General features: G+C 41.8%; 2 protein-coding genes across 2 annotated transcripts in view; one reads left to right on the top strand and one right to left on the bottom strand.

Annotated features, from left to right (window-relative positions):
• Positions 1–9,215, bottom strand: part of wnt3a (wingless-type MMTV integration site family, member 3A) — a 16,171-nt gene extending 6,956 nt beyond the window's left edge. The window contains exons 1-2 of the mRNA XM_030401900.1: positions 8,445–9,215; positions 3,336–3,577 (exon numbers count right to left, since the gene is read on the bottom strand). Coding sequence (XP_030257760.1) covers positions 3,336–3,577; positions 8,445–8,515 — 313 coding nt within the window. The 5' untranslated portion in view covers positions 8,516–9,215. The remainder of the gene's footprint in view (positions 1–3,335; positions 3,578–8,444) is intronic.
• Positions 9,216–21,352: 12,137 nt separating this feature from the next.
• wnt9a (wingless-type MMTV integration site family, member 9A) lies at positions 21,353–46,864 on the top strand. The gene is made up of 4 exons (XM_030401518.1): positions 21,353–21,532; positions 37,583–37,842; positions 38,343–38,605; positions 41,750–46,864. The coding sequence occupies exons 1-4, from the start codon at positions 21,441–21,443 to the stop codon at positions 42,242–42,244; spliced, it is 1,110 nt and encodes a 369-aa protein (XP_030257378.1). The 5' UTR covers positions 21,353–21,440; the 3' UTR covers positions 42,245–46,864.
• Positions 46,865–72,089: the final 25,225 nt, after the last annotated feature.

Here is a 72,089-nt window from a genome sequence, read left to right as displayed (position 1 = left end):
GGGCAGATTCCAGCAGTGCATGTTTTGACACTTTAGTTAATGTAAATTAATGAGTGCTGACGCAGACATAGCCCAGAGGCAGGGCTCGTGATCTGGGGTGTGGAGTGAGAGAGAAACACAGAGGGAGGATCGGGCCATGTGTGAGGGAGCGAGAACATGCTCACAGAAGAGTCATGTGTCCGACCCAAAGGTGGGAGTGACTCTTTTATGTGTCGGCGCATGACGTAACAGCATGCGTGACAGCGTGCATTTAGATGGATGAATGTTTGTGTGTGGTCAGGCCAGTGTATGATCATTTGGCATGAGCGTATTTCTTGCTTGCGAGTGATTAAAGCATTTTTGTACAAGCAGAAAACTGTTTTCCATTCAGTCCTAGCTCAGTTCACAGAACCTGCCCTTTCTCCGTAATAGTCCGTGTCTTTCATTCCTCTAGTACTTGGCCTAATCCACCTCTGTAAAACAAACTTCTAATGTCCTCTCTGAAGGTGAGGAGGACGTGGGCAGTGATGGGCTAACTGATAGGAACTAAGCCTCTGAAGCCCGTAAAGGCGCCTATCCTTCCTTTCAGCTTTCGCGCCCCAAAAAAGGCAGGAGGAAACCAACACACAACAGTCTGAATCGCAGACAAACAGACACCAGTGAGGACAATGGCCCTGTTGCACAGACAAACACCAGCATCAATCAAATCCAATGAAATGGAAGCCCTCTCCTACTAAGCCTTATCAAAGGCCTGTGAGCCCCTGAGTCACTCTCCTTGGCCTCTGACAAAGGCACTTAATCCAGCCACTTTGACCTCTCACATTATTAAGGGCCTCAGTGACCTTAATCCAATCAAAATGATTCACTAAAGCCCAGTAGCAGCCTCCTCTTTACACTCAGTACCCCTGCAATTTAGGCCTGGGAGGGGATGCAACGGGAGAGATGTGGTGGCATTTTGCACCACAATGGGGCTCGGATTGAGAACCCCTATCGTTAGCTACCTACCTGAGCTCAAGCCCCTTCTATCAACTGGCTCAGGAGTTTATTAAAAGCAATTGCCCTGGCTAACCTCCGACCCCCCTGTGTCCGCATCAATCTTCCCTAAACTAGGTGACAGGTTTAGATCCTCGACCCTCCCCTTCCACTCATTCTTAATTTTGTAGCCTGTAACTCATTTTGGAGTTAGCAAGGAATGAGGAACACTAAAAAGCCTGTCATAAAAGGCATCCTCTGTACTCAAAGCAATATTTGGACATTTTGTGAAATGCACTTATTCACATTCTTGCCAAAAGGTGAATGGTTCGATACCACTCTCCCATCTGTACGTTAAACATGAAGCAACTGTTAGCAGCTAGGTAGTTTAACTTAGCATAGAGACTGAAATCAAAGGGAAAGAGCATTTGGCGTCATCTGGAGGGAACAAAATCTGCCAACTAGCACCTCTAAAGCGCATTAATTAACATTCTATATTTTTAATCTGCTCAAAAAACAAACATGGGAGGTTCAAGCTAACCTACACCTGCTAGCTGTAGCCTCATACTTAGCTAACGGACAGACATGAAAATCAATCTTCTCATCGAGAACTCCACAAAATGTCAGACTATTGCCTCGGAGGTGCATTACATTTAAGCGTATGTCCTTTTATACAAAGTCAGCAACCCCTGAACACAGTAAAATATGGATGTGTAACAGATTTTCTGTCGAGGTTGTGGGGGTTTCTTTCTTCTCAAATTGTGCATGGCACAGTGGGGATTTCTACAGTCTGAGCCCATGATTAGACCCGAATTGTCATACATGCAGAGAATCTAATGGGACAAAACATATTTTTGGAAAACTCCATAACTCAAATTACAACCATGCTTAAGGCCCTTCAGAGGATGGCGCAGAAGAACAATCACAGGGAATTCCCTCCTAAAGAAAACTCCAACAAGACAGAACTCACTCGTCTTAATTGTGTACATCATTTCATGCATTCAGGCTGCTCGGAGCTTGTTCAGTCTGAGGTCTATTTAAACAAGGATTTGAACGTGCATAATGGATGATGCACGCAGGGGAGTGCGGCTTTTCTAATGCAAATATAAGACAGAGAGAATACAGAATTGATAATGGAGGAGTTTATCAGCACAGAGGTACAAATAAGTCACTTTCATTTGATGGAGTTGCAGTCTTTTTTGCAGTTGGTTTGAAGAACTAAGACCTTCTAAGAACTTAGAAGAGGGTTTGAAGTGCAGAAACATAGAAATGTCTTTCTGGGGTCATGAGGGTCAGATAGCATTACTGGAGGAACAGCGGTGTCGGAGTAAACAAGTCACTTAAGGCATTATTGTTTCCTTGCAAAGACAATCTTTTCATATAAACCTGGGCTATTATTTGTTGATTTTTGTTGAATATTTGTGCCTCTTTCAGGTTTGTCATATTTTTTAGTAGATTTCTGACAGCCCCTTATATCTATAACTGAACTGAGCAGCCTTTGGAAATGCTCCTGAACCACTGCTTTTGTCTGGTTTTCAAGCTACTGAGATATTTGGTTAAAGGTAATTTCAGTTTATAGCACTGACTTCTGCTCAGGGTTGCCAGGCATATGATATTTATTGCATTTGCACAATAATTTTGCATCCTGTATGATGTCAAAAAAGGCATAATGGACCATAATCTGACCATCTCTTGACAGTAACCTGCAGGTTTTCTGTGGAGGTGATAGAGGAAGTTCCCGGTGAAACGATCACGGGTGATACTTCAGGCCCTCGGCGAAAATAGCATAAATAATACAGATCATAAAAACTGATGCACTGGTTGCATTTCCAAGGCTCTAGAAACATTAGCTAAGTGGGCCAAGCAATAATCAAAATGTTAGTAGTACTCATGAGATAAAGCCTAGTTTTTCAAGAGCGAAAGACGGGGTATGAGATACTAATCGCTCTACGAAAGAGGACTGTGAAGTGCTGGAATATTATTTTATGAATTATTTCATTAATTTTCAGACATGATCAGCATAGCAAAATATAATGCTTGGTACAGACTTTGATGATAATTTATTCAAAAATGTGACCTGTGATATTACACATTCACACCTTTGTTTCTTGTGGTTGTGACTCAAATACATCCCCGTAATAAGATCATGTTCAGACTCTGGCCATCTGGCAAACTGCTTCTCCTCGTCACAAATGACCAAAGAAAACAAGAATGGTACCAAATTAAAATACCAGGAATCATTCAGGGGATTCAGAGCACAAATATTGCCAACCTGTGCTTGAGGTAAACTGACAGGTTCTTTTCATGACATAATAGTGGCAAAGACAAGTCTTACATGCACTTTGAGGATGCTGAAGAGAGCACACTGGGTTTGCTTTTAATACCTTTATCCAACACTGGTCCGAAAATGGCCAGATTGTCGTTGACCGTGGTGCAGTTCCAGCGTCTTCCTCTAAACTGGTGCTGGCACTCCTGGATGCCAATCTTCACCCCCTCGGCCACGCTGGGCATGATCTCCACGTAGTTCCGGCAGAAGCGCAGCTGCTTGGGCACCAGACCCGGGATGCTTCCGCAGAGGATCGGTTGAGTTCCCAGTGAGGAGTACTGGTGGCCCACTGCTAGCGACCTGCAAGGAGAGGGGAAGTCGACATTGTCAGTGCACGCCTGCCTGTGTCTTTATTTACTGATTTAACACCACTCAAGCGGGGGACTAATTTCCCTCTCCAGGTGCAGTGTAATTTTACGTCTGAGCATGTTTTGATTGTCTGTGTTTATTTGCTGTATCAGATGCTACCATTAGGCGTCCATCCTTTATCCCCTCAACTACCCTCTCTGCAGACACCTGGCCTTTGTGTGCATTGAAATTGCAGCCCTGCTGCCGCAGAATCAGCCACTGCTTCTGTCTGAGATGAAAGTCCACGATGCATCTCGAGGTCTTCATAGACCTTAAGCTGACAACTTGGAAAACTACACCTTGTTATTAACTGTCCGCACACTTAACAGGCCTTCAGCTTAGGGTAATAAGAGTGCAAACCCGACATTGAAACTTCAGAGAGTGTATTAAGTGTGACACAGAACCCAACCCCCCCTCTTTTCCTTTGAGGAAGGTATTCTGGGATACAACAAGTGCAAACTTGGTTCACTGATTACATCTCTCCGTCTCACTGCCTTTATTGCTTTCTCTCTGTCTTTCTGTCTTTATTGTCTGTGTCCTCTCAATTAGGACTTTTAGTAACTAGTAATCATAGAAATGGGATATCCTTTGTATCACTGTGTAGCGTGTAATTTAGCCAATTTTGGAAACATTTTGTTTCAATGTACTTGTACATGACCTTTTGTCAGTTTATCTGGAGGTGTTTCCACATCACATAAAGCCTTATTGGCTAAATATGAAGGTGGATAATGGGGCTGATTTGAATGTGAAGCTCTTAATTAAAAAGATTGGATGAGAGTTGATATAATTGAGATAAACAAACACCATTTCTTCTGTAGCCGCACGACCTGCTGACCCGAGTTTTTATTGAAGTGTCACAAAAATCAATATTTTGACTGCTTGATTATTTAATAGCAGAGTTCTTATTATCTTTGGCACATGCTCTGCAGAGTAGCTACAAAGTAGCTTGTTGGCAATAGAGACAAGGCTTCATCTCACATCAGCTGTCAATTAGAGACTGAACACTGGCAGCAGTAATCTGCTGATCCTCCCCCGAGTGATATGGGCTCGCTAACAGTTACCGTAGCCAGAGCAGGTGTGCAGTCTTCTGCCTTCTTCAGTTAGCTCACTATCCGTTGACCTGCTCACTGTTGTTCAAGGACTAATCGCTGATCACAACAAGATTACCAAGACTCCTGACACTGGCCTCAGGCTGCTTTCTTTAAGAGCTCTCCTCAGCCAGATGACCCCTTGTTTGACAACTTCTGACGGTAGCAAGCATGCCGACCTTGATTACCTGAATCCTACCTGCTTTCTTTTCAATATTTTACTTTAATGTTGTCAGTTAAGGTGTGTCTAAGCCATAAGATGACCTGGTGGTTGAACCACTGAGTTTTTCCCCCAAAGCAAATGTTAGAGTTATGTGTCACCCAGTCTTAAACAGAATTTCTTGCCTACTTTCAACTGACTAGACCGCTCTGGTTAATCATAAATGAGGCATCCAGTGAGCGAGCGATGGCAAGTTGAAAATTACTTCAGAGGAAATCATATTTGTCTGCAGTTTGTCTGCAACATCCATCAGTAAACATAGGCGCTCCCATCACAAGCTGACCTCTCTTTGGCCCTTGTCAGTCCACGTACCCTGAAGCACATCGTTCCCAGCCCAAACCCGAGTTCACATCCCATCCCAAAACTGGTGCAGGCTTTTGCACAACAAACAGAGCTTAGAAAACCATGTACAACAATTCACTGCAGGCCTGCTGAGCCTCCTCTGCTTCCTTTTCCTCTACAGATGAAGAATGTGGCATCTCAATCATGGATACCAATTTGTGCATCAGTGAATGAGCTCCAAATGTGTCTCAACGGCAGGAAACGGTGCAGAAGAGAGGAAGAATTGGCTCTAATCAATGCAGGAATATTGGCTGGAAAACGTTCTCATATACATATACAGTAGTTTCCTCTTGGCCAGGGTCTGTAATGAGCCTTCGGGACTACACCAGTGAGGGTATTTTTGCACGCATCCCTGCCAGGTCATCTCCCTGAAAAAAAACATCATGAGTCAATGTGCTTAGTTTGCTTCACTCGCACGCGTCTCTGTGTCTGTCTCAGTGGGGCTGAGTAATCCATGCCACTTCTTCCTGTGTTAGGAAATGGCCCTAGAAAGGAGGCAGGACATGTTCAACCAGGGATGATTTATGATTTTTTTTTTTAAAGGAGCTATTGTCTAAAGAGGCTCAAACAAATATTTGAAGCATCTATTTAGTGCTCTTGCCTTCATTTGTTTTTTGTTTTTTTTCCAATTCCCACTTAGAAATCCATTTATTGTTCGAGCCCCAGCTGCCAAAAGACACAAGTATTCGGTTTAATCGATATAGAAGCAGCTTCGCTCGTGCTGTTTAGGTTTATTTCGTCAAATGAACACTTTGGTTGGAGCTGTAACAAATAAATACTTAAGCAAAACATATATCACATTCAATTTTTGTCTTAGTACAGACTTTCCCCCTCTCGTCTAAGTGTATCCAACGCAGGTTTAATGCATATTTCAGCAAGCCCAAGCAGGGTACCTTAGAATTACCACTTTACTCGTGGGCCCTGGGGCCTTGGAGCCGACTTTGACATCAAGAGAATATGTTTGGGAAAAGGAATGTGCGGCAAGCTTTCACCTCCAGGTATTTATCTTCTAAGGTGGGGTGGACTAGGGAAGGGAAGGGGGTGGCGGGGTGGCGGGTGCAGCCAGGCTATGTCATGGCAGGTCGAGATAGAAGAGACAGACATGAACCTGTCCTGGTGCATATCCCTATCCTGCTACCACTACAGTGCGTGATGCGGCTCTGACGGCCACTTGAAACCAGGTTCAGCAGAATCTGTGGGCGAAAAAAAAGAAGCGATTCAGCCCTTAGATAGCCGACATGCTGCTTGAAAAAAAAAAAGAAACGGAGAGACAATGCAGGCGTAGTGAGTGCAATCCAGAGGGAGCCATGTTATTTGACTTGGGATGAGTTGCCATGAAACAGAAAATAACATCAGTCGCCTTGCAAAGAAAGAGAAAAACCCCAGCGTCGTGAGCGTGACTTCATGTGCAGCCGAAGATCATTTGCACTGATAGGAGTGATACAGCGGATCTGCTCCCGTTATGTTTGCCTGCCTCTCATTTTAACTCCTGTAGTCAATGAAAGACCTGACCAACCCTCCAGCATCAAACCATCGACACACAAGTTAGCTTTTGTTATGGCAGAATGGAAACCTGCTTTCCATTGTGTCATTCATAACTGGCGCCACAAAAAAGCAATGAAAAAAAGAGAGCGAGAGAGAGAGAGAGAGAGAGAGAGAGAGAGAGAGCTCTTGTTCAGTGTGCACGAGTGTGTCAATCAGCAGAGATAAATCATGGCACTGCACACACTGGCATCGAACTGAAACGGTTCAAAAACAAACTCATCGGGTGATGAGACATCCAAAAATATAGTTTACAGAGCTGGTAAAGGATGCACAAACTTTTTAGTCCTCAGATTTGGGTCTTGAGTCTTTTTTTCCCACCTCTGCAGAGGGCCCACTGTTATATCAGGATTTCCTTCCAGCTGTGCGTGTAATTAGTTTCTCATCAGTATTACCACCAGGGGACCCATTAAGGGAAGTAGAGTAGGGTACAGCTAATATCTAAGCAACCCCAAATATCGAGGGACTTACGGTAAAAAAAAAACAGGCATCGTTTGTTCGTTTTGTGCGAAAAAGCACATTGTGACCTGAGAAAGAGCTTCTCCAGATTGAATGTAAAAAGAAAATATGATGCTTCAGGCCTCAGTTTCTTAAATATGAGGAATAATCAGGCTCAATTTGCAGTCGTATGAGTGCACGCTCTGCAGTGAAAAGCATCAGATACCGACAGTGTGGAGAATGTCTTTGTTTCTGATTTTTATTTAACGATGGAAAGTGATGAAATGTAAAAGCCATTCATGTTCACGGTATTCATGGCGGCAGCCAGTGTCATCACACATCAAACTGTGGTGTTGTTTAGTAAGCCTTTGGTAAAAGAAGTGTGGCAAGTTTATTTAGATAAAGATAATAATGAGTCACATTTAATTGTACGTTGAATTGTATTATTCTCATGGCATTACCACAATTAATATAAAAAATAGACAAAAGTAAAATACTTACAACTAATACAACAGTTTGTCCAAAGCATTAAAGCTGAATCTTCATAGTGTTCTGTGTCACTCTGACCCCTGATACACACACACACACACACGCACACACACACGCACACGCACACACACACACACACACACACACACACACACACACACACACAGAAGTGGATGAGCGCGCACACACACACACAAACACACACTTGCAGGCACACAAACTTTGCACCTGCTGCACTCTGAATATTAAAAACGCTCTTGTTTCATGCTGCAAATGTCGAGGTTCATCACATAAACACACACACATACACACAAACCATCCTGATTCAAAAACATGTATTTTTGTTCTCCACGACTTGGTTCCCTGCTTCAGTTTTGAAAATTACAAATCGTCCTTCACTCACGTGTTGTTGTTTTTTTTCTTTTCCTCCCCCTCTCTCTTATCGATATTGGACTCGTTATAAAGCCATCTCAGACTCCCCAGATATTAAAGACTCGTGTTCAAAAAAAAAAAAAAAAAAAAAAAATTCTCAAAATCAAGCTGGGACGACTTTTACCATCAGTGCGCCTTGAAAACGTTCCGCTTAAGTCTTCGCAGTAACCTGCTCACCACTCTCCCTCAACATGTGAAAAACAAACTAACTAAACAAATGTCTGCATTCGTTCTGGGAAATGAAATGAACATTTTAAAACAAACTTACCACCAGATGGGATAACTTGCCATGACATGCGTGAGCCCACAGAGCAGCAGGAAACATCCAAGGTATATCATCCTTAAAAGTTTCGCAAAAAAAAGCCCTCTCCAGTAGAAAAGCCTGCATGCGCGCTCAGACGCGCACTGAGATTTTAACTGAAGAAAGGAGGAAAAAAAAAAAGAAAAAGAAAAAAGAGAGAATCTGCCTTGATGGATTTATATATATATATTTGTTCGATCCTCCACATAAACTGAGGGAGGATCTATCTGTCGCGACTGCTCGCGGCAGAACTCGGGAGCCAAATATTAAAAGTTAAAAGCTGCTTGCTGCCTTTTTTTTCCTTTTTTTTTTAAGGACCCAATCAGCAGGTATCGCCAAAGGGGGAATTTCTGATGATATGTTCCCTCTGTTGCTTAGTCAGGCAGTTTGAACTCAGACAGCCAGAATGAGCTAATTTTAAGATGTGTTTTAGTGCTCATTGAGAATTGGTTCGCATTAGCATGCAGCGAGTGTGATATATAATGTTGTTTAAAGGAGAGAGGGAGGGTCCGAAGGGTTTTAAATAGACATCGGAACCCCTGTGGATCGCGTAGCTATAACAACCTGTCCGGATTTCACTCCCTGGCTTGAAGCTTCTAAAATGCAGAAATAAATATGTGTGAATTGCTTGAGACCATTATTAAGGTCCGCGCTCCTTTTATTTGTGCCTGTTTGCCATGAATGTAAAAGTAGAGGGCTGAGGAGGTTTTTTTTTTTTTCCCCCTGTGGATCCACAACAAACTGAAAAAAGAAGAAAACTATTAGATTTGTTTTCTCCTAACAATCTGACAATATATTGCATTTATTTAATATTTAAATTGTAAAGATGAAAACAAACTTTTTTTTTTAGGCTTTCCGTCACGAAATTTAAAACAGTGACTTGAATGCTCCTGTCATCACGAATTAAGACGAAATGAAGGAAGTTTTTTATCTTTAGATTGCTCTGCCCTCACTGTGTTGTGTTCACGGCCCTGGTAGTCGATCAAACCGGCCGCACCACTGAGTTTGAAACGCCGTTTCCTCTCCTCAATGTCAAGTGGCTGTTGATAGCCGACCCGTCTCTCCTTTTAAAGGCACTGATGCTTTGCTGATGATTAAAAGACGTGTTGTGCAACACCTGTGACTAACAGGGCTGCACACGGAGAACAAGGAGATTATTTCTAAATTTAACACAGCAAGTTAAATCAGTGTTTCACCACTTTTTTTTTTTTACAACATGTTTTGTAGCATGGGCTGCGAAATAATAACATAATGATCCTGGTGATTATTTGATCATATTTAAAACATATCAAACTAATCTTTCAGGCAGCTTTAGTGCACTTTTATGTCTTGACGGGAGTGAAAAATAAAACATGCAGCAAAGAGGGGAGAGTGGTGTGTCAGGGGATGTTTGACCAATAGTCTGTTTAAGAGTGGTTTAATAAAAGGCAGGTGTCACGATTTCAATCGACTTTTGTTTTTTTGCGTCAAATATCTGCAGCTAAAATAAAAACACAAACGAACCAGACGCCGACTTTCAATTGGAATACTTTGTTTAAAGCTGGAATTCAAGTTTTCTGTGACTTTTCAAACTGCAAACTAATCTCACTGGAGGCTAACTGAATACACATACATCTTTTATAACAACTATCTTAGAGAAACTCATCACCTCTGTGGGATTTGTCGTGCAGCAACACAATCATTCCTGATTCTTTCCTGAGACTTCGTTGCTCAGTCAGGCCGTATTCATTGCGCCAATGTTCTTTTAACATTTTTTTTTATATATATATCCATTAAGTGTTCATGCAGCCTTACCAAAGTTCAATAACTCTCCTGGAGGAGGCAATACATGATACATACATCCTGAAGCCTCTGGAGGCGGCAGGAAGACGATATGTTAGCGCCATCTAGTGGTGATTCTTCTGTACTGCATTCCTGATAAACTGTCAATTAAAACACCTCATCATGAGTCAGACTGAAGCATACGGAAGATGATTAGGGCCACATGTGATTTTTTTTTTTTAGTTCTGACTTTAAACTCAGATTTTTAGATTAAAGTCAGAATTCTCAGAAAAAAGTCAGAATTCTGACTTTAATCTCAGAATTCTGACTTTTTTCTCAGAATTCTGACTTAAAAGTCAGAACTAAAAAATAAATTCACATGTGGCCCTAATCCTCTTCCGTAGAAGCACGACACCTGCAGTCTGTCACTGCTGGTGACATCCACTGTGGAATCTGCTCAACTACTTTACTGTCGTGCATTTTTGAGCTAATTGAACTTTATTTATTTATTTTTTTAAACTTTATTTTTCATTTTCTGCCTCTCTTTAGATACACTTCATTTTACTGGGAAATATTTCCACATTACAGCACTATTTATTTATTTATTTATCTATTTTTATATTTAGGGTATTTAGCACTTTTGTCCAAATCGACTTACAGTAATACATTCATTCACTGATGGCGGTGGCTGCTATGCAAGGTACCGACCAGCACATCAGGAGCAGTTTAGGGTTCAGCATCTTGCCTGAGGACACTTCAATATTCAGATTAGGGGAATTGAACCAGCAACCTTCTGTTACCACAACACTGGCTCTACCCCTAAGCCACGGCAGTATATTTGTTGAAACAAGTTCCTTGACAACAAGTCTCACTTGACGTTACATATATGAACAATGTTGGTTTAGAAAAATGTGTGGAACTGAATGTTTACAGTGTATTCACATTGTTGGGTGTAACAGAAGACAATCCTTCTGAGTAAATGGCCCTCTAGAGTTGTGATATTGTCGTGAGTTTGTTTTTCACTGACCTCCTTAGTGATATATTGGCTTGAATCAGCTGGTGTGATTAAAGAGATTGGAACTAATTATTGGTGTTCTAAAAGAATAAATAAATCTTGTACTTAACTTCCAGCCAAATCTTTTCCAGGCTGGACTACAATCATTTACACATCCAAGACTCCACACTCAGTTATCATGTTGGCCTCCAGTTCCCAATTACTTTTTAAATCTAAGGTAGTGTCTGTTGATTCCATTAGAATCCTTCTGTTCAAACAAGACATTATACTATTAGATCTATTTGACAGCTATAGTTACTGGTTGCAGTGACATAGAAAACTTATGATACGTTGCATTGCTGCAGACCGAACTGCCAAACATTATATAAAGTGGTTAAAATAAGGCCGTCCAGCTCACCTACAACATTACAATGGTTCTTCCAGGTCCAGGCATCAATACTGATAATCCAGTTTGAGTTAAGATTTAATAATAATTGATAAGAAAACTAATTGGAGCGTTTTCTGTTGCATTTTTGCTGTGTTCTTTTACATCAGTGAAACTTTGACTTTGGATTATTATTACACTACGAGGATTTTTTCCACCAAAAAGAGAGATTTTATGATAGCGGTCTTAATAGTGGTAGTGACAGGAATGAATGCAATCATGACAAATTGAAATCAGACAGTTCTTATTGTTACACCGATAATAGTTTCACTGCGAGTACAAATAGTAATCCTAACATATTAACACCATCAAGTGAATATTAATCCTGTAATGTTGTTACCTCAACACACACACACACAGTAACTGGACAGATACACAGAGGAGGTGGAGGGTTTGGGCAGCTGCAGAGGGGGAAATCTGGGAGTTACAGCAGCTCTGAACTGGGACTTTTTCTCTCCACAGTAGCTGTCAGCACTGGCACAGCGGCCAAGTCGGCGAAGGGTGTTAAACGCATGAGAAAAATGTGATGCCTGTTCGGCTTAGGGCAACTGAACATAGATCACATAGTTCACTAAGTGCCAAAATGTGTGTAAAACGTGTGTAACTTGTGCGTGCAATAAAAATCAATCAAGGTGTTTTATATAAAGTGGCCACACAGTAAATAAACCTTTTATAACGTAATCAACACCGACTCTGTCTCCATCCATTCTGGTTTTCCCCCCCGAGCAAACAGAAGGAGATCATGGCACCTCCACATGCCCGTGGTGACCTCACTGCGATGGTGATGTCATTTTGCAGAGTGTCCGACAAGTGAGTCTTGTCATAGCACTGCATCGTGGGCCTCAGTCAGACTCCGTCTGTTTGACACAACGCAGCTACACTAACATCATGCAATACACAAATATTGAACTAATCACTCTTTCATTACTTCACTGAGTTTTCCATGAACACTCTCGTGATGTGCCACGAAGCTGCTAATGTTCATTTGTGCCTTCAAGTGTCTAATAAGATGTAGCACACAAATCAAATCAAGCCCGGCTTCTGTACACATAATGGTTTCTGATGTGCACAAATGTGACAGCGCCACTAGATGTCAGCATTGTAATGGCATTACAATGTCTATTGTCACTGCTGAAGTTTCAAGTGAAGGCGCACGAGGTCCCTGCATTTTTATGTATTCTGCAGGTTTATAGCTTAACAGAAAAAACACATATATTTGCATAGGACCTTTCAAACACAGAGGTAATTCAAATTACCCTGATGAAGCGATGCATCGGAGCAACATTTAAAAACAATAAAAATGAAAAGAAATACATTTGAAAAAGAGAAAAAATTGGAAAATAAGATAAACATACAGTACAGTATAAGATATGTAGAATGTAGCAATAAAACAGAAAAATTAAAACGCTGTAAATACACATACTACAGTCCAATTCAATCTATTTCCCTGTTTATTCCCTTGGAAATGTGCTTATATTATTTTCAATTTAGGAGGTTACGTAGATCTCAAGGAGTCAGACTTGTTCTGTGGTGGATTATCTAGAAAAGGACCTGGTGAATGAAATGTTTAACTCACTTTAACAGTTTTTGATGCTCTTTAGTTCAAGCACACGCACAAAAAATAAAATTAATAAAAATACAGCATCATAACAGGCCCCACCATTGTAAAAACATCACGTGTTCAGTATAAGAAAACATAGAGAAGGTGTCCAAAAACAGACTGAGACTCTTCCTCCTGAGTTACAACCCTTCCAAGGGGAAGGGAGGAGAGTTCTGACACACCCCACGAGCTCACACCTGGAAATAACCCATCACTTTCCCTTGTTTGTCCCCCGCTGGGCTCCAGACATGGGAACCAGAGCAAAGGGTCTGCCTCTGTTCTGGCTTTATCTTCAGGATGGGCATTACCACAGGCGTTGACGTCCCCTTCTTGCCTGCTCGCCTCTTGGCAATACAGGGTGTAAAAAGGATTCTGATAAGAGGAATCATGGGAGACAGCTTTGAAATCTTAATGTAAACTGTCGTTGTAGCCTCTGAGGTCAGATGTGTTGCTTCTGAGCTCAGAACACACCTACACACGTCATTTATTGTTCTGAATGTTAGCAGAGCACGAGGGGTTGATATTTGGTTCAGCTACATCTGCTCAGCCGCTCTTTTCACCACCATTAAAACCTATTTTTTCACAGAAATATGGTAAAAAAAAAAGTTATAATCCTGCTGACAAACCAACCGATGGAGCCACCGACAAACCGACCAACCAACCAACCAACCAGACAGCCAACAATAAACTTGAAAACATAACCTCTTTGCTAATGAAAACAACTGGATTTTAGAAATTGAGGAAGCAATATAATTGACAACAAACTTACATGATGCTCAAAATTAATCTGTGACTGAGATTTTGGCAATGAGGCTTAATGTTTAAAGGAGCATAAGTTTGAGGATCTCTGAATCTGAACATGTATCAGAGTTGTACTGACAGAAGTTAAATCTGATAAATATCTGCATCAAAAATGGATTTGATTACCATGTAGATGCAGTAAAGAGTAAAGGACCAACTACTAATCCCTGCAGTACGCATGACTAATGTCCTTTTAGAGAGCTAGAGATAATGCACATCTGAATTGGTAAACAATATATCTACTCAATACTTCAACAGTTAACATCATGTAGTCAACTGTATCAAAAACAGCAGTAAAACAGATGGTCTGGTTTTGTTTTAATCCTTTAATCGAGAGGAGTCATGAAAAGCAAATGGATTCTCCTAAATACCTAAAGTCATTCTGTCTGTCGTAAACAGTCTTGTGGTGGGAACGTTTTGGTCAAAAGATTTTTTTTCCTCAGAGGGACTGAGAGATAGTTTTGTTAGCGCTGAGGTCACACATTAAGCCAGCGGGATGAAGCCAGAAAACAAGAAGAGACAACGCAGCTTTAATTACGGGAACAGCCCTGCGTGTCATATCAGGGTGAAGTGTTTTCTATCCACCACTGAGAGAGAGACAGAGAGACAGAGTGTGAAGCCACGTCTCCACCTTCCTCCGGGCTCTTCTTCTTCCTCTCTGGTCCTTTCCATACAATGACACTTTCCTCCGGGTCATCCCAGGTCACAATCAGCTGAGAGGGAGGCTGCGCCGACTGCAGCTGCTCAGCTGGACTCTGTCTCGTTTCATTAACGCTAAGTAAAGCAGATCATACCATTCCATCAACACCACCTGCTGGTCAAGAGCACGACCCATTCACCGTACTACATCTACCATGTCGGCTGTCTTCTCACAGCAACCTGTACTTTCCTGGCTCCGAGTCCTCACATGCGACTACTTTGACTGTTGAGACTGCGCTGTGTCATTGTAGTGAGATGAAGTACACCTGGATAAATGGCTGTGTGTGTTCAAGGGCAAATAGAAACAGTAGACGCTTCAGACGCGTTAACGCTTCAGTGGGTGAAGCTGTCGGCCTCCGGTGAGTGATAAATAAACCAAGAGATTCCATCGTAAAAGATGGTATAGCTGGGGTCACACCAAACTTCACTCTCTGGAAGATCACGTTTACTACAACCATTTCACCTTGCATCAAAGGTATTCCTCCCACAGTCACACGGCAACCACAGCAGCTTACATGAGCCTGCTTTAACACTTTCAAGAATGAACAAGCCACCACATGCTCACATACAATTTGGCTCAAGTGTGTCATAACACTTCACTAGAAAATGCGCATGGACCATAGGTTACATGCCACAAATGAAGCACCAGGATTAAGTTCCACTCCGATGTTTTCTGATAGTAAGCTGCTCTTTCTTTAAACTGTAGCTACCGTTTTGGTTCCTGCACATGAAGTAAATCCAGCAGACGGTATTAAGCGAGAACTCTGTAACTTTTCTAAGCTCGTGATGACACCTTTTAGTGGTATCTTTTCTTAAAATTTGAAACTTTTTCTTTTGCTCCTTGTTACATTTAATCACATCTGATTCGTTTGCTCTCTGTGACGCAATCAAACCAACGCAAGAGGCTGAAAGTGCTCTGACTCGAGGTTTCAGAAACAACAGCTACCTCTCCACTCCAGCCCCTGAGAATGGGCTTTTAATGAATCCTGAGAAGTGCTGCACATGGTGCACCCGACGCCTGAAACAGCAGAGTGGCGCAGACGCACCGTCAGCCTCCAAACCTAGGCCACAAATTATGTCTGGTACATGGAAAAGATCATGTGGCCCTGCAGCGGAGTAGGGGTGGTGAGAATGAGGAGTTTGGTGGTAACTGGGTTGGGATTGGACGGATACGATTTACATTCCTCTCCAGGGATGTGATATCAAGACAAGGTCAGACCAAGGCTAATACATAAGACTCTGAAGAGAGGGAGGAGGAATCTAATCTTTGCTCTTCACTCAAAATGACTTTTTTATGTTGCATACATTACCATTAACTTTTACGACACGATACAGTCGGTCTCACGTTATATCAATCGCCTACGTATTTCTAGATCTGTTTGTTTGTCTAATTTATGTAGACGGTCATGCAACGGAGGCCTTGCACGCTGTTTATCAAAAATGTATACAGCACATTGAAATGTTTTTGGGAGATTATGCCTCTCAAGGAAATACCTCAAACTCCATCATCCCATAGCACATTCCATCTCATTTGAATAGCCGGTGCACAGACTAACCTCAGTGCCCAGAGGAACCTCATTGTAATTGCAAAGAAATGTAACACTCTAATCTGAACTGAGTATTCTAGTCACACTTGGAGCTGAAACAAAGTTGACTTTTCTACGCTGGTAGTTCAGGGGGAACTCTCCCATGGATATCCAATTCAAAGGATCTATAATATTCACATCTATAATGCATTTTGTGCACTTATATATGCACGTTAGCTTCTGAGACAGAGGAGGGTTTCTCCGACAGCAGGGAGGGAAAAATGTCCTGACAGCCTAAAGAGATTAGTGTCCATTACCAAACAAATTTCTGCTACCACCTACAACACTTATGACATCCTTCAGTTCAACCCTCATAGGAGCCCTGCAAAAAAAAAAAACCCAACACGCTTTTGTCCCCATGGTCATGTTCCCTCGACACCAGAATGAAACAAGCTCTATTTTCTTGGTAGCTGGGCCCGAGGAAAAGGGGCGAGTGTGTTTTAAGAAGGGTGTGGGAATCAATTATCCCACTCAAGAGACATGCAGGACCAGTGGGTATTGCTCGGGATTAGTGTCCATTCTTGTCATGTACTGACAAACCCTCCGGCTGATCTTCTTAAAACCAGGTGTTATAGAGAAGCAGGGCCCTTACTGAGGGCCTATTTTGAAAAACTGCCCTTTAGGAATGACTGACAAGCTGATAATGCTGAAAATGGTGCATTCCTGTGCTTTCTCCTTCACCTGTGTGAATTTCTCAAATGATATTGAGCACAAACTTAAATCATGCGCACAGAAAATTCACAGCCTTGGCTCTGACTGCCTTGACTAATTCTGTTATACAAGTATGTATCTCTTATCTTGCGTGAAAACAGCAAAGCAGTATTCGGTTTGATTTTCCTTTCTTTTTTTTTGAAGGAATGCTTCAACATTTCGGAAAATGCACTGATTTGCTTTCTGCTGGAGAGATAGATAATAAGATAGATTCCACTCATCAACATCTGTCTCTCCGTTTAAATGTAACTAAAGCTACAGCTATACATAACATAACATAAAATAACATAACATTATATGAGATAATATAACATAACACAACACAACATAGTATTATATGACATACAATAACAATAATATAATATGAGATAACATAACATAACATAACACAACACAACATAACATGAAAAAAGATATCAATAACACTGTATGAAACCATATATCATAACACAACACAACACAACACAACATAACATAACATAACATAACATAGCATAACATAACATGAATTAAGGATATCACTACCTCCGTCTAAGAAATAGTCCCTCCCATAAATTTAAATCATGCAGCTTGGAGTTTAAGTTGTTGCACTTTTGTATGGAGCAACAAATGAGATTTAATGTGTTAAATAAGTGAAACTTCAAGGTGCTGGTAATTTGACAGTCAGGCTAGCCGTTTCCATCCGTTTCCAGTATGTATGCTAAGCTAAGCTAACTGCTTAAGATTCAATGGACAGATATGACAGTGCTGTCAGTCTTCTTATCTTAATGTCTGCCAGAGAGAGAGTAAACACATTTCCCAAAATGTCAAAACAGCCTTTCACAGTGCAGCAGATCGACCTCTCATATACACTCCTACTCAAATAACAAACAATGCAAAAGCTGAATAACTGGTGATCAGTTTACAGCAGGGATCACAAGAGATGTAGTATTATATGAAACACACATCCAAATTAATTAAATTTACTCACTTTTGATCTCTTATTTCAGGCTTTATTTTATTTACACACGGTAAGTAGAAACTTGGCTCAGTGGAGCCAACTTGGCCCATCTACGGCTGTTTGTCATCTGCGGTGAAGGGGCTGAATATTGTTTGAGATTGGGAATGAATAGACTTCATCCCAAATCCTGGCAGAGGCGCTCCCCAGGTGTAGCTGAGCAAACCTGGACTCTTCCCAAGTTCAGATGCCTCTCTCTCTTGACATGCCAGATATCAAGGTGTGTGAGGACACAAAAGATGTCAGGTGGTAGCTGAGCCATTGAAAGGTGTTTACACAGGAGTTAAATAGGGTTGTCTCTGACTAAAGACATTCTCCGCTGGCAAACAGCCCGCGGATATTATTAACGAAATCAAGAGGTCAACTTAGTCAACAAATCTATCATACTGCTTATACTCGTTATTGCTGTCATGCTTCAGAATAAACCTGTAAATATTGCTGTCATGTTAGTGAAATGTTGGGAGTCACTGTCATTCAACCATCTTTTAAATTCTGAAGTAATACATCAAAATAGATAAACAAACCATGTCATGGGCTTTTATGTTTTTTACATACAGATGACTTTCTAACACAATGGTGTCAATAGTGTTTGCATGTTAGAGGAGGCTTTCTGGAACAATAACTAAACGTTTCTGTAATCTCCAAATCTTATGCAATCAAATGCGTAGGAAGAGTAAATATTTTTCAAGAGCAGGCCTGCCAAAGGGCTCAGATTACTCGCCAGTATGATTGATAGTTTGCCAATTGATTTACCGTACTCAATATGATATTTTGCAAAGTGATTAAAGGTTTCGTCTTCAGCTCTTGTGAAACCGCCTACGGTCATTCTCGCGGACAAATTTGCTTTTCTCTGTGTGAACTGCCGATGAACTCACCTCAGTGCATGTGCGTGGTTGAGGAGACCTGATGGCTGTGTCTCGCAAGAGGCAAGACCAGACTGATATTTAACTTCAACAGACAATCTTTAACCAAAAAACCTTCCACACAGGAAGTCTTTTTCTGCTGTGTATGATGTCTCTTTGACTGATAAAATCGACACTGATATGATAATATATGAGGCGTATGAGTGATCATACGCCTCGTATATCATCATATCAGTATCTAGAAGTCCAGAACAATGTTGTGAGACACTGAGTAGGACTTTTTTATACAAGTCAGCAAGTGGTAGAGAAGCAGATATTTGAAAAAATAACCTTAAATGATCGAAATGCTGCAAAATGGCCCTTGTGTGTGAATACATATTAACTGTGAAGATGAGAACTTTTTTAATCGGAAAGGCAATTCTTATGCCAGAGAATGCTCAAATATACATAAATAAACAACATAAGAATTAAAAAACTAAAACAATAAAAAATAGACTCATAACAAACGAGAGTAAAGGAGCAAATGCTGACATCACTGCCAAAGAGAAGACAAACAATAGAAATACTTAAACTGAGGAAAATAAGTAATACAAACTGCAAAAAGATATTTTGAAAAGTAAAAAGTACTATTGTGCTATTTTTAACAAACGAAAATATATCACAGCATTTATGACTTTAGAAACAGACGCTGACAGAATATTGTTAACTTAAGATACACATCTATCACTCTAGACCACAGCACAAAAATCAACCATTTTGAGGTCTATTTCAGCCAATATGGACATCTAATCTGTCTGCAATTTGTTAATTGTTAACAGAGTGGATGGCCATGGTTCACTTCATCTACGTGTGACGAACTGACTATCTTGAATCTGGGTTAGTCTCTGGTGTCAGAGCCATGGTTGTGGCTGTAGATTCTACCTTGTATAAACCACAATCAGATAAAGGACCGATGAGTCAGGCAAACTAAACACAGCAGCAAACAGGAGGATCCGGCAGATGAGACCGCCTCTATCTGGAGTTCTCTGTCTTGATTGGATAAAGTGGGCAGGGATACCACAGAAATGAATTTCCCTTTTACTGCATGAGCAGGAAGAAGAGAGACATGGGTTACTGAACAAACACTTGATAACACTGGATAGTGTCGAAATTGTTTGCTGTTTAAAGGTGCAATATGTAAGAATATGCCACCTGTCTATTTACACTCAAAACAGTAATCGTTAATTTGCTACTAATTATAGCTGCCGCTAGCTAGTTAGCCCAGTTAGCTTTGCGGTTTCTCCTGATTGAGAGCTCGGAGAACCTGGGGAGTGCTGTTGCAATTGGAGCTTTGAACTGGGACGGGCCAGAGCTAGCTGGTTAGTGTGCTAACTTCAGTAGATATGAGTTTACCATAAAACAAAGACCACATAACGCAAAGACTGTTATTTCTTCACATTTTGTTGATCGTTAAGGTCGTTTTTGAATGTTTTCAACTAACAGTCACATATATTGTATCCTTAACACTTATTTCAATAAAAGAAAATATCACTCACAGCAGCTTTAAAGTGCACTATGTAGTTTTGGGGAAGACATTTTAATCAGAAGAAAACTAAATTTACAAAGTTTTTTTTTCTTAAAGGACAACACAATCTCATACTGTTTCGCTTGTTTACATTTGGCGGACTCTGCCACCTTTCTAGCTCCAAACAGTGTTTTCCTCTGAGAACAGCTTTTTTATTCAGTTATGGAAAAATATAAATATTTGTGTTTAAGTATTATTACCTCATTAATGTAGTAAATATCAAAATCCTGAGTTTGAATTTCTTCTCCAGAACTACATAGTGCCCCTTTAATAAAACCTCCATGAGTAATATAGCTGTTCTTCAAATTTTATTTGGCATCAGTAGATAAATAAACACATTCAGAGTGATGAGATGACGTGTTGTAGAGGCTGTTTCTGCACGGATATGAGTGGAAATAGGTGAGTCTTGAGATGTTGGCTTACCTTCGCTGTCCCTCGGGCACAAATAAGTTTGAAAACCTCTGCTCTAGGGGAAAAGAGAGGTTGGTATGGCACCTCAGTGCCTCAGTACAAGGACTAGTATGACTCTATTATCCTTCTTTTCGTGTTATACTAATTCAAACATTTGCCATCCTGGAAATAACCTTTCAATGACCGGAGGTAAACAGGTAGGCTATTTTATCAGATGCAGGCCAGCTCAGACTGACTGCAGCCACAGAGGAGAAACTCTCATGCCAATCATAAACGAAGACAACTGAGAAGACTTCCCCTCTAAGTGGTTTGAGAATCAGCTCTCTCTCTGTGTGTGTGTGTGTGTGTGCATATATTGCCATATTACTCTCTCTCTCTCTCCTCCCCCCCTCTCTCTTTCTCTCTCTCTCTCTGCTGATGGGAGGAGCGCAGCGCAGCTCCTCTCTGTATAAGAAGTGTTGAACGTTCAACAAGGGATTTTACACAGCTACTCAGGAGAAACGAAATGATCTGCCCTGGAGCCGCAGCAAAATGCTGGATGGACACCTACTCCTGGGATGGTTATCGTTCACAGTTATAGTGTATCTTCTCAACTTGCCTGGACCGACAGCGGCGTACTTCGGGTAAGGAAACTGACAGCACTGTGTCCATGATGCAGCTTTCATTGATTTGATTGGTTCCTGAATTACAAAGCAGGTATCAACTTTTTCTCTCTCTTTTTTTTTTTTTTTTTAGTTCCTTCTGTTGATTTCTCTTCTACAGACGTGTATCAGAGAGTCTGTTAAAAAAAAAAGAAGGAAGGAAAAAAAGAAAAAGAAAACCAGACGAATTTTGTTTTTAAGTTGTTTTTGATTTTACGTTAATGTGTGCGAGTCAGTGAGGTGTCACTTGGCCGGCGGTTGCGCAGCGCAGCGCCGCCTCACAGCTGGTGGCTGCAGCAGGTTGCCCGGCCTCACTGGGGGCTGCTGATAATTACGCATGTTCGTAACAAGCAGCATCTCACATACAGGAGCTTATGTGAGTATTGTTTGACTAGGAGAGCTCCCCCCCCCACTTCTCTCCCTGACCCCTGATAATCGAGCCAGCGCCCTCTGTAAAGTAACCTCTCCCCCCCTCCCTCATCCCCCCCCCGGCACGTTTGAATGGCAGGTAGCGGTCGGCTGATTATTTTGCTGAAACACTTGTAAAATCATATCCTCACTCGACTCTGAAAACAGCCGCGGAGCGAAAGGTGAGTGCATGTGCCTCAGACCCAACAGCTGGTAACAATAAAAGCAATCTGACTGACTGAACTAGTGGCCGAAACGTCTGCTCAGCTTGCAAAGAAAAAATCCCCCATCCAGCATAAACATCACACAACTCTGCTGGCAGCGGTTTTCTCTCTCTCTCTCTCTCTCTCTCTCTCTCTCTCTCTCTCTCTCACACACACACACACACACACACACACACTCTCTCTCTCCCTGCTGCCTCCATCAACTTTAAATAACCACTTGGAAACACGTGTGAGGAAATCAATCTGAGAAATTAAGTGTTTCATGAATCATGTCATGTACACAATAATGTTTAATTTAGAAAAGAGAGCGAGGGTGTATATTTCAAAGTCAGTCATTTCCCAGGGAACGCCTTGGATTTTTTAAGGTGTAGCCCACAATGACCTCCACTTTTTTCAGAGCTCTTAGTTTTCCCTCTCTGTCTTAGTTACAGAGGAACATTCCCCCCCCCCCCCCCCCCCCCCCCCCCCACCACCCTCCACAAGGTCATTCGAATGAGGTCAGCATGTCAGGTGAGAGAGCGGTCTGGGTTTTCACCTGGATAAACTCCCCCAAAAAGTGGCGGCTCCCCAATCCTTGGAGTCGGACGGAGCGAAATGGTAGCCTTTAGAGCTGAAACGAGATCTCGGCGCTTTTCCGCGTAGTATCCACAAATATCTGCGTTGATGGGTGTCGTTAGTGCTCCCCTTTGCTTGGCTGCAAGCGCGGAGACAAATGGCCGTGTAGACTGCGGAGTGATGACACTTGAAGCCTTTCCAGCAGAGTCAAATTTATGGTAGGTATGGGTGTTGTGCCCGGTCCAGGAGTGTTAGGTGATCTGGGAACTGTTGTGGGTCTGCAAGAGAGTACAGGAAGTGTCCCCTCAGGGCCCCTGTTAGGCTGGTGTTGAAGCAGGTTTCACCTTTTCCCCTGAAGACAGAGGCCGGTATCTGTGAAAATCTTTTCAGAGTATAAAAAGCGACAGCAACTGTGGGAGAAGTGAATAATTTTCTAGACGATTGTTGTATTTGACTCACAGTGTTTCATGTCTCTGGGTAAATGTTGTTCCTTTCACTCATCTGAATGATGCAAGCCCGCTCCTGTAATAGCTCCGTATGATGGAAATATCTCAGTTGTTCTCGGTGGAACGTCATCGTGTGTAATGCTCATGCACGTATCGAGCACTTTCTCCGTCTCTGTCTTCGGTTTCATCTAAAGTTGCGTTGGAAGGGACAAATGTAACCCCCGGCTCTCTGTTTCTGCCTCCCTCCCTGTTGCAGTGTCGCCCTTGGCAGGCGGCGTTGTATCGAGGCTGACGTGCCAAACTGGCACTCGCGTCGGCCCTAATGGTCCTAATGGTAATGCATATTTACTCATTCAGTTAGCACTTGTTTTCAATTCCCTCCGTCGGTCTGTTCTCTATCTGTGGGCCTTAGCAGCGGCGAGAGACATGTGGTATTACGATACTCCAGATTTATTATTCCGCGGCCCATGGTGAGGTGGGAATATGAATGAGTGTCAGTGAATGATTTAGCCCTGCAGCTGAGGAACATGAAGCATGACTGTGAAAGAGCCTGCGCAGGTGACACAGATACAAAATGTGAACTTCCCGGAAACTCGACACTGGTGACTTCGGCACGGAGTCCTGCTCGGCTTCGACTGTGCGGGACAGGCTCACACAAACCTGTCCAAATAAATATTCCACGAGCACGAAGGCATCCTAGGGCCTCTTGAGTACTGATTTACTCAAAATAGAGGGTCAATGTTGCATACCCAATTTCCAGAGTGCGGTGGAGCGTAAGTGTAACATAAACACAATCTCTCCTGCCCATAGTCTGCACAGCCGAGGGTGGGGTGGGATTCCTGGCGTAGTCAGGCACCCGCTTAAATTGTCATCCTTTGCCACAAGAATGTGAACACTCATTTTCTCTCCCTTTGGCCTGTTGTGGCAGGTGCTGGTTCTGCTGAATCCCTTATCATTAGGGCTCGCGTCGGGAGACGTTCGCTCAGCTCACCTGACTTAATAGGTTACAGCACCTTGATGGGATGTTGTGTAAAGCGTTGCGGGAGGGAGGGTATTCGGTGGCCCAGCTGACCCCGTCGAGGCTTGGAGCGCTCTCCGAGACGACTCTGTTGGTTTAAATTTGAGTTTTTCGGTAAAAGGCATGTCATTCTGTGGTCTTGTAAACTGTGCTGAATGCGAGTCCTAACACTGAGTTAAGAGTTTGTTTTTATTTAGTTCATGTGCGACATATACAGGAAGGCTGCCCACAGTCATGCGACTGGGATTTACCAATTGCAGAGGCACCGCAGCATCCGGAAGAAGCGAATACAGCGGTTGCTGTTTAATCACTGCAATATCTTCAAACACTCCGTCATCGGCTCGTTCCTGGAGCTGAGCTGATGCCTTTTCAGATGGTATCATTGTTTTCAGCGCTCCATTAAGTGAGGCAGCACGCCAAAAACAACAGGATAACAAATGGGATGTGTGTAAATTTACTGAGGAGGAGTGATTTTTCAGTTTGCAGCTGTAAAAGCTTTTTTATCACTCTGCTGAATTAGTTCCTGGTGCGTATCAAGCGCCGGTGTGTTTCAGAGCTTTAAAGGAGCCTCATTTCTCCAGCACGGCGCAGAAAATGTCAGAAGTTGTTTTTTAAGCTGCTCCGTGTAAACATTTCCCTCCTCTTTCTCCCCTCCCGTCTGCTGGTTTTTGCCTGCCTCATGTGCGTGCCGGCATCCCTGCAGTGGTTTGTGGGTAGCTGCTGGGTGATTACCACTCATTAGGAGCAGTAGAGTTTAGTGTGGGCTCAGGCTGGCGTTGCCTGGCAGACAGTGGTGGCGGGCGTCTCATTACCAGGCCTTAAGGACTGATTAGCCCTGACGTGAAGCAGGGCGGGGAGCACCGTTGATAGAGGGATTTCCCAACTTCATAGGATATCCTGTGGCTATAGCCACACCTCAAAGGGTATCACTTTACTGCGAGCCAAGGAGATAGGATTCTCTCAGCAGCCGCGCTGTGACCGTGTAGCTCGGTGAGATCACACAAACCTGGAGGCTTAGATAACAGACCGCACGGCCTCTGAAGAGAGAGCTTTGTTTTCTTTATATTTCTGTTTGATACATCCGGATTTTGATCTAAGCCGTGCTTTGCTTTTGAGTGCCCCGCTGTAGAACATCCCTGTATGAGGGCCCGCTATGGCCCACGGATGCCACAGGGTGGTGCAGCGCCTTCTGAGAGTGCGGGACGGTCCTCAATCAGCACTTTGTAACCTTTTTGTGTAACAGAAGGAGAGTGGGAAATTATATTTGAAAACATCAAATGCAAAGGCGGCCAAGTCTGTGTAAAAATAATTTGGGCGAGGAAAATGGCTCTGCACATGCACAGCTGTGGTCAACCTGCATGACGTGTATGAAGTGTCTCTGAGCTTCAGCTTACAAAGCAAAAACTCACCTCTCTGCGCAGAACGTCTTCTCTAGAACTGAGTCACGCACAGTGTTTCTGTTGATTTTGCAGGTTGACTCATCAGAAATTGCAAAGTGGCACACACCTTTGTTATGAAGGTTTCAGTGGTGTCTGTAGTGGTTTGTTATAGGGCTCCTGCTGTATAATAACATGGTTTTTCTGAATATTTTCGAAGATTACATGGTTTGGTAAGGCTTTTAAAATGTGTTTGGCCTGCTCACATCCTCAGGACTTACAGTTATGGTGTCATCAGCGTGCCGACGAGACCGCAGCTAGGACATATTCGATTTTAAGTGCACTGTCCCGCGCACGCCATTGGTGGACAGTCCGAAGATACTGGGAAGGAAACTCCCTTTGAAGGGAAACTCTTGTGTTGTTGGTAAAGCTGTACACGCATGATGATCTTTGCAGATGGAGCTGGAGACATGGGCAATTTGCAAAACAGGAAAACTAATATAGACTTGAGATACTTTTAGTGGTCGGTGCATTGATGAGATGATGCTTGTTAGTGCGACCACTATGTTCTGTGTTTTCCATCCTTGACCACAGACGTTTTTTTCTCTGCGTGGTTTGCGGGGATAGAAGAGACATGGCACTTCACATGCGCCAAGATCAGCGGATCGACAAACCCTCACTTAAGGCTTTGGTATTCAAGAGAACATCAGTGAATTTCTCACGTACGGCTTTTTTTTGGGGTCTATTTTCGAAATTCAAAACTTGCTTTTTCTGCAGCTGCTGACGTTTAATCTTGGTTTTTAATCTCATGCACCTGTTTGCAAAGACTTCAAATGAAAAGGATGAAAAGAAAGTCGACCATACCTTTTCAAAACGGCAGGGTTTGTCTTTTATTGCACTTTATCAAGACGATCATCTTGCATAAACACGAGCCTATAGAAGCCTGACCTGACATGCACTCCGAATCTCCACTCAAAATATGTCTGTTTGCCAAATGGGTGTTATTACATAGACCAAGGTTTGCTTCAAAAGGCATATTTATCCATAAAGCCTGAGCATTAGTTTGAGTGTGGACACAGTCAGACGTACACCGACATGAATGTGCCCTAGGCACGGCAGACCTTCCTAGCCCTGATTAACCCTGCAGGAGTTTTTGTTTCTCGTTGAAAATGGCTCATTTGCATGACTTTAATCAGCTGCCAGTTATCAGGAGCCGAACATTCTCACCCCAGGCGAGTTAAGCTGCGCAGAAACTCATGCTACTGAGAAGTATTTGTCAGGCGAGGGCCAAGAAGCAACGTCTCTACCTTTGAAATTACTGTCATAACAAGTGTTTGTGCTTTGATATTTCAGAGGAGATCAAAACTTGTTTCTTGGCAAAAGTGCACACATTCTGTCTTCAAGTAGATGAAGACGTTTACTTGTGTAAAAAAAAAAATAAAAGTAGACGTAATGATTCAACTTACTAACTCAAGTAAAAGTAATAAAGTACAGGCTCTGAAATGTACTCAAAGTATAAGAGTTAAAAGTATCCCTCTGCAGGACATTTCTACAGGCCTATTCTGTGCAAAGCTAACTGAACCTTAATGGTGGAATCAGTCGTATTTCAGAAACATCATCCGAAAGATAGTTGATTTTGAGTGTCATGGACTCCCCAGAATGTCAAATACCAATATTCTGGGTTGGTAAAGTGTCTCGAGCAGCAACAAACTGAGAAAATTAGAAAATTCTGGTCTTTTCTCCTCATTCTAATCTAATTCTAATCAGTCTTGTCATGTATGGATGGCGTTGTGCAATGACACACATATAACAATAAGAAATGAGAATTCCCCTCAGATGTGTTTAAAACTATAGTAGCGAGCCTGTTTTGAAAACGCAACGAGTAGAAAGTACAGATATTTGTGTTCCAATGTTGACAGTAAAAGTAAAAGGTTTGTCAGAAAAATAGGTAATCAAGAAAAGTACAGATACCTGAAAAAGTACAGTACATTTACGGAGTATCTGCGCCTCGTTATCTCCCCCCCTCTTATGCGTTCCAGGAAAATACTAATCTTTCAGGAGTAAGTGCAAATAATTGTTAATGAACTCTGCTCTTGTAGTTACTGAGGCATGAGTGATTAAAAACAGCTACTGTTTTGTTTCAGATTTTGCGGTTTGACTTTGCATGCTCGGGTTTATTCACAGAGGTGCTGCGACAGGAAAAGAACCAACCTGACATTTCCAGTCCATGCACAATTAAAAGATCTGCTTTGTCGTATTGCACCAGCGGGTTTTGCTCTCTCACCAAACAGCCGTCAGTCTGGGTCTTGTGTCAGCATGTGCGAATCGGTGAGAGCCGAGTACAGTATGTGTGCCTGAACGTGTTTGGTGCGTCGGTGGGCTGGTACAGGGCTGCTCTGTGCCATGGTGTAGGCTAGAACAGGGGAGTCATGTGGACACACTGCTGCGCGCCCAATCTGTGCCAGTCACACAGTGACTATAACTGAGCTGCTGACCTTAGAAGCCTTGAGTTCTCACATAGCAGTTAAACCTCTTACCATGCCCCACACTCCCATTCCCAAACCCGGGTCCTGCAGCCCTACCGCTCAGCAGCTACCAGCGCTCGCATTCACGGCTGTGGATTAAAAAATTAGGCCGAGCAGTAACCCCCCCCCATTTTTTTTTTTTTTTTTATTAAATGAAAAAGAGAGATATGTTTCTGGTGCGCCTTTTTGTGTTGGAAAAATAAGATTTAGATTCGCACTCACGTGTACGAGAACTTCACCCGATCAGTAAAGTTAGAGGGAGTAGCCCGACGCGGCCTGTTGTGGGGTTGTAAATGAGCAGAAAGGGACAGCGGATGATATAACATTGGGTCATATCCTGTTAAGTCATTCAAGATAGCGGACTTTCTCCCCGCGCACTGGTGCCTCCAGACGTTGCATGACATTCACACTACGCAGAAAGGCTCATTACTCAACTAATAATGACTTACTAAGTCTCGGGCCACTGCTGCTTTGTTTCCAAAGTCGTTTTGTCATGTTACTGTACTGTGTCAGTCACAGCTTGTTAGAAGTAGTCACAACACCCAGTGCTTTCGACCGGTGACTAATCTTATCTTAGCCTCATGCATAATCGTTTACTCTTTCCCCCATTTTCTGGTTTTAACAACTCGGGGAATGAGCGGTGTCACTCGTGGCTGCTGCCGGGGAGAAAACGCGAAAAAGGATTTCAGTGCAGGGTTTTCTCTCTTTTGGAGGTGGACAACAACCTGGAGACTCCCTGTACCGGAGAGTCATTCGACACTGATTCATGGTTTCTTCAATTATTCACGTTTAAGCTGTGGAGCACATTGTCAGCCGTGGGTTGGAGCGGGCCAGCGGGAAAACACCACACACACTCGCATTCCTACAACCTCTGGCATGGCCCGGGCTGTGATACACCAGATGGGACTTGGGCAGGGTGGTCTGAAGTTCATCCAACATTTCTGAGAAAAGCACACACTTTTTCCCCCCCCAAAAGGAGCATTTTTAAACACAGCGAAGGCAGGCAGGAGGAAAAAGCAAAAGGGAGAAAAAGTAGATCAGCGCTATGAAAAAAATCTCAGCGTTATGAAAAAAATCTCAGCGTTAAATGTTTTAAAATATGTACGGATTAATCTCAGGTGAGCGCGGTAGTTTGTCTTCCTGACAGACGAACTAGCCCAGGACTACATGTTCGCGTCTGTCAGTGCCGTTGTGTAGGTTACGTTTGGTAGACGGCGGTGGTTTTGTCTAGAGGGGGCCTTTGTTTTGAGCCAACAGCTGGGCGGAATGATTGGCATTCGTTTAGAGTAATTGACCAGTGGGAATAGGGGAAGTTCGCAGAAAAAGGGAAAAAGAGGAGAAGCAGGAAGGGGGGGGGGGGTAGTTGTGATCCAGGAGACACCAGACCACACAACCTGCGAGTTCAGGCTGATGGAGGAACTGTGGCTTTTGTGCTTTTTCTGTCCGGGCGCGTTCAGCCACGACTGACTGTTGTAGGTGTTGACTTAAGGTAGTAAGAGCCCATATGCACACACACGCACACACACTCATGTATATAGTAGTTACACACACAAGCGTAGCCAGCACCTGTTAGCATGTCAGAGGGGAGATGATGAGCAGACAGCGGCTGAAAAAAAACAAAAACACTTTGCTGCTTTGCTGATTTTTCATTTTTATGCCTATAACACAGAAACATGTTGGCTTTGATGAGTGTTTTCGTTTAGTTGAAACGTCTAAGAAAGGTTTTTATTTGGAAACACAGTAGTTTTGTTCTCCTATGTCACCTGTAGAAGTTGCAAACTCAAAAGTTGAGTGTTATAAAAAAAAAAAAAACGATGATAGATCCCTCAGAAGTGACTTTTTAAGGCATAACATGAGGCAACATTATTGGTAAAGATTCAATAAAGGTTTTTTTTTTTAAAGGAACAATTCACTCAAAACTCATTATCTACTCGGATAGCTACGTTTTGTAGTCCACAAAACATTTCTGGAGCTTCACGGCAAAACAGCGCTTCAGCCTTCTTCTTAACAACTTTACAAAGTTGCTAACAAAGTAGTTGGGACTAGTTTTAAAATGTAAAAGAGACTAGGATCATGCCAAGCGAACCATATGGAGCCACTTTATATATATTTCTTTTTTAAAACAAGTCCCCTTGTACTCGAGTTGTTTAGGAGAGTGTTTCAACTCTCCTCATGTTTTGTGGACTACGAAACTTCACACGACTTTCCGTCAGCATGAGGGTAGATAATGACCTATTATTCATGTTCAGGTGAACTGTTCACCGTTGAAAAATAAATTCAGCACTCTGTTGGACAAACTCTGTGAAGGGAGCATTGTTTCTAAATCACCTCAGACATATCTTTGGCATTTGGCATTGGCAATTTATTGTACTAAGATAACTGCGATAAGCTGAAATTGGCTGATATATCACCCTGCTCCAGCTGTGGCCAAATACACAAAATATTACTTGCCCCAAAACATAAAATGCAGTCATTATCGACTCAACGCCATGCTGAGCGAAGCATTAGCGCGCACCCTGTCCGAAGTGGGTGCACGAGTTTGACGTCTTCTTGAATGAGTTTGGATTCAACAACGATGTTTTGCTGTGAAGCTCCAGAAATGTTTGGTGGACTATAAAACTTCACTGGAATTCTCATCATTTTGGGTGAACTTCATCTTTAATCGGTTGGTTCTATTTTACGTTAGGCGATGTTTATAAGATGTCAGAAAATGGTGAAAAAAATGACCCGTTGCCAAAGGTGACAATGAAGCAAATCCTCACATTGCTAAAAGCTGTAATCAGTGAATAATCAATTGTTTGACAAATTCTTTCAGCCCTCGATCTGATTTTTGTAAAGTTTACTGTTTGCTCTGCTTCAGCCTCCAAAGATTAATCCGTACCACATGGACTGAGCTGCCTTTGTTTATGTTTCTTTGTGTGAGTATATGAATAACACCAGCAGCTGTATGTGTCCGTACCCTATACACACGGCGGGCAGTTCAATTGGGCCAAGAAAGTTAAAGGAGCAGAGATGATATGTTTTCCACTATCTAAGAGTTTAGGTATTATTACACTCCTCTAACTATTTACATACCGAACCAGTGAAGAACGAGCTGAATTACCAGCTGAGAGTCGCTTCCAGGACTGTAATGTAACGCCAGAGAGGGAGTGATGATGGCGAGGTTTAGTGCTAGTCAATGATTCCCTCGAGGGATCGACTGCGAGGCTCCGCGGCGTGAAACGAACCGTTTTCGACCGAACCCGCTGCATTGGAAAATGTATATAAAGTAAAACGTCACGGGCAATGGGAGGTGCTGACAGGTAGAGAGAAAGGACTAAACAAACTGCAGCGCTCCCCCAGTGAAAGACAGTGGAGGAGAGTGGGTCAGTGGTGTCTGCGGGGAGTGCGGAGAGGCAAGTGTGTGAATGGAAAAAAGCAAAAGCTGAGCAAATATCAGCGAGAATCCCACCTCGCGTAGGATAATAACGAGTTTTATGTGTTGGTGTTGTATTCCACGTGTAATTTGTGTTGCTGTGCCAACACCTCAAACAACACCTCAAACAAAAACACCCACAGAGAAATGTCAGCGACGTGAAAACAGCCCAGTTACATGTTCTTACGCTCTAAATCAGCGTGGCGGAAATACTGTGTAGGAGCCTCACTTACTCTTTAACAAGAGCGCGATCGGATGTCGCCATGTTGGTGTTGTTCCTGGAACATCGTAGTTATTGTTGAGAACATCGGAGCCGTGTCATAGCTTTGCCACTCAGGGAAAAAAAGGCCTGCACTATACACACATGTGTGAAGTTGTTCCTAAAAACACGTATTTCATGTTGTAACTTAAGACATGGTTTACTAAAGTTAACAAAGTACTTTTGTTGCCGAATCCTGACAGAACAGCAACTGAAAACAGGAAAGAAACAGAAGAAATGCCTCAGGAAGTGAACTTTTGATGGCTAATAAAGACTTCATTAAAGGAGAACTTCGATCGATTTAAACATGCAGCTTCATTGCTCAAGCTACCCTTGACTTGCCAGTACCGAAGACGCGAAAACATTTGGTCCAGCCATTACAGAGCTCCGTGAACGGAGACTTAGCATTGAACGCTAACAGCATGGGGTCAGAACTTTTCACTGTGTTTTAAGCGTCTTAACATGCTCCACATCTCACACCAAAAGTTATGCAACATCAGCAGACACCTTAGCACACAGCACTGTAGCGTGTATGACTCAAACTGAATAAAAAAGTAGTTAAAACAGTGTGTTTGTGCAAGCAGCTACTTACCTGTTTGTTGACATCCGCGTCTTCCGGTAGCTAGACCAAACTAGTATATCCACCGAGTGTGCACTTAACAGGCTTAACAGGCTATTGTAAGGCTCATGGCTCATGACAGGCTGCAACATGGACATGTACATTATGAACAGAAACATGAAAATGCTGGAATACGTTTCCGTCTCCGCCAGTGAGGGAGTAAGTGCACGCTCGACGGATTGACTAGTTTGGTCTAGCTACTGGAAGACGCGGATGTCAACAAACAGGTAAGTAGCTGCTTGCACAAACACACTGTTTTAACTACTTTTTTATTCATTTTGAGTCATACATGCTACAGTGCTGTGTGCTAAGGTGTCTGCTGATGTTGCATAACTTTTGGTGTGAGATGTGGAGCATGTTAAGACGCTTAAAACACAGTGTAAAGTTCTGACCCCATGCTGTTAGCGTTCAATGCTAAATCTGCGTTCACGGAGCTCTGTAATGGTTTGACCAAATGTGTTTGCGTCTTCGGTACTGGCAAGTCAAGGGCAGCTTGAGCAATGAAGCTGCATGTTTAAATCGACCGAAGTTCTCCTTTAATGCTTTATTGATCAGTTGTCATATTGTATTTTGGGTTGCAAGGTTGTGAAAAAATTATGTTTGGTACTTGTGGTGTTCTAAATGTTTGAATGATTATCAAGCCAACTGACAGAAAATGTATGTGAAATTTTTGAAAATGTAATAAATCATTGAAACCATTTTTGTACAGTAATGCAGACATGTCTTCAAAATCAAACAAAATTAGTCATTTTGCTTTGTCTTGCATAACAGTTATTTTTGGGTCCTATTTTGGGGACAAAACGACACCAAACCAAATTTTTTTTACAACTTTCCTGACATTTCAAAAACCGAACAATTAATTGATTAATGGAGAAAATGATCTGCAGATCAATCAGCACAGCCCTAAAATGTTCATTATCTATTTATTAATGGTTAATACGTTTGATGCTAATTTGGCTGATTTGGTGCTCATGCAGTCCATCAGTCAAAAGGATTCTTTGCAGTTCGGCCACTGAAAAAGCCCATTATCATTACCTCATACCCAATTCATAAGGTTTTATCAGATGGTATATTAATCACTAATAATGCTCTTTACAAAGTGATATATGTTGTAGAATAACTGAGCCTCACTCAGTTGTCAGAGAGGACATACAACTGTTTTTTCCATTTTTCCTTATAAAAGCGGTCGTCGTTACGGGGATAGCGATGATGATTTCTGTTTGGCCGGAGATTTCAAGCTCAGATCTGTAATGATTTTGGTGATTCAACCCCTGCGCTGCTTTCCAGTTCTCCTTTCCTCTAAGTGAGTTGAATGAGTTCGTTCTTCAGCAAACAAGCAGAGTGAGAGTTTTTGTGTGTGTGTGTGTGTGTGTGTGTGTGCGTGTGTGTGTGTGTGTGTTTGTCTTTTTTTTTTTTTTTTGCAGATCACCATATTGGAATGTGTGACAGCCGGGGTCACGGCTCTGCAACCAGTGAAAATATTATCTCCGATTTCCATCAAACCTGAATTGAAGACACATGATTGACATCGACTCTAGTTTTCAGTCTCGTAAATATAAAAAAAAATGACCCCACTAAAAGATTTTTATTATTTCACAAAGACAGCAGAGATGGAATCAGTGTACATCTGCGATACTATTTGACTCTCTCTTTCTGCTCTGCCACAGAGTGGAAACACGCACGGGAGTGAGCCAGTGGTTTCTTCTCTGGAGACGTCAAGTGTTTCTCCGCTCTCGAATCTCTCCCCTCCAACATTTTGAGCCCCCCCGGGGCCGTCTTTGTAACTAGCTTGAAATATGCGATTGTGTTAAAAAAAAAAAAAAGAAGCCGCAGAGACAGTAGCGTGAAGACCAGTGTCGTGTCATCTTTGGCTCCCTCCAGCTCCGCTCAGACCGTCTTTTTTGTCTCAGACAGGCAGACGTCACACAGACAGTTGAGGCCTGTCACTCTCACGGCCTCTTGTTTTGGCAGACATGTGGGCTTTTGGAAGATTTGACGCTGATACGTGTCACTGTGCATGTCTCACTGAGGAATGTGCGCGTCACGTTGGTGGTATTGAGTAAATTAAGACCCCCACTTGTGAGTCGGACCTCTCTGCTAAGCTATGTTTAGTCTGCAGACGTATGCGGTAGTAAACGGCTTCCAGGGTTGGTGTGAAGTTGAAATACATGCTGAATTTTACACGATATTTAATTCCCTGCTGGTGTTCGGGGCAGGTACTCCACATGGTGCCATCATTCAATCCCTGACTGCTTGCTTGCCATAGAAATGTTGTGGAACGGTTGTAAGTCACATGTAACACGCCGGGTCGGCTGGGGTTGTTTGTTTTGGCACTTTGAACATGTTTCCTTGGCATTGTTAGCACAGTGTTTGAAACAAAAAAGGGGAAAATGTTAGTTATTCACAGGGAGACACAGCTCTTGCGCATTGTGCTCGCCTCCTCGCCCTGCACGCCTCAAACCATACATTTTTTTCCTCGCTAAGTGTGTTGGGAGAGCGATCTCTGTCAAGACACAGCTCGCCAGGTTTCCATTTGAAAATTCATACCTGTCAGACAATTTAAGGAAAGGCAAACAGGCTTTGTAAAAAGGAAACCATTTGACCCAATCTGAAAGCAAATCCTGATGCCTCCCTTTTCGAATTGACTGTTCTGACTTTTTAACCAGGCTGTGAATGCACCGTAAAGACAATATTGCGTAGCATATGTGAGCTATTAAGTCCATCGGTATGAAACTGAGGACTCAAGGGAAAACGTTTCAGTCAGTTATTGGACTTAACAAAACAAATCTCTTGTTGGAGAACTACTGTGACCTTCTGCGAGAGGCTGAAGTGAATATGAGTGGTGACAGAATCGTCTCTGAATAACAGTAATGAAGTCAAAAATGTAAGTAATGGAGATCATCGATCAACACGTCTGGTACATTAACTTAGCCAGTGTGGACATCCAGCAGGTGCTCGGCAGCTTTACAAAAATATTGTGGAATCATTTCTGTTACGCTGCCTAGCTGTGGTTACTCTTCACAGTCTTATAGTTGGACTTTTTTTCATTTATTTGGCTGAGCGCCCTGATAGCTCACCTGGTAGAGGGGTCGACCCACGCACTAGGGCTGAGTCCGGGTTTGATTCCAGCCCGTCGCCCCTTTGCTGCACGCTTTCCCAAGTCTCTTCCCAGTTTCCTGTCACTATCTGTCAAATCCCCCAAATTCTAAATGGCTGTATATACAGTTTATTTGACAGCAGCAGGTAGAGATTATTTTCATTATTGTTTAATCTGTCGATTATGTTCATAATCAATCAGTTAATCAGTCTAAATGTAAAGAAAATGTGACAAGTGCCATCTTTGGATTGCTTCTTTTGCCCAACTAACAGCCCAAAACCCAAAGACTCTTCATTTACAAACATAAAAGTAAAAGAAAAGCAGCAAATGTTTAAATTTAATAAGCTGGAAACAGCAAATGTTTGACGTTTTTTCTTTAGATTTACATGAATGATTAATCAAATAGACAAATAGTTGCCAGTTAATCTTCTCTGTGTCGTCTGAATGATTCATCTAGTAATCATTGCAGCTCTACACTTTTTTTTTTTTTTTTAACAAAAAACAAACAAAAAATCATAATTAATTAAGTTAATAATGCAGTGATGCCCTAAATCACAATTATATGTCCAAACAGCAAAATTAGAGGCAGTTTGGCTGCAAAAATTGAATTACGAACAACTTTAAATGAGCTTTATTTAACATCTAAATTTCCAGACCACAAAGTCCAAAGGAGAAGATAAACTGTGATGTCGATCAGTTTTTCCTGAAGCCCAATATGTCACAAATCAAATGTCTTGTTCACAAAATATTGACTGTTTTATTTTCTTAAAAAATAGCTAAAAAATGAATAAATTATCAAAATAGTTGGTGTTTAATTCAATAGTTGACAACATTTAATGATTAACTGTTGCGGCTCTATATGTCAGTGACAAAAATAAATTGAATAATTATTAGTGATGTTAATAAATTACAGTACATTGAGCAGCCCTTGTTTACAATAAACAAAAATAATTCTGTAGTAACTCTATCTGTCGAGACACATTTCATTCTAAGTCCTGCATTTTTCCACTGCAGTATTAGTTAGGTGTTAATCCATGCACAAAAGTGGCCTTTAAACGTCCCAGTCCGTCTGCAAAAGGCACGTTGACTTGTGCTTTTGTGACTTCTGTAAATCCATTTATTCTTCAGTTTCACTTTAAGGGTGTAAAGGAGGCCAGAAATTCCACATAATGAACAACTACGGTGCCAATCCTGTCAGTTGGTGTGACCAAAATGGTCACAGGCTGATAGTCATGTCCCCTGTGTGTGTTTGTGAAAGTAATGCTCTGCTTTCCCCATCACAACCTCAGAACGCTGGTCGTCGGTTTCGCCAGCTATGTGGCAGTCCCCGCTTTGTGTGTTTTATATACGCCTCCCTTAAATAAACTGACGAGAGGAGTGAAAGTCTACCACATGTTCTCCATACCATGTTTAGAACTGATACTTCTGCTTGTTAGTTTTCAAATGGCTTCCTGATGACTGGGCTGACTTTTGTTATGGGGATTCTACAGCGGGAGTGTAAATCCTGCAGTGTGATCATGTTTAAATCTATAGAGTGACACCCCCACCCCTCCCTCTCAGGACACGACATAAATATCAAACCAAGTGGCTACTGTTTCACATGCGTGTGGCCTGTCAAGTTCATTGTCTAAAGTATGTCGCCATCCCAGCAACATGACTGAAGACTTTTCCATCCCAGTTTTCAATATTTCCGTGGCTTGGTTTGGTGTGTGAGGTCTGAAACAAAAGGACAAAACGGTGTCAAGAAACTTCTCATGAAAAGAAAAGAACTCTTCCACCTCAGCAGAGAACTCGCTCTACACACAGACACGCCTGTGCTGGAGGTTGATCTCAATCTCCAGCAAATGTTGAATTCCCCTGAACATTAACCACTGAACAGCTGAATTCATTTGAACATTAACCAAACTTTTGAGCATTATATGCCCCAGCTGTGCTCCCTGAGCTGTTTATGTAGCATATCTTTGCAACTCTCATTGTTTATCCAGGAAGGTCAGCATCCTGTGCTTTATTGGAACCTTTTATCAAGATTATATCCTCTCTATGCTCTGTGTTTTAACTGACCTGAGTGGTTCTGTGATCTTTCCCTCTAGGTTGACAGGTAATGAACCCTTGTCTATCCTGCCACTGAACTCTCTACCAGAGGAGAACGTGGGCAGGGCCCACTACAAGCTGTGCGACCGGCTCAAACTGGAAAAGAAGCAGCGCAGGATGTGCAGACGAGACCCGGGCGTGGCGGAGACTCTGAGAGAGGCCATCACCATGAGCGCCCTAGAATGCCAGTATCAATTCCGCTTCGAGAGATGGAACTGCACCTTAGAGGGGCGCCACCGAGCCAACATACTAAAGAGAGGTAACGAACTTTCCTTTATTATTCACATAGAGGAAGGCAACTGAAACATCTTAGCATTTAACTCCCCTGTTCTAAAAAGTAGAATTAAAGGATAAGTTCGGTCAAAAATGACATTTCAGTCATTATCTACTCACGCCCATAACGTAACGTAAAGTCGGATGAAGTTTTGTAGTCCACAAAATATGTCACAGCAAAACAGTGTTCTCCTTAACAACTGAAGTACATGGGGACTAGTTTTAAAATGTAAATAAACAACTGGCAAAAACCTCAATAAAGTGGCTCTGTATAGCTCGTTCAGCGTAGCCCAAGATCCCACATTGATTTGTAAGGATAAACTACTGACAGCATTTTTAGACCAAAATCTTCACTGTAGCTGCTGAGCTAGCAGCGTTAGCTGGTACTTCTTCTGAAGTGGGTTATTATAGCTTATCTTTGATGACGGTGCTAGAGAAAACTGTTTCCCTGCATCTCATTTGTCGCTCTCCATTCTGCTTTTCCAGGATTTAAAGAGACAGCCTTCTTGTATGCCATCTCCTCGGCGGGCCTGACCCACGCTATGGCCAAAGCGTGCAGCGCAGGACGCATGGAGCGCTGCACGTGCGACGAGGCCCCCGACCTGGAGAACCGCAAGGCGTGGCAGTGGGGAGGCTGCGGAGACAACCTCAAATACGCCAACAAGTTTGTCAAGGACTTCCTGGGCAAACGTTCCAACAAGGACCTGCGCGCACGCGTGGACATGCACAACACAAATGTGGGCATGAAGGTAAGCGTGGAGTGTTTTAGAACCTTTTAGCTAGTTGTTTTGAGCTTCCTCATCTCGTCGTTCATCAGCGCTGTTTACAATCCTAACCTCCTTCTTTAAAGACAAACCAGGTTTACAATATTAACAAAGGCAAAGGCAACTGGAACATCAAGGCATTTAACTCCACCGTGCCCAAAACAGAAAATGTATAAAATTAAAGTTCAACCATGTATGAAATTTCTACTCACTCACATGCAAATGGAAAGTCAGGGAAGTATTGGAGCCCCTAAACTCTATGAAGCATTTTAGCACCTTTGAGCTCCCTCTTTTGGTTTTTCTGGCACCTCGACTGGACTGTGTTTTTCTCATCAGTACTGTTTCCAACCATCAACGTTATCTCAGTTTGGAGACTAAAGATCTTTTCAAAAATCCTTTGTTTCAAACTGCGTGGTGGAGTTTGAACAATGTGGAAGGTTTACCATTTAGGAAGCACAAGATGCTATTGAGTTGCATTATGGCAAGTTTAGGATCCAGTGTTTTTGGCGCTCGACCTCTATAATGGAGAATGTTAATCATAAAATCTCATCCTCGATTTGTTTCTTTAAGGTTTTCTTTTATTCCCCATGTACTCTTCTATTGATGATCAAAGCTTGCATGTGACTTTTATTGACTCACAATTTGTACAAAACTTTGAAATATGACTCGGTTTTTGTTGCGAGAGAATTATTCATTTAAACCTCAACAGTTTCATAAAAGAATGTAGGGAGGTACTTGATGGAAACGAATAAAGAAGCCATGTATCACAACTGTCAAATTAATTAGCCTTTTATTAAAGAAATAATTCAGCTATTTCAAAGCAAAATAGTTATTTTGAGTTATAACACTCACATGAGGCAAACCAGGACACACTCATTAAAAAAAAAAAGTTTGAATTGGGTCAGAGTTCATTTGGACTCAGGGACACTATTTAAACAGAAATGTTGGTTAATTGCTCACATGAATCAGTTAAACGGTGGGAAAACTTTGATAATATAACCCAGTCTGGTGCAATTATGTAGACAAACAGTAACGTGAAGTGCCAATTCATTGTGCGCCCTATCCCGGATATACTCTGCTACTGTATCCATGGTTTAAACATTACACTGCTGGTCAATGAATGTCGTCCAAGACAAAGCACAGGGGCCAAATATATGGTCGAAAGTGACCAAAGAGGAATTTAATATGACCACAGGAGAATGAAATTGATAGAGTTATACACGAGGGCATCCTGGGGGAGTGAAATTACTGAAAAAACAGTGTTGGGTTTCAAGTATCTCTGAGAAAAAAAGAAAGCTAATCTGATTAAAGTAATTGCCACTGTAAATTTGGTGAAATCTGAAAGTGCTCATTAGTCAATATTTGTTTTTCTCTCCCAGATTAGATAGGCAACCACTCTCATTTGTGCTCTGGCACAATGCAGCAATTGTTTGTGGTGAGCAAATATGGGTTTTTCATCTTGGAAGTGTTTTTAATAGTAGAATAAAAAAGAAGGAATGGTCTTAATCTGTCGAGCCAAAGCAAACTGAAGGTCTGGAACCTGTTGCTTTTCCTCGGCTTTTCTCATATTGTTGCCGTTTTCAGTTTGGTTTCAAAATGAATTATAGCAGAGACACACTTCCCAAATGTTAGCAGATATAAAACTCTCCCAAAAGACCACTGCAGACTCTTCCTTTTCAGCTCGGCTCTCCAACATTCAATCTCTTGGGAGATTTCGGTTGTGATAAAAGATTTACAACGCTGTTTGTGCTCCCTTCTTTCTTTTTTTGGGGGGATTTGCACATGCAGTGAGGTAGACCACATTTGTTCAGGATGAATTCCCACACGGAGGACGAAACTGGAATGTGCTAGCCTCTGCATCCCCCCGACATTTAAAAGCTGACCTATCAAATTTTCTTGACCTGCCGGTGTGATGAATATGCACTTCCTGTTCCCCGATCTGTTTCACAGTCTGAGAAAGGAGCCGTAGATGCTATCCAAACCCCGTCGAAGACAATGTGTTATTGTCATTGATTTTCGCACACACACTGCTTTTGACACTGCGGTCGATGCTGGAGTGAACTTTGGCTGACTGCGAAGAGGTCAAGCGGCGTTAAAATAACGCGTTGTGGTCATTTTTTGCTGATGATCTCTATGTTTCACCTGCAATTATGTGTGATTTATATAAGACAAGGCTTTCTTTGCTGTTTGCATGACATGTTCTTTGTGTAATGACACAATAGTGCGCGGCTTCTAAAATATCAAGGTCTCTTTCCCATGGCTGTCTTGATGGAGCACTTCGCAAAACCCTCCCCTCACTCATCATAATAATAGTCATTGAGTTTAATCAAATTGTCAGCTGTGGTCATAACAAATCGATCCTCCCATCGGCATATATTCATTTGCTCTGTTATACAAAGGCAATGTGCTCTCTTCTTCACTGTAAGAGTAACTTTGATGTTAGTTCACATTTAATAAGTGAAGCCTCTTCTTTCCCCTTTTATTATAATATCAAGAAAGAGCAGCGAATGTAATGATTTTCTTTACATTCCTTCCCAAACCACCGAACTCCGCCCTAATCGTCTAGTTGTGAGCATATTTTAGGTAATTTGGCTCTTTGAAATTCTATTTACTAAACAAAGGCTCATTAAATCATGTAGCTTTCATCCTCACATTCCTTTATTGTTTCACGGCAGTTAAAGGAGCCCTTTTGTGCTTCTTTGTTTCGTTTCCCCTTTCCTTCACGGTTTTATATACTGTAGGTTCTTGTGCATGTAAAAGGTCAAAGTCAGCTCCAACAGAAGCCCCTCTCTCCCTGAAGCGCCTTCTCAGTAGTCCCGCCTTTAATTATGTGACATTGTGACATCACACTATGTCAGTGTGTCACATGTGTGCATAATTTAATGCCTAGCAGCTAGTTTGTCACTTAAGATACACAAATGTCGTGCTGGCTCAGGAATGTGTGAGCTGACCAATCAGATCAGACTGGATATTCAGGATGGGGGACCTTTAAGAAACAGGAGCTGAAACAGAGCATTTCAGTTTGTGCATTGATGCATGTAAACCTATTCTAGTAGTATCCCCAAAATATAATTATGAACCTGAAAATGATCACATATCGCCTTTTAATTGCACTTCTTATCTCTGAAGGTGATCAAGGCCGGAGTAGAGACCACTTGCAAATGCCACGGAGTCTCGGGCTCCTGCACTGTCCAGACCTGCTGGAGGCAGCTTCAGCCCTTCCACGAGATCGGCAAGCAGCTGAAGCAGCGCTACGAGACCTCCGTCAAGGTTGGGAGCTCCACCAACGAGGCCACGGGGGAGGGAGAGATCTCCACAGGCCGGAGCCAGCAGCAGCCGCCACAGCAGCCCCTGCCTGGCCTGAACGATCAGATCCCTCGCACTATGGACCTGCTCCACATCGAGGACTCGCCCAGTTTTTGCAGACCCAGCAAGTACTCGTCGGGCACGGCAGCCCGCAAGTGCTACAAGGACAAGAACTGTGACGCTATCTGCTGCGGGCGAGGCCATAACACTCAAAGTAGGGAGGTGACCCGGCCCTGCCAGTGCCAGGTGCGCTGGTGCTGCTACGTCGAATGCAAGCAGTGCACACAGAGAGAAGAGGTCTATACCTGCAAAGGGTAAAATCAGTCACCTGTCAGCCCCTACGATCAGTGGAGCAAGTGAAAGATAGTTGTGTTGAAGAGGAGTGGTTGTTTTGTTCTCAAACAAGGTTTTCCTCCGCTGTCGGAACAGTGTTCTGCAAACAAAAGAGGAGTGAGCCAATGGAGAAGCAATAAGCACTTTGAGGGATTTCTGTGGGTTGGGTTTCAGAGCTCCTGTGGCCCCCGTGTCTGGGGTATGCAGATGAAAAAAGAAAACCTTCTCAGACAACTGGGTCAACATCTCAAGCTTTTTTTTTTTTTATCACAACTTTGCCTTGAAGAGAGAAGCTTTTATTTTCCTATTAAAACCAATCCACAAGAAAACAGAGATTAGGGTCCAGATCCAACACGAGGACAACACCAACAGACTGGTTTCTGGGGCCTTGCCCAAAGAAGAATGGTGTGTGTGTATGTATGTGTGTGTGTGTGTGTGTGTGTGTTTGTCATTCTTTTTAAATGTGTGTGCCTGTTTGTGTGTGTAACGAGGGCATAATGAGGGGGTAGGGGTTTCGAATGACGACTTTTTATGGCAATGAAATCCATATTCAGAGACTGCTAAAAAGAAAAAAAAAAAGACAGGGTGTATGATTTACTCTACACGCACATATTTACACTCACACACATTGTGTGTTTGCATATGTATGTACATAAATTCAGTTATATTGTAATGATATTATACAAGCCACTTATCTAACTATGTTAAAACAAACCACTAACCACACAAATGTTTTGTTGTTTGTGTGCTCTCGCTCGTTTTTCTTCTTGATTCATGTCGACAAGGCCCTTTGGAAAGCAGCACACTTGTGTCCGTCGTCTTGCTGTGGATAATTTATAGATCCTTTGGGACTTCTCCTTCACAGGGAGAAAAAAAAGATCACATTTTTCCTCTCTTTTTTTTGTAATAATATAATATGAAGCTGTTAGTAAATGCATTAACAGGAAACCAGTCAGTTTAGGCTATTCTCGGCCTTGAGCGAACCAGTGTTCAGGGAATAACTTAAACCACTATGACCATTTGGACAAAATAGGAGAGACGTTGTGCAAATACAAATAATATCCAAGTTGGAGATGACAGTGGCCTTGTTATTACAGCCGATATCAGTGCAACAGGTGATCACTTGACCAGCAAAAAGGTCCACGTGTGACTCACATCAGAAAATTGTTGAGCTCTGCAGAGCTTAAATCTACTTACTATTTTTTTTCTTCTATTTTTGTTTAACTTTTAATACTTTGAAGTTGTAAAGAAAACTGTGGCGAACTGGAGGAATGTTGCCCCCTACCATTTCACATCCTTCTTTCCTCTTCAGCTGCCACAATTTTGATTGAGCCATATTCAACACATGTAGACATGCAGCATGTGCAGAGGGAGCTGCGTCAGTCAGTCCAAACAGTATGGGGCAACGGAGATGGTAATCTAACCTGACGTGTCTGCAGAGTTGCTCAAGTGAAGATGAATGCGCAAGTCTCGTAGCTAATATAAATATATTTTATAAGACTAATATTTGTGTAGTGTTCTGCAAATCTGCTGTCTTCATTCAGAAGTCAGTGAGGTTTGTTATTATACATGATTTAATTTGCTTCTTTTTATATTGTTGCTTGGCACAAAGTGACACAGTTAACACGATGCCGCATACTGAACCCTGCCATGCAACTATAGTGACAGTTTAAAGGAGTAGTCTGACATGTTGGGGAAATACCATTGTTCACTTTCCGGCCCAGAGTTAGATGATTGATACTACTCTCATGTTTGTCCGGTAAATATCAGGCTAAAGATAGCAGCCAGTTAGCTTAGTTTAGCCTTAAGACTGGAACAAGGGGAAACAGCTGGCCTAGCTCTGTCTCATGGCAACAACATCAGGCTATTAGCACTTCTAAAGCTATTTAATTTCAATGTTTTATCTATGTTTTCCAGTAAATAGACTACAACACCACAGCCGACAGCCAGTTAGCTTAGCCTATTTTAGCTCAAAAACTGGAAATGGGGAAACAATTTGCAATGCAGGTTCTTAGGGCCCTGCCTGAGGGCAATGAAATATGCTTATTTTCACCCGTAATGCTCAAATATTACCATGATATATCTTGTTTAGAATGGTGAACTTAATGTCACAGCCAGCAGACAGTTAACTTACTGTAGCTTCAGCGTATCAGCAGCTTGCTAATTAGGTTGTTATAGGTCGTGTTGTCTGGTTAATATAAGGCCACAGCCAGCAGCCAGTTAGCTTACTTTAGGTTAAAGACAGGCAACAAGCAAACAGCTTGCATGGCTCTGCCAAAAGGCAATAAAATCAGCTTTTCAGCATGTATAAAGCTCACTGATTAGCATGCTATATCTCACGTTGTCTTGCTTCTTTTTGCACGTCATTTTTTGAGTGGATTAAACGTGTTTGATACAAAGTTTAAATTTCAAAAGCTATAGTTTAGCATAAAGTCTGGAAAAAGCACCCAACAGCTAGCCTGGCATTGCCCACCTCTAAAGCTCACTCATTAGCATATTATGTCTTGTTTAATTGATCCAAACCCAAGTGTAAGAAAACACAAAGAGCATGGCAACATGAGATACACCATAGGTATTACTGAGTTTCAAAGGTGCAAGTTGGTGGAATTTTGCTACCTTTAGCTAGTGGTTTGTCTGCTGTTTTCAGACTTTATGCTAAGCTAAGCTGAAGGCCTCATATTTACTGGCCAGGTATTACAGTGGTATCAATGTCCTCATCTAACACTTGGAAAGAAAGCAAATTTATTTCCAAAAATGTCAGACTATGGCTTTAAGACATAACAGTCGAGTCAAAGATGTAATTTTATGAGAAATGCCTCTGTACACACAAACAATGCAGACAATAATATTTAATAATTGTATTCTCAGCACTCTTAGACCATTATGTTATATACTATAAGATATGCCTTGTTTTAGATGGGTGTGAATTAACTACTGAGTGAGGGACCCAGCTTTGTATTATAGCGCCATTCACGCACTGAAGCCCAAAAGCCCTTTAAAGTATTTTAAAAATCTGTATTTATGGATACAGTGCAGTGCAGAATCTTTTTTTTTTCTTAAAAAAAAAAAAAAATGTAAATAGCAAAGGTTTCTTCTCCTGTGGTATAGAGACAAAAAAGTGAGGCACATGTTCAACTCTCACAAGCACCTGAAACAGAAATTGATGCCAATAAGAAACTTGAGGAAACAGCTGCTGTAACAATACGGTTACAGATTGTAATCAGTCGATACAGCACCATGCCAAACATCCTTAAAAAACTGGCTTCTACCTTTCACGGATGGTTTAGTTTTTAAAGTTGATTATCACAATGTATTAGATACTAAACCACCATCCTTGACAGCAATATCATGCTTTGGGAAGCGAGCTTCGCACGGGTTATATGTCCCGAGGAGATGAATTCCAAGCATTTTGATATGAGAAGGCATGCCAAATAAAGACTGGTCAAAACATATACATAGAACTTTGCACGCTACATGGAAACCATAATAGCTATGCTGAGCATAAATGCCTGCTTCCCACAGCTTTCGGTGTGTGTGTGTGTGTTCTCCACACACACACACACACACACACACAAACACACCTCGGCCTAAACACACTGAGGTTCTCGACTATTGATTCAAAACAGGCATGACAGGAATACCAAATGCACACCAAGTGCATTTTTTTGTTTGTTTATAGATTGTACATAGGCCTAAAAATGTCTCCCCAAGAAAGAGGAGCATGATGCAGCAGCGTCGTTTTTTTTTTTTTTACATCAAAGTCGTCCATATTCTCAAAATCCAAAAAACTCTGCACTGTTTAGTCGTCAGTGGATCATGTACAAAATTCTGTTTTGTAGAAAAAAATAAAAGATAAATTATTTTTAAATATATTATGAGCATGTGTTTAGTGTAAATAACGTCAAAGTCTAAATTGATTTTATATCCTGTATTTTTTACTCTGTTATTTTTTTTTTTCTTTTGGGTGTTTTTTTGTTCCTTTTTTTTGGGGTGGAGGCTTCGAGAAGCAGTGTATACTTTAAAACATATTTCATTTCATATCTCATTGTTTGCTGTTATCTAAGCACTAACAAATCCTAACAAATTTAGAATCAACTCACCTTTTGCTGTCTTTTATTCATGCGCACGATCATGATCACAACTTTGAGAGTATTCAAACCAAATCACACTCATCAGCATTATTGTTTTTATAGGATTTGATCTGTTTATATAATCGACTTTTGTGAAAAGACTTTGTAATGTTGGTTATCACCATATTGACGCGGTATAAACTCCTGATTGCATCAGTTTGGACTAGTTCATTCATTTGGATCACTTTACATGTACATGTACTTTTTGTTAGGATTTGTGCTGTGCTTGTAAAACAAAGATAAAACACACCAGCCGTGTATTGCCCTTTGTGATGATACTACACCAACAAAGCTTTGTCCATGTTCACTTATTCATGTCTTATGGGAACCCTAAATTATTTTCCTCTACCTCATGTGTATAGCTTGTAGGTATAAACAGATCACAGATGACTGGTAAGAATGTATTTAAGTTATTTAACATCTTTGTATAACAAAGGCGAAAAAAATCTGAAATAATAAATGAATTTTTAAATTACTTCATGTGTGGTTTCATTCTTCGGCGACATGTTGAGCAATTCGTTCATCAGTCGATCACCCTGAATAATTCAATATGTGATAATCCTTGGAACGGACTGTTGTTGATTATTTGATTAGAAAATCTATGCACAACATATTCAGTCAGTTTTACATCTTCATGAAGCTGTGAAATGTTAACCAGACTAATTAAACACTACAATATCCAATTGAGTTTTGTTGGCTATCTCTTTTTCCTAACTTTCTGATAGTTTAAGGTTTAAATCATCATTAATTCTCGTGATGCATATTTTCAAGTCACGCAGATATCTGCAGAAGTGAACGGCGCTCGCAACAACCCTCAGGTTTTAACGAACATTTTCACAGCATCACACTGGAGGATCGACTACGCGATTCAAACAGCCTTTGGCAGAGTAGCTGCAAAAACAAGTAACATGAAGCTGATTATATTCGGCTGTCATCTCATTGAAGGCAGTGGTTTTTCTGCCAGTGGAAGCGAGTCAAACTTAAAATATTGATTTTGGAAGTGTCATTTCTTAAACCGGATACAGAAGTTGACAAAACTTACTGGGTTGTTTTGGAGCTTGCAGTTGGATAAAATGGTCCTTAGCGCATTTAATTTACCCAATTGCAACTGAAACACACATATTCCCATGATTCTGGGACGTCTGGGATCTGTGATTGATGTGGGTATGAAGGCACCCTGATTACAATACATGAAAGACAACATCAATTCAGAGAAAACATGTTTTTAAATCAACTCAACTCAAATTAAATCAAATTTTATTTATATAGCCCAGAATCGCAATCACATTGCTTGAGTGGGCTTTACAATCTGTACAGTGAACGACATCCTCTGTCCTTAGACCCTTGATTCAAGTGAAGAAAAACTTGCCATGTTGATGGAAAAAAAGACCCTTTTAACAGGGTAAAAAAAAAAAAACGATTGAAGAAACCTCAGGAAGAGCCACAGAGGAGAGATCCCCCTTCCAGGACGGACAGACATGCAATTAATATAAAGAGCAAAGAATCACAGTTTACAAGTTACATTGACAGAATGTCTGATACAAATTATATTTAAAGTGAGTGGATCCAGGAGTTGACTGAGCAGGACAAGTCTTCACCAAGTGATGCCCGAGCCACACGACCTCATGTCCACCCTTTACACTGCTATAAGTCTCTCAAAAGAGATTTAAATTTATAAGAATGGATTGGCTTGCCAATTTTTTTGTTTCTAAACAGTGTTACACTTGTGTGGAGCATAGTAATTTAAACTATAATGATTCTAGTAGTTGCATAGTGATTTGAGACTTAAAAGTAATAGTCGTAAGCTACCAGAACAGTCAGATAAGCGCTGTGCGGTGTCATTTACACTTGAGACGCTGGGGAGTCGTCCCCACCACTTTAAAAAATGGCTGATAGCTTCACGATTCATTTTCAAACGTACACTGTGTAAGATTCATAGGTACAGTTTTAGTTACATAGTCCTATATTCTTGAACTGATGGACTTCTGGATGCGCATTATGTTTTTTTTTTGTTCTCACGCTAACCACAATTCAAAACACAAGAATGATTTGCTCTGATTTTTATGACTACGAATGTTAACATATGGCTTTAAAGTACATTGAAAACTCATGTTCCTAAGTAAACTGCTTCACTTATATCAAGAGCTCTGTCTCCATTTCAAGGCCCGTAAAAAAAGTAGCACAGTGCACCTCTTAAAGCGTGCTGACACCAAGAAATGTTACATAATAAATAAGATGAAATAAAATTTGATATGCTGTTACGCTATTTTTCCCATACTGTAATCATCTACTCTGACACATAAGTTAGACTGATAAATTGCATATAGTGAAGACCTCTTTTTTCATCTGACCCTTATGTCCCCTCTACTTCAACATGAAGTGATGCCCTAAGCTTACCTTAAGTCGAGATTGTTTCATTGAAAACTTGATTCAAAATTCAAAATATATGTTCTGCCTCCACATTAAAAGAGATCAGCAAGAGAAACAGTCACTTTGGGGTTTCTCCCCTTTGCTACAGCAGCAGATGTGATGGGAAGTGACCTGAAAGTTTCCTGTTCAAATCTCGGAGGTCCACCTTTTGACGGAAGAACAGTGACTGGAGCAAGAAAGCCTTTCTTCTGTGCGATCGGGCGTCATTGTTGAGGTTAAGTGTTTACGGGAATCTGATACGGCCGTTGTTGGATTTTCACAGTTTCACGCAGGATCACCCTCACTTTGCTATGACATTTCATATTGATTTAATGTAAACTGATTATCAAATCCTCCGTCATATTACACAGCGTAGTACCGTGGAAGTGATGTTTTCACCCTCAATGTCAAACACTGTTACGTTGAGTCTCATTAGTGGAGGATATAAACATTTCTGTTTTGGGTTTACAGCGTTCAGACGTACATAGGTGCAGGAGAATCACCCTGCTGGACTGATATTATTTCAACAAGCACTATTCCCTCAGCAGATGAGTGGAGATTTCAGGGAGTTTTCTCTCCCAACAAAGCTTGCGAATATCTTTGGGCCTCATCATACAAGCCCTGAAGCTCGACTAATCCGAGAGAAAAGAACCTTTGTGATCCTGCGCTGCGAATAGGAACTTTACATCCGGGTGGGAAAATAATACGCAATTTCGGAGTGTATCTTTTCTAATACCTAAAACATCAGTGGAAAAGCCCATGATATCCCTGACACGTGTACCTAAATTAGCAGTGCAGGAGCAGCCCCCTCCTGGTGTTAGCTATTCCTCCCCTGGGGTCCTAGCTTCTTTGCTCTGAGAAACTGAGAGGCTTTAATGTACCCCGCTTGCTGGACTCCTCCTTACTTCCTGCCCTGTACCAGGCTCTAATATGAGCTCTAACTTTGCGGTGCGCTGTAATCCGACCATGTTTTGACAGCTGTTACCATGAAGGAAGTGGGTGCAACTAAAGCACATACTGAAAAAAAAGGTAGAAAAAAAAAAAATCAAGCAAGCTTTGCCCCTCCACCTCCTCCCGACTACCTTCCATTCCCGCTCTCATCCCCCTGGTCTGCACGATCATGCCCAAGCAGGGCTGTCGAGCAGACGGAGTGGACAGTGAGATAATTCTTGCAGAAGAACTGCTGAAAGCGATTTGTTACTCCAGCATCACCGCGCTGCACAGGGATGTGTATGTGCTGCCTTGTGGAGGATTTGCTGAAGTGTGTCGATTGTGGTCTTAGCTGTGTTTGGACGTCTAAGTGGAAATGCATAGCCCGAAAATGCAGAGCCGCTAACACAGAGACTAGTGGGGGACAAAAAAAAAAAAGAAGAGACATTTGAACTGGCAGATGATGGAATAATTTGACATTAAGTTATAGTCCGATGAGACAACCTGTTCTCAACAATCGATGTGGAAATAACATGATCTATTGGGGCAATACGTACGGCAAAGTCTACTTTTACATGTAGGTGACACACCAATCCTTCTAAATAATTTCCGTGGGGAGCAGATCCATATAATGTTGTTTCATATTTGTTTTCCAAAGAAAACAAATATGAAACAGTTAATATGAAACCTGGTCAGGTGAAAGTCCTGTGTTTGTTTGACCCATCCTCCATCTTACTTGGGCTTTGTACACACGTAGAATCGACTGGGAAGATTGATACCACTTTCAGATTTGTATGGTAAATATCAAGCTATCAAAAGCAATTGGTTAGCTTAGCTTAGCACAAAGACATGGCAACCAGGGGAAACTGGCGAGCCTGGCAACCACAAAGTGACAATGAGACACAAGAAGTTACTGTGATGGTCATTAAACCAGTAAAAAGACGCAGCATCAAGTATCTTTGTGGGCCGTCCTAGCTTGAGGACATGTATTCTAAATCACCTTTTCCCCCACAGTCCTGTGCTCCTGACATGAATAGTTGTGAATATAAACTTAGATTTTTGTGAAGAAGAAAGTGTCCGTTTTTCCTTCAAAAGTTGATAGAGAGATAGTCTCACTTTAATTCAGTGTTGGAAAAAAAAACAATGAATTTGACACAGTTTTTCGACAAAAATGTAAGTTGAGAGGGTGATTAATCAGAATCCAAGCATTAACTGCTCAAAGACAGAGTCACTGGGTGAAACATATGTGCCGAGCGCTACAAAAACACCTTAGCTCATGCCACAGGTCTGTGAAACTCACAGATTTATGATTTTCTTTTTTTTTCAGAGTGTTGGGAAAAAGCGAGTTCCTCTCTGGAAAGTGTGATAGGGGTCTGAAGGGTATGTGCCTTCCTCGCCTCCTTCCTGCGCCCTGCCCAATAGCTTACCCTGTTTATAACTGTTTTTGATTGTTGTTAAGTACCTGTCAAAGCTCCCGCTCGTCCCTTGTGCCTGGAAAAACATGTGAGCTCACTCAGCATCTCCCAAAACAGGAGCAAATTAAGAAAATGCAGTGCATTAAGGAAAAACACTTAGAGCGCTGTATATATCTGGTGGTGAGAATAAGGATGACTTTGTCTGAATCAGCATGCGGACTGTCAGTCAAGTTGAGTGAAGAGGTTTATAGTGCTGTTAGTGACACAGAGACACTTTTCATTTATATACTCCTCGGGTAACAGCAATATTAACTCAATAATCACTTTGGTTAGGATTACAGGACAGGCTGCTCAAATGATTAAACACCAGGAAGAGCATTCAAGTGTAATAAATCTTGAATATGTCTCACGATACATGCACTGTGAAAACTATCAGCGTTTTTTTCTTTTTTCATTGGAAGCCAACTGCTCCGTACTGGAGGTCTCCCCAGCTTTTTTCCCCATCGACCAGGGAGACAGCTCATTGACCACGTCCGAGGCCTCTGCACAAGATGCGATGGATAATGATGATAACTGGCTCAGGAGGTTTTCAACACTTACTCACAATCATAAAAATGTCAGCTTTGCATGACAAAGCTCATTTTTCAAATACCCCCCTCCCCCTCCTGTTATTATATGCTGCACTCCTGCCCGAGTCCAAATCAAGAATTCAATACAGCCTATAAATTGTACAAAAAGTCGACATTCTCCTTCTGGAAAAACAGAATAATAAACAAACAAATTATTCTATAAATAATAATGGAGCATGTGTTTCTTCCATTGACAAACATACTCGGAGAAGGGGGGAAAGCCCCCGAGACCCCATAGCGGGGTTTCTAGAGGGATGGGATAAACATAGATCTGTGTAGACGCCTGACTTTTTTGGCAAGCCTGCCGCACTTGCGATCGCACCAGGAGAATTGGAGCGCTCGCCAGGAGAGGTGCAGGGTTAGAAACATTTTATTCTTAAGGAAATTCCTCCTATTACTCCATTATTCATCAGAATCTCTGAGGAGACGGATGCTCTAACTGCTCTAGCAGAGACAGTTTGGAGGAAAACAGTTCATCATGGTAGATATCCTAGACAAGAGAGTGTTATGATGTATCACCAGTAGGATGTATGCGATGGACATATACCCCTCAGTCCATCAATTCACCTGGACAGTAAGTACTTTAGAGATCACTGAATGGATATTCAATACCATAACTACACAGCTTAAAATGTCAGAGCAGGACAGCCTTTTACAATTGTGAAAGAGAAATTTGCTTCAACCAGGTCACCACCTGTTTTGTGCATCAGGGATGTATGAAATATTAACTACTGGGACAAATTGTGGGTTTTGTTTTCTCCCGAAATGTTGATGTTATATAAGCACATAAGGGAAAGTTGTACAACTGTGAATGGAGGAGGACCTGGAAGTTTCTATCAGCAGCTGCGCTGACCTACGACCACTCGTTTGTGTCTGTGTGTGGGGTGACGGTGGGGAAATTAGCTGTAGTTGCAGTGACTGTGTGTGGGAGTGGGGGTTACAATGGCAGGCTGATGAAAGCGAGGGGGTTCACAGAGATGGGCTATGAAGCTGCTGTCCAGCTCATGCTTCAATTGTGCAGTAAAGATTCCCCAGCTGTCCTCAGGATTAGCCCGTGTGCTTATGTGATTAGGATACATGGCACCGCGGCTAGACCAGGCGCCTCTGACCCGGAGAATGTCGAATGAGAGGAGATGGGAGGAAAAGGATGGACGGGTGATGCTGCAACAAACCACTGACAAACACGAAGCACCCAATGTGAGACCTGGGTTTGGTCAGGAGAGAAAATAAGCCTGTTGCTCACTGAAGGTAGAATGTTTGTGACATAAGGGAGGTTTGCCTTGCCAAACAGGAGACTATGGCCGTTAATAATAGCAGAAGTAATCCTGTTAATAACATTTCATTCAATTTGCAGTGAGTATCGCTTTTAATGAAAATCCCTTTGCTGGATCACAGAATGCGTCTTGAGTTAATGAAAACAAGTAATTACTTCGACATACTTGATGTTTCCTTCTCCGTTGACAACCTCCACCATCATCAGAAACACGCAGGAAGAACACGACGCCACTTCTTTTTAGGGGTCTGTAATTTCCTGATCATTTTCAAGTGGAGTTTGGAAAGAACGCTGCAATTTGGGACTGGAAAATTACAGAGTAATCCTAGAAAGTGCTCAATTTGTAAACTTCAGATTCATTTATTACAATGAACTGCTAGGGTGATTTTTTAACAGCAGCTGATTTTAAATTTGTCCAAAGGGACGCTTACAATTCAACATATACTGCACAGAGACTTAAGTTCCCAATAACAAATCAGACTTAAGTCAGTTTTTCCCTGCCATTATTACCAAATTACATTTACTCTTTCGAGGAAACGATTAGGAAATTACAGCTAAATGGAATTAATGTCTCCAAGAAGTTTCTCTTTGCACTTTGTAGCCCTGACGTAGCTTGATTTTTGAGAAAAACACATGTGAGCTAAGATATACTAACGCATGTAACCTCTGTATACTACAACCCAGTGGATCCCAAATGGTGTGGTGAGGCACACTGGTGTGCCCTAAGGCACATCCAGGTGTGCCTTCTGAATTTTAAAAAAATCCTCCAGGGAACTAAAAATAAAACTGTACTAAGTGGTGAGACAACACGTGTTGTAGAGCCTGTGTCACATGGATATGAATGCAGCTCCTACCTTGTTTATATTTTTACTATTATCAACCAACTTGCCATTTTCAGCATGTAGGTTGCTAACGTAGAGGTTGTTTTTATCAGCAGGTTTTTGAAAAAAAGAAACGTCGAGCTCCTGATGGACGAGACTTGCAATTTAGCGGACATCTTGGCAACACCCCTGGGCAGCTATTTCGGGCCAATAAGACTGACCCTGATCTAAATAAATGGTGAGAGAGTGGTCACAAGGAAATAAAAATAGAATCACCAACCAAATCTGATAAAAAGATTAGATAAAAAAATGCTTATGAAGTTCAGTTGCTCCAAAATAAGGTTGGTTGGTCCTGTGTGTCAACTGTGCTCCCACGTCAGTGCAACAACACCATTGGTTATTATGTTTCCCCAGTTTTGGCAGACAATTGGCTTCTTGGGGGAGGGGGTGGGATATGTGTCACGCAACCTCCGTACTCTGGTGATTCAGACTTTTCAATTCAAAATGCTTTACGTGGTTTGTCTCTTCTTTTATTACATCTCTGCCTGGTAACATTCAGATAAACAGAAGAGAAGGAAAATGCCACCTGAAATAGTCTAACAGTCCAAATCCGGTGAGTCACTATTAGGTGCTCTGTAACCCCTTAAAGCAGAATTGTCAAATGCTGCTACACATTTATTAAAGCAAGCAGTCCTGGTGTGGCATGATCTATGCCGATCATAAAAATGCCTAAACTAAATAAAGGCTCATACATGTGCTAAGTGTCACGAATGGTAGCTGCTGGAACACATTTGCAACTGGGCAGCATGGGAAAGCTTTAAAATATGGGAAACATTGATGCTAACACAGGAAGAGGCAGAACTTTTCCTCCTGCATCCTCCTCGCTAGAATGTGTTCATGTTGGCTTGGGAGAACTCAGGATGACTGACATGTGGAATGACAAACAGTGTGACAACATGGTGTGTGTGAGCGGCCCTCCGGCCCTCGGCCCTGCACAGCTGCACATTGCCTGCTTGACTGTACCAGACGCTATGGCACGGGTTCAACAGTAACGCTGACCTCATGGGTCACAACCAGCGCTGCCTGCTAACGGGAGGCAGCGAAAACCAGCGCTATTGCCCATAAATTAAGACAGTGTAACACAAATAGGCTAAAGTTGTAAGGCACACGGAAAGGCAGGTCGTTCATTCACTCACCACTTCTACCGTTACACCGCAACGTCTAATTTCGTGTGGGAATATGAGCTCAGGAGATAGTAATCCCATCTCTAAATGCAGGATAGTTTGCTTTAGCTGCATTCCCACCCTTGCTGGTTTTGTGACGAGCATTTGCCAACTAAATGGAATCCCAAAGGACGGCGGGGTTTCGTTTAACAGAGAGGTACTTGAGGATCTGTCACCGCAATCTCAACAAGTGTGGCCGGCTGCTTCAATAGGAGCCTCTCATAAGGACAGAAGAAAGGAAAGACCACATTGTCGTGGGGGGCGGGTCTTCATTTTGTGTGAATTTGGTCATTTGTTGGCCGAGGTCAGCTCCTTAAGATTAGTGTTGGTGGTGGTGATGTGTTTGTGTGTGTGTGTGTGTGTGTGTGTGTGTGTGTGTGTTAATCCATTGATTTAGATGGAGTTAACACGCTGGCCAGGGTCCAACAGAGACTTAAGTCACAATTGGAGTGGGGCAGATATATTGAGAGGAGATGGTGGGAAAGTTGAAATACCGCTTTTCTTTGACAAAAAGGGGAATTTGAAGAGGAAATTGAGGCAACAGTCTGCGGTAGGTTCGTTGAGAAGTCCTGAACTACTGTCTGCGCCCCTCTTTGTGATTCACTTTTGCCAATATTGTGAGATTGTGAAACATCAAAAATACAAAGGAATTTTGGCACCTTAGAAAAACAGGCCCCCGTTGGCAGCGCACAAGCGTTTTAAGCTGACTTATTGAAAAGACAAATTTCTTAAACAACACAATCAAGCACAAAAATCTTGAATAAATGTTTTCCTTTGCAGCACACTGACAGAACAGTATTCCCCCGGCAATGTAAACATGAGGAACATTGTCATCGTGAATGGAAACAGCGATGAATAATTTCATTTTAAAGATAATGGAACAAGGGGTGCATTGTCGAACACGTTGACCTGTAGACAGATTCAGAGATTCTTGGAACATGTTAAAACAGGACAGTGAAAGCGTAACCGTCCAGGACAAAGAAACATTCCTTGTGTCAGTGAAACTTGTGTTTTTTCACGTCCGAGTTTTCAATTATGTTAGCAGGCTTGTTGAGAGAGACAAGCAAGATTACCGTGGAAAAAAAAACACCCATCATGCTCGACAGCTATTTACGGAGCTGCTGTAGCCTCGCAGGAATGGTCCTCCACCTTGACTTATTGAATTATGGAGAAGCTGTCGACAGGTTGAGCAACTGTCTCCTTCTCTCTGTGTTTCCTTACATTCACTTTACTCAACACTGCGCTGCAGCTGTCATTCCTTGGCTGCAGCCAGCCAGGGTAGAAGGGTGCACCTTGCAGGCTCAAATCACAGTGACCTCAGGTCGTTATCATTTATCCTGCTCCTCAAAACACCGGGCAAATGACACAAGAAAGTCAGCCGACAACAGCAAAGTTCAGCAGAGTGATCCTATGAATTAGGTCCATATATAACTTATACTTACTACTACAAGATTTGGTTAACATCTGCTTCTCCATGAGATTACCTGAGATCACGTGGAGTGCTGCATTGCTCCCTCTGGCACGACAAACTTGACATCTTTATTCTGATGCACCATTACTCTTCATGTTTGAGACCAGAGGGAAGAACATCAGTGGGATTTCTCATTATGTGTGATGGAACCCAATTACAAAACCGGTTTTGATTTCAAAACTCCTGCAGTCTGAGCCCATCTTGAGGAGGTGCTTCATTGTTCTTTAGTTTACGTGCAGAGAGCAATCTCTCAAGGCATTGCAACTGGGAATCTGGAGAGTGAAACATGTTCACCAGAATAATTTACTGTGTGGAGTCTTCCAATTCTGAACTTATTAAATTGTGCTGATGCAGCGAGCTATTGCTGTACCACCTGCTGGTCCAGCCAAGAAATACAAATAATTATAAAGCAGGTGTGTTTTCTGTAAAATGACCTCTGACTTTTGAGTTGAACGCACACACGAGCCACTAATACTCCAGTATTAGTAATGTGTTGACTCCTGTGAGAGTGCACAGCTGTCTTCTGACACTTAGCTGAGCTTTTCCCTTCTTGAGCAGTTATGTTGTTCCAGGTTTGTTGTTCTAAAAAACAGTCATTTTCTTACGCTGTGTTCCTGCAGGAGCGTTCCAATAAAAGCTCAAACAAAAAGAAACTGAAAGGGATTTTATTGGAAAAGCCTTCTTACGTCACTGTTTTTTCATATTAAAGCACCTCTAAGACTCTGTCTTCAGTTCCAGTCGACTTACCAGAACATTTGGGTGGCTAATATGTGGTATATGTGCGAGAGCAGAATGCACGCTGAGTTTAGTGGTATTTAAAAATTGGAGGTCATTAAAGTGTGAGTATGTGGTTCAAAACTGTGATTGCTTTCAACTCACGGAGTATAATGACGTCGCTGTGTGGCTGGTGAACAGGGTAGCTTGGCGAGGACCGAGCCCGTGAACCACATCCAGAAAACGCTGTAACCTTCCAGTGAAGCCGTATTTGGAGGTGTTCGATTTCATCCAGGCCGACGATGGCCCTGCCAAAAAAAATGCAAATTCATGTGAAGCGGGTCTGCCACCTTCCTGGCTCTCCTTGCCGAGCCCCAAACCACACGCTTGGTGACAGGTATCAGTCGGTTACAAGTGAAACAGTGGAACGGACCGAGGAGAGCCGTCCTGCTGCTCGGGGAGGGGAAAGGTGTGGCAATCAGATGTTGTCTTGTTAACTGGGAATATCCGGCAGCGGAGACCATTACAAAATAATGTGCAGCAGGTGTTGGGTGTCTAGACTAGCAGGGAGAAGTTCCTTCACTGAGTAATTGAAAGTGCAGGTGCATCTTGGACCAGTGACAGGCATGTGGGGCTGCTGTATATGTTTAGCTGCATGACATCTCACTTTTAGGGGCACTAGCTATTACATAAAAATGCCTCCAAGCGCTGATGAAAAGCACGGTGCCTGAGGAATGCCAGATTTGCTTGTAAAACATCTCCCAGCTATTATGGGCTTTTGTTTCCCTTACATTGACAGCTATTAATGTAATTTCATAAGTTGGGTTTTTTGGCTCGTCGATGTGATATAAAATGGCTTGGCAACAAGTCTGGAATAAAACCCCTCTGACTTTGTCCACTTAATCATAAAAACCTGGTGGGTTTGGCTTCCTGTGTTGACATAGAGTGAGCTGAGCCAAGAAATACAATCAAATGTTCTTGAAAAAGTCAGTCATGGTGGGCAACACGGACAGGATCATGTCACCTGATATTCAGCGATATTGGGATAATGATTTGAAGTCGCTGTCTGTAGTGTTAGCGTAGCCTTACAGTGGACAGGGTGGGGCTCATTTCATCTACTTTACTGAGGTTTGATTACTAGAAAAACTGCAATTTTCAATGACAAATGTATCTGTTTGATTTTATAGTCTTCCTGTTAATTGTTTCGCATATTTCCTGCTTTATTATAGAACTAAAAACAACAATTACTGAATCCAAAAGTCAATAATAAGATTTGTAAGCCTGGTGTAAGAAGTATTTACTGGTGATTGTAAGAGAAACACTGTTTTTTGCTGTTTTTTTTTTTTTTTTTTTAACAAAGGGGACATTAAATGTGCAGTTTGCATGCGTTGCAACAGGTCGAAAAATCGGCAAGTCAGCAAATACCTGATCTGATCTGTGTTAAATGTACTGTTGCTGTAACTGTGACGCCTGTTTTATTCCCTGACCTGTACGGCTGCTCCTGGCTCGAGGCCCTCACTGGCTATCAGTCTCCAGGGCTAAGAGGATAATGTGTTAGCTGATATCTTAGCTCAGTGTGGTGCTGAAATGGGAAAAGGGGGAGTGTGGAGGAGGTAATGATGGACCACTTTGGTTTCTCAGGAGAAATCTCAGAGGGTCCTGACGAGACGAAGACCTGTATTTACAGAAGCATGTGATGTTTTCCTGCACACTCACAATGTTTAACTTATATGTATATGTATTGCTAGGTTGCTGTTCAGAGGCAACAGAGCATTACCAGAGGTTGTTTTTTTTGCTTGTTTTATGCTGTCATATCAAGTGATAGAACTGCTGTAAAATGATATTGGAAATCAAATGCTTAGTTTAAGCTCTGCGTAAAGAAAACAAAGTAAGTTATATTGGCTGTGTTGTTATGTCTGATGGAAGACCGCGAAACATGACTGCAGCACACTGGCTGCGCGGGGTGAAATGAGTGTGGATGCGGTGCCAGGCGGGGGTCCTCTTTCTCTGCTCACACTGAGCCTCTCCAGTCATGGATCACAGAGCTGGAGAAGCAGCTAATAGCTCTTTCTAGCCGGGCCTGTGCTAAATACTCCCTCCACTAAAATTATTCCTCTGGGAATCAATGGGCCCATTCTTTTGTGAGCTGCAGTTTGCTTGATGGTCCCAACCTCAATGTGAAACATTAGACAGCAATGGGGAAAACATAAAACATAATACTTGTGTGACCAGCTTGTCATTGGCTCTTCAGTGGCTGTGTTAAGAATTTTGCCCAAGATAGTAGATTCAGTGAGGGAGAGGCTAGTTAGGGCAACAGGCTCGCCACAGATTGAGTTGCAGCGCCGATGCACGGAGAAGGAGGGGCTCTCGATGGGTATCACTGTAAATATTTTGGGTGACTTTTTCGCAGAAATATAAACAAGCAATATTTAATTCCAGAGTTAAGCTGTGCGAGTGGTGTGGCTCTCGGGATGGCAGCTTCGTTCAGCCCCCCACTTAGATTAAGACAGACATTCATGGCTCCCAGAGGATGAATCATGATGACTTTGGTGATCCCCATACTTTTTTCTTCTACCACTAACATTAGGTCAAGGTTTTCACTTATGCTTAGAAATGTGAAATATCTCAGCTTTCGGTAGATGGACAGCCATTCATGGTTCATAAAAGAAGAATCCTTACTCGGGCGTCACAGCTATTATAGAATGTTTACAAATGTTTTAAATATTTTCTTATAGCACTCAAGAGCCACTAATTATGTACAATTTATACCAGATTTACTGTGTATACACACTTTTTTGACTCTTTTCCCATTGCCAGGAGATGATTATGCCTTTATACTTTTGTTTCTTGTGTGTCATCAGAAATGCAGTGAAAAACAGGGAATTGTAGAAAAGCAGCAGACCTTAAACTAGACTGCATCCAGAAGATGTTAAACTTGTTTTTAAAATTCTCAATAACATTTTGAATTAGACACAATTTTTTGGAGCTGATGAAGTAGCTAAGGAGTAAGACATCTTGGGTTTTACTCATCTCTGATGAGGCAGCTGGCAAGGCTCGTGTAGTGGCACGGACACCACTGATAAAATAACTGTCTTTCAAACTCTGAACAGTGTTCAACCGCTGCTTAAACAGAGAAAGATCAGAAAGTAATAAGGAGCCAACGTATGCAACTTCAATGTGAGTCATAGCATTGTGCCTGAAAAAGAGCATGTCCACCAGGGTATTGTGTTTCCATCGCAGCCAATCAGAGCTGGAGCCGATAGACACCCATGAGTCATTTGACATGGGAGTGGATGCCAACTGACCCATTCACATTAAAGACAAAAGACAGATGTTGGTTGGTTTTAGTGGGTTTTTTGTCCAGTGTGAAAGGGATATTAGTCTTGTTGAATGAGATCAATTATGTTTTTTTTTTCTCTTACAAATTGTCCATGACTTGGTATGAAACACACCCATTGGGGTTAATTTTTATAACAAAATAAAATTCCAGTTATTACACAGTGGTCAGAACCGGCACCTTGAGACCAGGGATCAAAGATGAACCACAGTCTCTTCGTCTGCATTCCCTTTTTTTGATTGAGCTCCGCAAAAATGTCGAACCTCTAAAATGGAGCGAAGCATTAAGTGGAAAAACAAACATCTCTATTACAGCCCTTTATAATGCTCATCGTGTTTTTTCTTTCTTTCTTGAAGCCCTTTTTAATCTTCCAGTAATTGTTTCTCCCAGTCAACCACAGGGATCACTACCCTGCAGCCTAGCCCTTGACCACGACATCTCCGCTGTCTCGCCACAATAACCTGGTATTGGATACTTACTCACCATAACTCATGACTGCCAGGATTTCTCTGGGTCTGTGACTTCCCAAATCAATTATCAAAGATCTGCTCAGACTTTCCCAGCTGATGACGGGAGCCTTCCTTCTACCCAGATCCTCCAAAAACACCGGATGAAATTCTGAGAAAATGTCATCAGTGACGAAGTAAAAAGCCTCACAGTATCCATGCATCACATAGTAAAATGTAAAGAAATGCATGATGACGTAACTGCAAAATCAGGCATTTATATTATCTGGAGAGAATGTAAAACTCGCGGAGTGGCACAGTACGAATTAAGCAGATTTAGACTTGTGTTCGCGGCAGACCAGCAGAGTAAAGTACCTAAATCAGCTTAATGTGGCTAAGCCTAAATATTTATAAAATCAGTTGTAATGGGCTACTCCCCTGGCAGTACCATCCTGTCCAGTGTCACTGTGGATATAAGCTGGAAAACTATGACTTTTGATGTCAAATGTGAACTTCTATTGATCAGATTTTGTCCACGAATATAGATAAAATGTTTTTTTTTGTTTTTTTTTAAAAATCAAATCAGTGCAGTCACCAGACCACTTGTCCACTATACAGGGCAAGGAAACCCAATTAAAACCTGTTAGTTATTGCTCCAGGCAATAATTTGGGTCTAAATGCAGTCTGGATCTGCCTCACGTTCATAATGTTCCTCAGTCTGTGCCAGACCTCTGCTCAGCTTGTCTATTTGGTTACTATTACTGAGCCTTTGTTTGCACTTCAATGGAAGCTGATATGAGTTGTAAGAGGAGCCTGTTGCTACAAGAGTCTTTGCAAAGGTCAAACATGGTGGTTTGTTTTTTCTAGGATTCCTCTGGGACGCAGACTGAATACCTTTAAGGCTTTTTACCTGTAGGCAATAAGGAGCAACAGCACTCCTGCCAGTTGGTCAATTAGAGACACATTCGCCTTCATGGACCAGCCAGATTGGGAAGTGTAAACATATCATAACAATGGCTAAAGTGGGGGAGAGAGGAGAGATTAAGGGGAAATGATTGGGTCTTTATCTCCATACTTTCACAGTCGTGTTCCATTAACAAACAGGTAATGGTGCAGTTTTGCTTCAAAGTCAAACAGAAATTATTCAGCAACCACTTTTAGTAAAAAATGTATAAATAAAAAAAAAAATAAGGGGCCTAGACTACATATCCTTGACTTTTGCAGTTCTTTGGTCAAAACTGTAACAAGAGTTCTTGCTGCTGTTAATACTGACCGGTTATCAGTCATCACTGCAACGAGAGACGCATTAATATGGATCCCACTGCTTCTCTTGCAAGACCAGAGAATTAGCTGGATAGTGCGCTTTTTTCAGACAATGCGAATAGCTTTAGTTCTAGTAGTAGTAAAGCAGTAATTCCTTCATAGATTCCTTCCAGATCACATGGGCGTCATAATTCTTCTCTCTACTCTGGTCATGTTGTGAAAGGTATTGATTGTTCAAGAGGGAAAAATATATCTTCAAGATTTGCCACAGAACAAGCAGGCGAATACCACAGACCTGAACCCATGTCAATTAGTCCATTATATTCTGTAGGTGTGGCTGAGTATGTGCTGCCCAAGTCAAGAGTACACTGACCCCACCGAGCCCGCCTCGTTCCTCAAGCAACATCATCGAATGGAGAGCTTATCTCAGTGGTGTACTGTGGGATGGCGCAGAGCCAAGAACACATGCCTTTTCCTTACTTTCCTCTGCGCTGAGATAAGTGCGTGTTGAATGGGATACAACTTATTTGTCAGTCACTTCAGGCCTGAGAGTGACGAGAAGTACATGTGGAATGTTGAGTGCAGTGTATCAGAAAACATCAGAGAATGCAGCGAGCCCTGGGGAGCCCGTAAAATTAATGATCCAGATTGACTTCTGCACAAAACAAAGAGAGGAGAGAATAGGCTACTGTATGACGAAAGGTCACAGTTCAAGTTCCTGTGTGTTTTACAATCTGCTGAGCCATAATGTTTCACCTATTTAAAAATGGGCAGGCTTTACATCCTGGATGTGGCGTAACCCCATAAGTATCTGGGCACCAGCCAAGAAAATGGAAACTGCTTTGATTCCATTTTGGCTTAGCGAGTGGACAATTAAAAGACATGTTGCAAATCCATTTATTATAATCATACCTTATTTTGAATTACTACCAGAAGCCCTTTCTTCTGACAAGTTTTATGGAGATACATTTTAATCAGAAAGGACACACAATTTCATGTGGTTAACCTCTAAAAATCACAAAGAAATCCTGATTTGGTCAAAATGTCCTGATTACTTTGTTTCAAATAGAGACATAGAGTCTTTGCAAAGGTCAAACAAGGTCTAGAAGGGGATACAGAGAATATTCTCCTCCTCTTTTGCCTTGTTGTTTATCAAGGCTTTAACCTTTGAGATTTGTCTTAAAATATCCTTTCCCTGAGGCATGTGGTCCAGATTCCTTTAGGGAACTGGTCCAAGTTGCTGCATGTAGTTTGTACACAATGAGACAATCCTCAAATACAATGAATAATAATGGAACTTGTAAGGTTTGTTGTGAGGAAATTAGTAAACAAAAATGTAGAATATGAATATTGTTTTTTTTTATGCAGACAAAATCCCCAAACTCAAAATATGGGCAATGAAAAAAAAAAACAGCTAGCAAGCTAGCTAGCTGACAACAGAGAGCTAGGTCAAAACTAAGAATATAAAGCTAAGAACAAACCAGAAAGTGACAGAGGACATACAAGGCATGACCACAAGACAAACTGAGAAAGAGTAAGGGGAAAACACAGGCTTAAATACAAAAGAGCTATTTAGAAAATCAAACAGGGGTGAGCATGAAAAAAGGGCGGGAAAAGAACAAAGACAGGATGTGGAAAGTCACAACAAGACGCATGAGGATACATTTTACAAAATAAAACAGGAAACGTCTAAACTGTTAACCAAAACCATGACAATATTATATTTCTATATAATACACATAACATTATAATACTGTAAGCACTCCAATACAACTTTTTCCTAAAACTTTGTAAATTCTGTTTGTTCAATCTGCTGATAAATCTGAGATGCAGTTCAAAACTAAGGCAAAAGCTAACACATTGAATTTGAGTTAACATTTTTCAAAATTAATTTCCTCACTCAATCATAAAAAAAGCCTTGTTGAAATTATTCTACTAAATTGGATAATAAAAGCAGTTTACAAAATTGTCTGATTAAATAAGCTTTTTACCTGAGCCCACTGAATCTGCTGTAAACTGTACTGCCACAAACATTACAGTTTAGCTCCTCCCCTGGCAATGTAAGTATATACACGGTGGGCACACATCTCTCAAGGAAGGATAAATTATTTCTGTTACTGAATAACCTTGTTGAGTTGCTGAGGAACCACTGTTTAGACCATTTGTATGTGTACTGAAGCAATCCGAACCTGGAAAACATCCAAATCCAACCAGCTGGCCAGATGCTTCTGTGGTGCCCGAGCACAGCTCACGTCCATGGTAACAGTCTCTGCCCACCAAGCAAGAGAGAAAAGCCAGAAAAGCTGCTTCCTGGGGGAGCTGTAGCGCCACTGGCGCCTGCATGAGTGTGATATAAATCCGGACTGCTTTGAAAATAATTAGCGCGGGGATCAAGGCAGGGCAGTCTCCCCGGCCTGGCGCTGAAGAGGAGACAGGTGCCACCAGTGGCCTAAGCCACTGGAGCTGCACCCATGTAGTACAGAGCAGGCCCAGGCTGGGAGAAAGAATGCCAACCTCGATTAAACAAAAGAAAGAGCCCCACTGGCCAGGCAGCTCTTGGTCCTGTTTTGTGCTCCTGCAGCACGCATTTTAGGACAGTGGGGGGCTGCGGGGTGTGGGATTTGTATGGGTCTTGGAAGAGAAAGCGGCAGGAGAATTAGGTCTGAAGGGTAGGATGTTTGTGTCCACCCCGTGACCTGACCATTGAACCGACCCCCTGGTACGATGAAAGCTATGTTTATATAAGGCCAATATCTACAGACAGCAGTGAAGTCCAATGCAAATAGATGATCGAGACATTGGAGGAAAGGAAGGACTTTCCCAATAAAGTAAAAGCCTTGGAGCACAAAGATAAGTCCGATAGGTCACAAAAATGAGTCAGACGACTTTAACATTTACTTAGTTAATGAAAGTGAAGGCCTGAGTCTATTTAGAACGGTCTGAGAAGAATCTGCAGGGGTCTTTTCGTCCCTTTTTCGAACAATTACGCCCACTTCCTGCAACGTTGGCCAGGTATGCTGTTGTGTCATAGAGAGCAGGGTCTAATCTTCTCTCTCATTTTTCAGTCTTAATAATTGATGTCTTTGAGGATGAATACTTCACTTTTTCTTTTGGTCGTAAGTCTTTGTTTTTTTAAATAATCCTTTCCATGAGCTTCATTGTTTTGAGGGACAGCAGTAGAGCCCCAGCTTCTTCTTTTTCTCAACCAGAATAAAATGTTGGCATTTTATGTTTCTGCAAACCACGGATACATTTAAATTTCTATCGCTGACCACCGCTCGAGACAATGTTTCAGCATTTGTAAGCGAAAAAACCACTAGATATTTTTAATGATGATAAGTTCCAGCTGGGTTTATTGATACAGAATTAGGTAAGCCAAAATATTAAAGACAGAGGTTTGTAAAGTAGGTTTGCAGAAACCTATGTCGTCAATCAGGTATGTTCCTGGGTGCATAATGTTGTTCCTAAAAATCACAACTTTTTTCAGTGATAGATCGATGACATCCAGTAATACAAGTTTTCCTACGACTGAGATGTTTTGAAGAAGTCAGCGCCTAAAGTGACCACGTCTCCCCTCTTTGGTTCCGACTTGTAACAGAGCTTCCCACGTCTGCTTACACTCATGGAAATTCCTTTTTCCTCAAAGCTTTGGAGTACGCAGAGAGACTGTCAGTCATTGTCCAGACAAATGACACAGGACCGTGATTTTCCACTTTCCAGAAGCGAGGGGATCCCTGGCCATGGTCACCCTGAGGACAGGAAGAAAAAGCAGGATGAGGGGCAGTTCCCTCAACAAAGGGAAGTCTCCCAGGTTGGAACTGGGGATCCCCTCGATGGTCTGACTGGTGGTGTTGAGTGTTGGAGAACCAGAGAGTTGAGACGTTCCCATGTCATATTTTCTATTGTCTTTTGCACTTGGGTCAGGGATTCACTTTCCGTCCCATGTTGGCGGTGATACCGCTGCTGCTGCTGCCAGAGTAGCTGCGGTTAGGAGGGAGACAGCTGTCCTTTAACTGGAGAAGCCAGGTTCAAGCCCTGGTTTTGGCCAACATCCACCCGGCTGCAGAGTCCTTGAGGATGACACTTAATCCTCTGCTGCTGACTCTGCACATTGACCTCCCGGTGAAGAGGGGCATGGATAAAGAAAACTGGGGGAGCTGAGTTTTGAATTTATCGATTTCTTGTGACTTTCACCTGGTGACTGAATGACTTAACAACATTCACAGTGGTAGAAAGTAAGTGTACAGCGCTTCCTTTACATGCTAGTGTACTCTACTTCATTTATCTGGTATCTGTAGTTACCTGTTACATAACAGATTAACATTTTATGACACAATTTGGACCATCAGTTTGTAAACATGACTGTTCTGAATTCAGCTTCCAACAGAACATAAACTAGTTAATCTGAGCCCCACCTTACATTAGCCGCACTGTTAAAATGCTGTTTTTCTTGTTAATTCTTCAATATATTAATCACATAACCCTATGAAGAGGGTAATTTTGCATTAAAAGAACTTTAACATTCGAGACCTTTTTAAAATTGTCCTGCGGTGATTGGGTTTTAAGTTATGTTACGTACAAAAGGTAACATGTTGTCTGTAAATGACCTGACTTACCTTATGTGCTTACATTACATGATATGAGTAACGTCATGTAAGTAAGATATGTTATGAGACTGAATGTAGATATTCTAACCTAAAGTATGATCTTTTCCTAAACCTAACCAAGTAGTAGAAAATCATAATATCCCACATATGTAAACTGTTTTTCAGCAAGCTTGAATTTGAAAATGTCACTAGACATTGGCATAGTTGCATTACTGCTATCTTGAGCCCTTCATGTGCAAAACTGATGCTAGGGGGGTATGTGGAGCATCCTAGTTTGAAGCTTAAGCTACTGACCAAGCTTCCATAATTGAATAGTTGGGAGTGAGACTGTTCTTAGTAACACTGTGATATTACTCTTTTTACTTAAGTAAAGAGTCGTAGGTACTTGGTCCACCACTTCATATTCAGTACACACAACAAAGTAATGACAAGTGAGTCTGTTGCAACATCCGCATTGAAAACTGTCTACTGTAGTCTGAGCCATATAAAGTTTAATCGCTCAGATAACTTGCATGTGTAACAAGACCCAGGATGGCTTTATTTAGCCTGTGGAGGTGACATCAGTCACTGGGATGTGAAAGGTATTTCAATCCTTCATGCCAACAGCCTCATACTTCTGATGTCGTTAGGGTTGACTTTTACCTTGATCCTGCAAAGCTGGCTGCAGGTACAGCTTGACATATCTGAGTTATGGTGCCCAGAAATGAGCAGGGGCAATTGGACTGATGACATTTGCCTCAAGCTCGTCATTTCTTTACCTCATGCTCCAATATTTAGTCAGACTCCATACTTATGACCGCAAGGTCAGTTCCTATTATAACCCAGAAAAAAAAAAGAAAAGAAAACCTCTCACGCTCAGTTGCTAAGTGTCAAGCAAAATTATGACCACCTTGGTTAATGCCAAGAAGCCATCTCTGCCAGACAGTCTCAATAACAGAATAGCAGCACCTGGCATATCATTGTTACATGCATGTGCCAAACACACTTCTCTCTCATTAGCTGTTGAGGGATAGTAGTACATTTTGTTTATTGAAATAGCGAGTTCGGATTTAGTATTTCCTCTCACAGAGGAAATGTGGACACTTATTAAACACCTCATTCTCGAGACATTTGTACAACAAGGGGAAAGAAGCCGGAAAAAGCAATAAAGAGGGGAACCAGGAGAAGAATGGGGAAAGTAAGTGTGCCGGATTTAAGGAAGTTTAATCTGGAGACAACACCCTGCGTTTGTCAAAGGCTCTACCTAAGGTCATCACGCAGACTTGATGAGGTGACAAAGTGCTCAGGTACTTTTCATGCTCAGCTGAAGCAGCGAGGCTCTCTTTCTTCCACCAGGGTCAGCCATAGCAAACTTTGTTCAGGCTTAAACACAGAGATGACTGAGGAAGACAGATGTGCATGTTGAAAAAATGTATGTTTATTGATTTTATTTCAAACTATTGCCAATATCCACATTTGATTCAGTCACTGCTGCCGTACACTGAAGAGCAGTCATGGGAAAATCTGAGCTTTACACAAATAATTAGCACTGAGGATAAAATCGGATACATTTTGAGCAGACATCCATTTCCAGTTTTTAAAAAAAACTACTTCTGTGAAAGTTATCCAGTGATTGTTTGGCCAATTGCTCTGTGACCACAATTTGTCAGGACAAGTCATAAGACGCAGATACTTCCTTTCAAAACAGTGTTTAAGGAACCACTGAAAGATGAAAATCAGCCCTTATTTTCTAATTAAAGGGCACGCACGTTTACAGTCCACATTACAGAGATTCTTGATCAATTTTAAGCTTTCAAGTTATTTTATATCATTGCGACCACAAATGTTTAATTATTCGGTTGTTTAAAGTGCTCCAGGCGTAGCATAATGATTGAACATTGTATGTACTGGAAATGATCCACATTTTTTATATTGTGGGATATCTGCAGTAGCAGCCTTTCACTGGTTTCCCTCAGTGAATTTAAGAGTCGGAAAGAGGATGGCCGTTAACTTTGTGTATGCACTGACATCAGCCACTGACCAAGGCTGTCAAACAGACATAAAAACATGCACTTAGGCAAACTGCACACTCCCTCTTCCCACATCCCATCCCAGAGCCCTTTATGTTGTCCACACAATGGAAATCCAAACACACAAGAAAGATTTTTCCATGCAAATGTGAAATCCATACAGGAAAAAGAAAAATATGCACTTCGAGATTCACCATGCGCCCAAAGAAAACAACACTCTGTAAAGTGCCTGCGCCGCCAGCCCGACAACCTCCTGCCTTTCAATTATGCTGCCAGCAGTATATCAACTTGACAAATACTGAAGGATGTGACCTCTTGATCTGAGCTGAACCCAACTTTACCTCGAAGTCGTGGTCAGTCTGGGTTGACGAACAAAACTGTAATCCTTAAAAAAAAAAAAGAAAAAAGTACAGTGAGGTCATTCAGTAGCTCCAATCAAATGGTGAAACGATAAACAACTTTTCCAACTTCTCTTTTTTTAATTTTGCTTAGCTAAAATGTGACGCAAATTCTGTTTTAGTAAATGAGATGCCTGGAAAGGCCATCTGTAATTACATCCAATCACAGGGTGGGTCAGTGTTTGGATTAGCTCCACTTGGATCAGTTTGTAGATAATATGGACTTGTGGTGTGGCATCTAACGTTCTCCTATAAATCTGCAAATCCTAAACAATCGTCTGATATTTTCAAGATAACATATGACAGCTTCTGTATAATGCAGTCGCATGTATTCTCATTTCATTTGGACAACACAATTCAGTTTTCTCTCTTGATGTTCTTCTTCTAACATTTTAAGTAAACACTTAGCAGTAGATAGCATCGGCAGTCCCAGTGGGCAGGGGACAGACTGTGGGAAAAAGTGCCACTGAAATGATGATCACTCTTCAGATGGGAATGTAATTGTCGCTGTCTGAATACCTCCTCCCAGTTTTAGAGACACTGTCGTCTGACTTGACGCTGATGCTGATCTGCGCTGCAGTCCCTCAGCTCCGAAAGTTAGAAAGCTGGTTGGCTTTGGAACAGGACGATCCCGATGTGTCACAGTATGAAGTCAGTAAGGACGCAAAGAGATGGAGACAGATTAAAAGTGGCTCCATTGACAAGCAACTCAGAATCAAAAAGAGAAGAAGTTCTGTCTTGATTATAAAAAAAATACTCAAAGTCATAACTTACATCTGTGTACATTCTCTAATAAACATTTTGATTTGTTGGCAGAAAGATCCACCAGTACATATTTATACCATAGAATGTTCCTTATTAAATGGACTGATTAAAGCACATCAGGTGTTTGATAATATACAAAATCTACAATACTGTAACAAAAAAGCTCAGTCTGTGATGCCCAACAAAACTTTCTTTACCTTTACAAGTTATACAAACCTGTGTTGTTATATTTGGTTAAATCACGAAACATGGCCAGTATTGTCCATTGATGGCCTTGCCTCTGGAGGCAGCAACCAGTGTTTTGGGGCTTCAACATGTCCTCGTCCATCATTAGGGACTTCGTGCAGCGACGGTAATAAAGGACAGCTATGCCACCCTGTGCTGTGAAACCTATCTTGCATGCACTTCTTGACTTTGTAATCCGACGCCTTTTTTGCCGTCACCCAGGCAGTACCTAGTACGTAGTTAGAGTTAAATGTTGCGTTGTGATAACTCCCTCTTGTTTGTGGTCCAAGTAGCAACTTGTAGGACCAGGTTACATCCAGGCGACACTTAAGCTAATCACGAGAAACAGATAAGAATGTATGTAAATGTTTTAAAAAGCTAAATCCTCATGAGATGATAGCCAGTGGGTGCTGAGATTGCATATTTGCCATTATGCTCCGCTTCTTTTGCTCTCCACCTGCACATAACCAAAGCTCACTTAGATACGAACTGGTCAATGCGACTACAAGTTAACTGTCAACGGAAACCAGAAGACTTCTGCTACCCAAATTGTGTCCCTTGCCTACATATTCTGCATTCAGATGAAGATATCTGTTTGAAGAGATTAACTTTAATTGATACGGTTCATTTTCTCCACTTGGGATTGGAGCGAAACAACTGCACCAAAAACCCTCTAGGAAGTGGTCTCCCTCCAGTCACAAACAAATTCTGCAGTGCTTAGTCTGTGGTGGGAATGACATGCTACCTCCATCCAACCCAACTATGAGGCACACTCTGGACTCTGACCTGGATGGGCAACGAAGGGTGTTGCTTTCTTCTTTCTGGGACCTTCTTCAGGTCTGTTTTCTCTCATAGTTCTGTCCAACCGCATTTGATCAATGAGCAGAGTGAGTGTCCGCACGTTAGCAAAAAAAAAACAAAACAGGTTTGAAAATGGTCTCAAGCCACACTAGTGACTCTGTACGAATGTACTTAGACACAGCAGTGCTTTGAGCAAAATGCTCACATCAGCAGGCTTACAGTAATTTTTATAAGGTATTATATATGGTCACCGTCTTTGTGCAGCATGTTCGCATGCTAACATTTTAATTAATAGCACTCAACACAGAGTACAGATGGAAATGTTATTAGTTGTGCTGGTGTTTGGTCATAACTGTGGGGTTAAAGGACAATTCAGGAGTGATATCGATTCATCCTGTAGGGACCATGAATGTATGAAGCCTACAACATTTAATGGCAATGCATCCAATAGTTGTTGAGAAAACATGGCTGAAAAGACAAATGCATTTGCTGATGTTAGGTATGAGTAGCCTTAGCAGCTGTATCACCTGACAGCAATACAGCAACAGACTGTATTTGTGCAACTCCACTTTTGAGTCCATTATTTTTATAATCAGTTACTGTCCAATAGCCTGAAAGAAAAAACATGCAATATTGATAATTAAGATATTATTTTTGGCATTAGGCTCCACACTTCCTCCCTCGAGAGCACTGAGTGAAGCGAATTGTACAATCCTCTTAGGAAAGATATACATGTCATCAGATTTTAAGAGCCTGCATTTTGGAGGCCTGACCCTTTTAAGTTCACATAAGTGTTCAGAGGTCCTGCCTGTAAATTTGATTGGCACTGCCATAAAATTAAAAAGGACCTATTGGCAGGGGCACCTTTGACAAACTGTAAACCCGCTGAGTTCCCCTCTTCAAATCTAACATGTAACACTTGTGAATGAATCACAAAACTACGCTGCGGATCTGCCAAACACAT

This window comes from Sparus aurata, chromosome 21 (assembly GCF_900880675.1).
Source record: "Sparus aurata chromosome 21, fSpaAur1.1, whole genome shotgun sequence".
Lineage (NCBI taxonomy): Eukaryota > Metazoa > Chordata > Actinopteri > Spariformes > Sparidae > Sparus > Sparus aurata.
Note: the sequence above shows the minus strand (reverse complement) of the source record. Positions and strands in the feature narration are given on the sequence as shown.

Excerpts from the sequence above, each read along its gene's own strand:
- wnt9a (XM_030401518.1), top strand. The coding sequence starts at position 21,441 with ATGCTGGATGGACACCTACTCCTGGGATGGTTATCGTTCACAGTTATA. Across the intron at positions 37,843-38,342 it reads AGCCAACATACTAAAGAGAG|GATTTAAAGAGACAGCCTTC; the intron begins GTAACGAACTTT and ends CTGCTTTTCCAG. Across the intron at positions 38,606-41,749 it reads ACACAAATGTGGGCATGAAG|GTGATCAAGGCCGGAGTAGA; the intron begins GTAAGCGTGGAG and ends TTATCTCTGAAG.